We start from the raw sequence: 70267 nt of genomic DNA on the forward strand, positions 1-70267 counted from the left end.
GACGGCCTCCCCACTCCTGACCAGCAGATAAGTTTCGGAGTGGTTGGTGTGGTTTTGTGATTAGGGTAGCATGTGGTGGCCAAGGTGGCAAGCCGAGTCTCACAGGCTCACTCCACCGTTGGTTCCCTGTGGGAATGGTAGGCCAGGCCCAGAAAGCCATGCCCCACCATGCCCTCCCCTCCAGAGGAAGGGCCAGCTGCCAGCTGAGTTAGCAGCTAGTCCACAGCACAGCCTTCTGCCTGTGTGAAGCCAGCCATTCCCTGTGAGCAGAGCTGGAGCCAGAGCTTCAGTCCGTAAGAGGGAGGATTACCTTCAGGAGAAGGCAAGGAAGAAGTTGGCTGCTGTCTTTGTATTCCACTGCCCTAACGAAGTGTCCCCATTCTAAATGTGTAGTGTCCAGCCTTCATCTAATAGTGGTTTCCCGCCCAGGGTGAGACTGTCCTTTCAACTGGACAAGGGCATAGAGATAGTTCAGGTGGGAAGGCCAGAAGTGCTCGCTGCCCAGCCATTGGGACCGCCTGTTCTTGCCCCACTACCCTCAAGTGGAGGCCAAAGTAAAGGGTGGCTGGTGGGTGTCTGTGGATTGAGGATGTGGCAGGGACTGGTCCTACCACCTCCCTCTGGCCAAAGATGAGCTTAGCCCGCTGTGTGCCTGTCAGCCACCCACCAGCAGTGATGCCCTGGGCTTCCCAAATGGAGAGGTGGCAGGCAACATTTTTAAAAAGAAAGAAAAAGGAAAATGTATTGTGTTGGGGGAGGCGGGAAGGGAGATGAGGAAACGGTTTGGATTTTGCGTGTGGGAGGGTATTTTTGGGGTAGTTGTCTATAACTTTCCTAAGTGCTTTTTTTCCTTTTCTTTTTTAAAGTAAGTTGCAGGCTTTGGCTTGGAAAACCCCAGGGGGATGGGGGGCAGAAACTTGAGGCTGCTGCCCCTTTATCTGCCTTCACGGTACTGTCCCCGTCCCCCAGTTCCTTCCTGACCCCATGGGCCAGGCCTCAGACCTTCCAGCTAACCGCTTCCCATGAGCCACTACTCTGATGTCAGCCTATAACCAAAGGAGCTGGGGGGGTCCAGGCCTGGTGACCAGCCTTTCTCAGCCCACTCAATCAGGGTGCTCCCCACCTGCAGGCAGGAGGCAACACCCTATCTGCTACCATCAGCCCCTTCCAGAGCCCACCTGCCCCACCCAGCCCTGCCCTGCCCTGCCCAGCCCAGCCATACCCTGCTCTGCCCCATCTGGGGGTGCCCTGCTCAGGGATGGGCTGGCAGAGCTGTACCCAGCCTCCCTGGTAAGCAGAGACTCAAGAAACCTCTGGGGTCCTGTTTTCTGGTCGTGTGATCCCAGGGGTGCACACGGGCCCCTTGGGTGTCTGAACAGAAGGGCATGGGAGGGAGGGCCGCACCCCTGCAGTCTTACTCTGCTGGTGTAGCGGGCAGCTGCCCACTCCCACCCCACCCTGCACCGCGGGCTCCTGAGTCGGCAGATTCAGCATTTTATAAATTGTATTTTAAATACATGTTTTAAACTTGTCAGATCTTTGTCCTCATTTCAGTCTCTGCCCCTCTATGTCTTGCTGTGGCCGCTTATTTAACCCTGGGGGGTTACCCTCTGCTCAGTCCCAGGGAGAGACTGTCTTTGGTAGAATAGTAGGCCGGGTGGTATGTGGGTTGAGGAGAAAGGACCCACCCCTCTTGGGGCTCCCAGAGAAGGAGAACCCTGGGTCCTGGGATTTTGTTGGAAGGAGCATGGCAGACGGTACCTCCTGCTCTTCCATAAGGCTTGTCTTTAGAACAAGTGGAGAGAAAGAACGCCCACTTTTGTGGGGCTCCGAGTCCAGAGGGGGACGCACTTATCTGAGGAGAGGCCTAGCCCTGTGCTTTGAGAATGCACAGAATGTCAAGACTGCACACAGGGATGCCTGGAGCAGAAACTCCAACCCTGGGCCTGGCTTTGAGGTGGAACCTTGCACTCTGAGAACCCAGTGCTGGCCGAGTTGACAACTTGAGGCCCTTCCTTGGCAACAGGGACAGAGGCTGAAGTTATTGTTGTTTATTAGCTTGCCAGGCCACAAAAGCAAACTCCAGCAGCAGCTCCTGCCTGGTGACCCATCTGTCTGCAGGCCTTGAGCACCTGCCCAGACTCGGGCCTCCAGAGGGTCAGTGGGTTCGAGCCGGCATAGAGCTGAGCCACTTTCTTTTGTCAGAGTTGTGTTCCCTGGGGAGAGGGGGGCAGAGGGTGGGAGACATTGGCCAGTACGCAAGACATCCGTGATGCCCAAGTGAGGAGAAAGAGGAGCATCCCCTCAGAAGTGGAGGAGACAGCCGGGCGTGGTGGCTCACGCCTGTAATCCCAGCACTTTGGGAGGCCGAGGCGGGTGGATCACGAGGTCAAGAGATTGAGACCATCCTGGTCAACATGATGAGACCCCGTCTCTACTAAAAATACAAAAAATCAGCTGGGCATGGTGGCACGTGCCTGTAATCCCAGCTAGCTGAGGCAGGGGAATTGCCTGAACCCGGGAGGCGGAGGTTGCGGTGAGCCGAGATCGCGCCATTGCACTCCAGCCTGGGTAACAAGAGCGTTGAGAAACTCCGTCTCAAAAAAGAAAAAATAAATAAAAAGAAATGGAGGAGACAGCAGTTGGGCTTAGGGGCCTGATTCCAAGTCTAGGGCTTCTTTCCCCAGTGATCTGAAAGGGGACCACAGGAGATGCTCCTTTGCCCAATCTGCTGGGTACACAGGCACTCAACAAAGGTTTGGTTTTTTTTTTTTGCCTTTCACTCTTTCTCCTCCCTGAAGCAAGCAGCCTCTCAGGTATCATCTCTTAGGGACTCTCAGGCATTAGGCGAGGAGCCTGTTAAGGAAGGGTCTGGAAGGGCCTGGGCTAGGACCCTTTCTCTGGGCACCCACCTGTTTCCTTGAGATCCTGTCTGGAAGAAGGGGCTATGGATGTCAGGATCCAGGCCGGAGGGTACACACTCATCTAGCATGTGGTGGGTGGTCGGCTTCCTACGGACCATCTTCTTGTCCAACCGTGGGCAGAGCGGGATGCAGGGCACTTGGCCATAGGGGCTCTGCAGGTTGGGAGCTGGTGAAGGAGGAGGCAGAAGGGGGAATGCTTCGGAGCACGCCCAGCCTTGGGAGGCAGGCAGATTCCGGTGAAATCCTGACTCTGCTACCTAATGAACTGGGTGGTTTGGGGCAAGTCACTTAACCTCTCTGAGCTCTCTGGTGCCTCTGGAGGTGGTGATAGTGGTACCCGCCTCCCAAGAGTTGATGAGGATTAAAGGAGTAATATATGCAAGCACTCAGCTCAGTACTGCACACAGAATAAGGGCTGGTAACAGCTTAACAAGGAGCAGATGTCTTTGTGCTGGGTGCTGGCAAAATCTAGTAGGCATACTCTAGAAAGACCGCCAACCTCCTATCCTGTGACTTGGCACACAATAGGAGCCTAATAAATGGTACCTGGGCAAGGGAGGCAGGCTTAGCTAGTGGAAGGAGCATAGATTTTGGGGTCAGACCTGGATATAAACTCCTCTTTCCAAAACATACTAGATAGGGGCATTGGGCAAGCTGCTTAACTTTATCAGTTTCATTTTTCTAATCTGTAAAATGGAGGAAATACATGATTATGAGGATGATTCTAGAGCATCAGCAAAGGGCCTAGCACAGTGGGGCACTCAGTAAACAGTAAGCTGGGATTGCCAATCTCTACAGCTGTTCCTGTGTCAGTCCTGGCTCATGGGACCAACCTGAGCTCAGGCTAAGGCAGGAGGGGAGCAGTCCAATGCAGGGGGCCATTGTCATTGTCACAGGCCTGGATGTCAAATAGTGGTTATCAATATGCAGTTAAGCCCAAAGTGAGAAACTGGCCTCAGCTCCCTGGGTCTGGCTGCCTGAGGGCCCCAGGTAAGTAAGGAGGCCAGACGGGCAAGAGAGCAGAGCCCTGACCCCAGCCCAGCCCAGCCCAGCACCCCCTGCCCAGGGCCCTCACCATAGTTCTGCTGCTTCAGCCGGCCCAGGATACTGAGGACCTTTCGTTCTGGGACTTCTGAGCTCTCTTCCTGCTGGGGGTTGTAGGGAATCTTCTTCCGCAACCGCAGCCGGCGTATGGCCGCTTCCATTTCTTGGGCCTTGCAGGTGCCTGCCTTCAGCTTTTTCTGGTAGTAGCTGGGGAGGCAGTGCCCACCCATCTCAGCCTGGCTGTGTTTAATTCACCCTTCTCCTCAGCCCCTCTCTAGCCAGCTCTGGAGCAGGAACACAAGCCTAGGAGTCAGGAAACCTGGGTTCTAGTCCCAGCTCAGCCCTTACCTTTCTGTGACCATGAGCAAGTCACTGCCCTGCTTTGGGCCTCTGTAGCCCTGTGTAAAACGGAGGGAAGTGATTCTCTCTACCCTGTTAATGCGAGTGACTTGGATTCTTTGAGCTTCAAGTTTCCATTGGGTAAAACATCAAACAGTTCATGTGCCATAGGATTAAATAATAAGGATTAATTAACAAGGCCCACCAAGCATGCAGCATGGTGTCTGGCACACAGATAATGCTTTGTACATGTTACCTGTTATTTTTTGGGGGCGAGGCAGGGAGACAGAGTCTCACTCTGTTGCCCAAACTGAAGTGCAGTGGTGTGAACATGGCCTCACTACAGTCTCGAACTGGGCTCAACTGATCCTTTTACGTCAGCCTCTCAAGTAAATGGGACCTCTACCACCATGTCTAGCTATTTTTAAAAAATTTTTGTGTAGAGATGTGGTCTCACTTTGTTGCCCAGGCTGGTCACGAACTCCTGGCCTCAAGCTATCCTTCCATCTTGGCCTTCCAAAGTGTTGGGATTACAGGTGTGAGCCATTGCATGCGGCCATTCCCTATGATTTTATCACTGATATATTTACTTAGATGTGCAAGTACTTTGTAAATCATCTGTGCAGTTGCTCCTGCTCATCTTCCAGATTTCAGGTTAAGGACCCTCTGCTCCAGAAAGTCTTCTCTGTCCTATCCTCCACACCCCTACTCCACGGGGTAGCTAGGCTCCTGCTGGAGGCCCCCTGGAACCTGTAGTTACCCAATTACAGCCCACAACCCACTTGATTTTCTTTTTTTTTTTTTTTTTTTTTTTTTGAGACAGGGTTTCACTCTTGTCACCCAGGCTGGAGTGCAATGGCACAATCTCGGCTCACCGCAACCTCCGCCTCCTGGGTTCAAGCAATTCTCCTGCCTCAGCCTCCCTAGTAGCTGGGACTACAGGCGTGCGCCACCATGCCCAGCTAATTTTTGTATTTTTAGTAGAGACGGGGTTTCACCATGTTGACCAGGATGGTCTTGATCTCTTGACCTCGTGATCCACCCACCTCGGCCTCCCAAAGTGCTGGGATTACAGGCGTGAGCCACCGCACCCGGCTCTTTCTTTTTTTTGAGATGGAGTTTCGCTCTGTCGCCCAGGCTAGAGTGCAGTGGCCCAATCTCAGGGCTAACTGCAACCTCCACCTCCCTGGTTCAAGCAATTCCCCTGCCTCAGCCTCCCAAGTAGCTGGGATAACAGATGCATGCCACCACACCTGGCTAAATTTTTTTTGTATTTTTAGTAGAGACGGAGTTTTACCCTGTTGGCCAGACTGGTCTCAAACTCCTGACCTCAGGCAATCCGCCTGCCTCAGCCTCCTAAAGTGCTGGGATTACAGACGTGAACCACCACACCCAGCCCCTACTTGATTTTCTTAGCTCACTACTTGCCTTTCCCAGCTACTAGACTGCAACAGCATTCAGTAAATATTTACTGAATGCTCACTGTGTCCTGACTACTCTTCTAAGTGACTGGAAAAGAGTGTTGAAGGAGCCATCCACACAGGGCCCCTGTATCGTAGTCTCAGCCGTACTTACTCCAGCCAGCTACTAACACCTTGGACCAAGGGTGCCACAGTGGCCGCTTACACACAGGCTTCAACTAGCTTTGCACAGAGACAACCCTACAGGTCTCGCCTCAGGCCTGAGCCTCTTGCTTCCTGTCCCAGGGATTCTCTGACACATGCAACCCAGAGTGCAGGGAAGTTAAGCATCTGTCGGGGCCACCTTTGCCAAAGGAGCTAGTGGATGAGCTATACAGGCTTTTCTCTTCCTTCTAGCAGTTCTGAGCTGCCATTCGTTTTCTTTTGAGACAGTTTTGCTCTTGTTGCCAAGGCTGGAGTGCAGTGGCACAATCTCAGCTCACTGCAACCTCTGCCTCCTGGGTTCCAGCAATTCTCCTGCCTCAGCCTCCCGAGCTGGGATTACAGGCATGTGCCACTAAGCCCAGCTAGTTTTTTGTATTTTTAGTAGAGATGGGGTTTCATCATGTTGGCCAGGCTGGTCTGGAACTCCTGACCTCAGGTAATCCACCTGCCTCAGCCTCCCAAAGTGCTGGGATTACAGGTGTGAGCCACCATGCCCAGCCCTGAGCTGCCATTTTTAGTCTCCCCAGAAGATCGTGGGAGGTGTTTGACTCAGTAACACATCCTTGACTTGGCTCCTCCTCCTCCATGGTTCACACCCCTTCCCTTATTCCTCTTTCTTGGAATCATTTGTCACATCAACTACCTGGACACAGACCTACTGGCAGAGTCAGACCGTAAACAAGTAAATAAAAATAACAGGCCAGGCATGGTGGGGCTGATGCTTGCAATCCCAGCACTTTGGGAGACCAAGGTAGGAGGGTTACTTAAGCCCAGGAGTTTGAGACCAGCCTAGGCAACATAATGAGACACCTCTATAAAAAAAATTTTTTTTTTTTTTTTTTGAGACGGAGTTTTACTCTTGTTACCCAGGCTGGAGTGCAATGGCGCAATCTTGGCTCACCGCAACCTCCGCCTCCTGGGTTCAGGCAATTCTCCTGCCTCAGCCTCCTGAGTAGCTGGGATTACAGGCACGCGCCACCATGCCCAGCTAATTTTTTGTATTTTTAGTAGAGACAGGGTTTCACCATGTTGACCAGGATGGTCTCAATCTCTTGACCTTGTGATCCACCCGCCTCGGCCTCCCAAAGTGCTGGGATTACAGGCGTGAGCCACCGCGCCCGGCCAAAAAAATTTTTTTTTTATTTTAATTAAGACAGGGTTTCACCATGTTGGTCAGGCTGGTCTTGAACTCTCAACCTCAGGTGATCCGCCCGCCTTGGCCTCCAAAGTGTTTGGATTACAGATGTGAGCCACCACGCCCGGCCTACAAAAAATTTAAAAATTAGCTGGGCATGGTGACATGTGCCTGTAGTCCCAGCTACTCAAGAGGCTGACACAAGAGGATTGCTTGAGCAGGGAAGTCAAGGCTGCAGCGAGCTGTCATCATACCACTGCACTGCAGCCTGGGCGATGACAGGGCAAGATCCTGTCACAAATGCCACGTTAGGAGTGCTGGGTGCCCTGAGGAAAAGTAGAAGGGTAGGAGGTAGGGATCAGGGGCTCTTTTGCTTAAAGCGGTAAGCAAAGGTCTCAGAGGTGACATTTGAACAGGATGAGGGGAGGAAACAGAATGGGTATCTGGAGGAAGAGTCTTCAGGCAGAGGAGTGGCCTCTGAAAAGGCTGGGAGGTGCAGGAAACAGCTGGAGCCAGCAAGGAGACTGGAGAGTTACAAACACATTTGTAGACATAGGTAATCAACAACATTACCTCCCACGCATCCTTTTCCAAGAAGCTACTGGAGAACATGTTCTTCCAAAATAAGAACATAAATCAGAAAAGAGAAAGATGGCCGGCCGCGGTGGCTCACGACTGTAATCCCAGCACTTTGGGAGGCCGAGGCGGGCGGATCACGAGGTCGAGAGATCGAGACCATCCTGGTCAACATGGTGAAACCCCGTCTCTACTGAAAATACAAAAAATTAGCTGGGCATGGCGGCGGGTGCCTGTAATCCCAGCTACTCAGGAGGCTGAGGCAGGAGAATTGCCTGAACCCAGGAGGCGGAGGTTGCGGTGAGCCGAGATCGCGCCATTGCACTCCAGCCTGGGTAACAAGAGCGACACTCTGTCTCAAAAAAAAAAAAAGAGAAAGATGTGATTACAGAAAGCAGGAGATCCCGGCCAGGTGCAGTGGCTCACACCTATAGTCCCAGCACTTCCAGGAGGCTGAGGCAGGAGGATCACCTGAGATCAGGAGTTCGAGACCAGCCTGGCCAACATGGTAAAATCCCCCATCTCTACTAAAAATACAAAATTGGGCTGGGCGCCGTGGCTCACGCCTCTAATCCCAGCACTTTGGGAGGCCGAGGCGGGTGGATCACGAGGTCAAGAGATCGAGACCATCCTGGTCAACATAGTCAAACCCCGTCTCTACTAAAAATAGAAAAAAATTAGCTGGGCATGGTGGTGCGTGCCTGTAATCCCAGCTACTCAGGAGGCTGAGGCAGGAGAATTGCCTGAACCCAGGAGGTGGAGGTTGCAATGAGCTGAGATCGCGCCATTGCACTCCAGCCTGGGTAATGAGCGAAACTCCGTCTCAAAAAAACATACAAAATTAGCTGGGCATGGTGGCGCATGCCTGTAATCCCAGCTACTCGGGAGGTGAAGGCATGAGAATCACTTGAACCCAGGAGGCAGAGGTTGCAGTGAGCCGAGATGGCACCACTGCAATCCAGCCAGGGCAACATAGCAAAACTCCATCTCAAAAGAAAAAGCAAGCAGGAGATAGAATGCAGGAGAGAGGAAAAGGAAAAGGAAGACGGTGAAGGGAGATCCTGCGATGACAGCGCAAATGCCACAAACCACACCCAGCCAAATCTCTAAACATGAAAAATGCAATACCTGGCCAGGTGCAGTGGCTCACTGAAAATGGCATTTGAATCTAATAAATAATGTGCTAACTACGAAAGTAGGGTTCTCAGCCTGGCGCAGTGGCTCATGCCTGTAATCCCAGCACTTTGGGAGGCTGAGGCAGGCAGATCATATGGTCAGGAGTTCGAGGCTAGCCTGACCAGTCTGGTGAAACCCCATCTCTACTAAAAATACAAAAATTAGCCAGGCATGGTGGTAGGCGCCTGTAATTCCAGCTACTCAGGAGGCTGAGGCAGTAGAATCGCTTGAACCTGGGAGGCTGAGGTCGCAGTGAGCTGAGATCACACCACTGCATTCCAGCCTGGGTGACAGAGCAAGACTCTATGTCAAAATAATAATAATAACAATAATAATAATAATGCGGACGTTGTGGCTCACGCCTGTAATCCCAGCACTTTGGGAGGTTGAGGTGGGTAGATCATGAGGTCAGGAGTTCAAGACCAGCCTGGCCAATGTGGTGAAACCCTTCTCTACTAAAAATAGAAAAATTAGCCAGTCGTGGTGGCAGGTGCCTGTAATCCCAGCTACTTAGGAAGCTGAGGCAGGAGAGCCACTTAAACCTGGAGGAGGAAGTTGCAGTGAGATGAGATCAGGCCACCAGAGCAAGACCCTGTCTCAAAAAAAAAAAAAAAAAAAGATTCTCCCCCTTCCTCAGAGTTTTTTTTTTTTTTTTTTTTTTTGTTTTTTTTTTTTTTTTTTTTTTTTTTTTTTTTTTTTTGAGACTGAGTTTCGCTCTTGTTACCCAGGCTGGAGTGCAATGGCGCGATCTCGGCTCACCGCAACCTCCGCCTCCTGGGTTCAGGCAATTCTCCTGCCTCAGCCTCCTGAGTAGCTGGGATTACAGGCATGCACCACCATGCCCAGTTAATTTTTTGTATTTTTAGTAGAGACGGGGTTTCACCGTGTTGGCCAGGATGGTCTCGATCTCTTGACCTCGTGATCCACCCGCCTCAGCCTCCCAAAGTGCTGGGATTACAGGCTTGAGCCACCGTGCCCGGCTGTTTGTTGTTTTTTTAATTGTCCTTGTTGTTGTTGTAGGCTGTCTCTGTGCCCAAGATCAGCCGAAGGTATAAACTTAAGATCTTCTCAGGTCTTTTCTGAGCCTAGCACTTTGGGAGGCCGACGCAGGATTGCTTGAACCCAGTTCAAGACCAGCCTGGGCAACATGGCATTATGGCAAAACCCTGTATCTACAAAAAATATAAGAACAACAATACCCAAGTGAAAAATTCATTGGATGGGCTAAAGATCAGATGGGGGAGTGGGAAGCAACCAGGAATCTGCCTTCAAACCTAGACAATTGCACTGGCAGAATCTGTCCTACTGCTTTGGAACTCTGGAGTCTTACGCCATCCAGGGGAAGGTTTGGATGGCAAATTGCAGTTAATCTTGGTCAAGTTAAACTTTTAGCACAGTATCAGCTATTTGTCCTCCATTTCCAGCCCCAGGAGCGGCTTGCTGGAGCCAGGGTAGACGACAAGGGCCCTGTCCTCCACAATAGTGGGAGTTGTGCTCTGATCACTAATGGCTGCTTCTGAAAACAAAGGTGCAAAGAGGAGCCGTTGGACCTCCCGACGTCGTTGCAAGCCCTTGCCCCCTGTGTGTGTGTGTATGGTTTGTTGTTTTTTTTTTTTTGGTAAACCAAGACTCCCTTCCAGTTGAAGTGACTTCCAGGAAGTGCAAAGGGTCAGTGCCCTTTTCCTCACTTCATTTTTCTCTTTTCACCCTTTTCGGACGCAGACATTGAAGACTAAGACATTCAGAAGCAACCGTATCTATGGGGGGAAATTAGAAAGTAACCCCAGTTCTCAGGGAAAGGCACGGGCTCAGAAAAGATCTGAGAAGAGCTTAAGTGTATACTTTAGACTGCTCTTTGACACAGAGACAGCCTGCAACAACAAAAATGAATAAACAATAACCAAAAAACAGCAAACTTCGAGGGATGGGGAGAATCTTATTGTCATAGTTACCACATTCTTAGATTCAAATGTCCAGTTTTCAGCAAAAAATCATAGTCATTCAAAGAAACAGGGAAGCTTGGCCATTTATTTATTTATTCATTTAGAGACGGAGTTTCACTTTTGTTACCCAGGCTGGAGTGCAATGGCGCGATCTCAGCTCACCGCAACCTCCGCCTCCTGGGTTCAGGCAATCCTCCTGCCTCAACCTCCTGAGTAACTGGGATTACAGGCACGCGCCACCATGCCCAGCTAATTTTTTTTGTATTTTTAGTAGAGATGGGGTTTCACCATGTTGACCAGGAGGGTCTGGATCTCTTGACCTCGTGATCCACCCGCCTCGGCCTCCCAAAGTGCTGGGATTACAGGCTTGAGCCACCGTGCCCGGCGCTATTTATTTATTTATTGAGATAGAGTCTTGCTCTGTCACCCAGGCTAGAGTGCAGTGGTGCAATCTTGGCTCACTGCAACCTCTGCCTCCTAGGTTCAAGCGATTCTCCTGCCTCAACCTCCCATCACTGGTGCCCATCACTGCGTCCAGCTAATTTTTGTATTTTTAGTAGAGACAGAGTTTCACCATCTTGGCCAGGCTGGTTTTGAACTCCTGACTTCATGATCCACCCGCCTTGGCCACCCAAAGTGCTGGGATTACAGATATGAGCCACATCGCCCAGCTTATTTTTATTTATTTTTTTTTTTTAGACGAAGTTTCGCTCTTGTTACCCAGGCTGGAGTGCAATGGCGCGATCTCGGCTCGCCGCAACCTCCGCCTCCTGGGTTCAGGCAATTCTCCTGCCTCAGCCTCCTGAGTAGCTGGGATTACAGGCACGCACCACCATGCCCAGCTAATTTTTTGCACCTTTAGTAGAGATGGGGTTTCACCATGTTGACCAGGATGGTCTCGATCTCTTGACCTCGTGATCTACCCACCTCGGCCTCCCAAAGTGCTGAGATTATAGGCTTGAGCCACCGCGCCCGGCATTTTTTTTATTTTTTTGAGATGGAGTTTTGCTCTTGTTGCCTAGGCTGGAGTGCGGTGGTGTGTTCTTGGCTTACCACAACCTCCACCTCCCAGGTTCAAGCAATTCTCCTGCCTCAGCCTCCCAAGTAGCTGGAATTACAGGTGCCTGCCGTCATGCCCAGCTAATTTTTTATTTTTAGTGGGGATGGGGTTTCTCCGTGTGGTCAGGCTAGTCTTGAACTCCCAACCTCAGGTGATACGCCTGCTTCAGCCTTCCAAAGTGCTGGGATTACAGGCATGAGCCACCACGCCTAGCCAAGCATAGCCATTTAAAGGAAAAAAAAAATCAACAGAAACAGTCCCTGAAAAAGACCTGACAACAGATGTACTAGAAAAAGTCTTTATAGAACAGCTGTCTTGGCCGGGCCCTGTGGTTCACACCTGTAATCCCAGCTCTTAGGGAGGCAGAGGCGGAAGGATAGCTTGAGTCCAGGAGTTTGAGACCTGCCTGGGCAATATAGCGAGACCCTGTTCTCCACATTAAGGAAAGAAGCAAAAAGACAAAAAAAAAAAAAAAAAAAAATAGCTGTCTTAAAGATGCTCAGAGGTCGGCCGGGCGCGGTGGCTCAAGCCTGTAATCCCAGCACTTTGGGAGGCCGAGGCGGGTGGATCACGAGGTCAAGAGATCGAGACCGTCCTGGTCAACATGGTGAAACCCCGTCTCTACTAAAAATACAAAAAATTAGCTGGGCATGGTGGCACGTGCCTGTAATCCCAGCTACTCAGGAGGCTGAGGCAGGAGAATTGCCTGAACCCGGGAGGCGGAGGTTGCGGTGAGCCGAGATCGCGCCATTGCACTCCATCCTGGGTAACAAGAGCGAAACTCCGTCTCAAAAAAAAAAAAAAAAAAAAAAAAAAAAGATGCTCAGAGAACCAAAGGAAGACTTGGAGAAAGTCCAGAAAACAATGTATGAACAAGATGGAAATTTACAAAAGAGATTAAAAATCCAAACAAGAAACCAAAAAGATTGTGGAGTTGAAAAGTACGATAACTGAAATGAAAGTTTCACGAGAGGGATTCAAGGTAGATTTGAGTGGGCAGAAGAATCAATGAACTTGAAGATAGGACAGTGGAATAATCACTTTTCACTCTGGAGTTGAGAAGTACAATAATCGAAATGAAAATTTTACTAGCGGGATTCAAGGTAGATTTGAGCAGGGAGAAGAATCTGTGAGTTTGACGATAGGACAATGGAATTATCAAGTCTGAGGAAGAGAATGAAAAAATAATTGAAGAAGCCAGGCACGGTGGTTCACGCCTGTAATCCCAACACTTTGGGAGCCGAAGTGGGCGGATCACCTGAGGTCAGGAAATCAAGACCAGGCTGGCCAACATGGTGAAACCCTGTCTCTACAAAAATACAGAAATTAGCTGGGCATGATGGCAGGTACCTGTAATCCCAGCTACTCCAAAGGCTGAGACAGGAGAATCTCTGGAACCCGGAGGCAGAGGTTGCAGTGCGCCAAGATCTGTGCTGTTGCATTCCAGCCTGGGTGACACAGCGAAACTTTGTCTCAAAATAATAATAAATAATTGAAGAAAAGTGAACCCCAGAACTTTGGGAGGCTGAGGTGGGCAGATCGCTTGAGGTCAGGAGTTTGAGGTCAGCCTGGTCAATATGGTGAAACCCCATATCTAGGCCGGGTGCAGTGGCTCAAGCCTGTAATCCTAGCACTTTGGGAGGCCGAGGCGGGTGGATCACGAGGTCAAGAGATCGAGACCATCCTGGTCAACATGGTGAAACCCCATCTCTACTAAAAATACAAACAATTAGCTGGGCATGGTGGCACGTGCCTGTAATCCCAGCTACTCAGGAGGCTGAGGCAGGAGAATTGCCTGAACCCAGGAGGCGGAGGTTGTAGTTAGCTGAGATCGCGCCATTGCACTCCAGCCTGGGTAACAAAAGCGAAACTCCGTCTCAGAAAAAAAAAAAAAAAAGAAAGAAACCCCATATCTACTAAAATTACAAAAATTAGCTGGGTGTGGTGGTGCACTCTTGTACTCCCAGCTACTCCAGAGGCTGAGGCAGGAGAATTGCTTGAACCCGGGAGTCACAGCTCGCAGTGAGCTGAGATTGCACCACTGCACTCCAGCCTGGGCAACAGAGCAAGATTCTGTCTCAAAAAAAAAAAAAAAAAATAGTATTCAGGAATACAAACAAATGCAAGTGAAAAAAAAAATACAGCCTCACATCCACCAGAATGACTAAATAAGACTGACAGTACCAAATCTGAACAAGATGGGGAGTAACTGGAGCACTCATATTGTTGGTGGGAGTTTAAATTGGTTCAACTACATGGAAAAAGTTCTGGCATTTTCCTTTTTCTTTTTTCAGCTGGGTCTGGTGGCGGGCCCTTATAATCCCAGCTATTGGGGAGGTTGAGGCAGGATAATTGCTTGAACCCGGGAGGCAGAGGTTGCAGTGAGCCGAGACTGCCCCATTGCACTCCAGCCTGGGCAACAGAGTGAGATTCTGTCTCAAAAAACAAACGAACACAAAACAAAACAAAAAAAAACATGCAGAGGCTGGGCACAGTGGCCCAAGCCTGTAATCCCACCACTTTGGGCAGCTAAGGCGGGCAGATCATAAGGTCAGGAGTTCGAGGCCAGTCTGACCAACAAAAATTAGCCGTGTGTGGTGTGCACACCTGGAGACAAGAGAATCGCTTGAACCTGGGAGGTGGTGATTGCAGTGGGCCGAGATCACGCCACTGCATTCCAGCCTGGACGACAAAGTGAGACACTGTCTCAAAAAAAAGCAAAACGAAACAAAAAATATGCTGAGTGGGTACCAAAAATACAGCACAACAGGGTGACTGTAGTCATCAATAATGTAATTGTGCAATTTAAAATAACTAAAAGAGGCCCGGCATGGTGGTTCATGCCAGTAATCCCAGCACTTTGGGAGGCCGAGGCAGGTATATCACCTGAGGTCAGGAGTTCAAGATCAGCCTAGCCAACATGGTGAAACTCTGACTCTACTAAAAATACAATGAGGCTGGGCACAGTGACTCACACCTGTAATCCCAGCACTTAGGAAGGCTGATGGCCGGGCGCGGTGGCTCAAGCCTGTAATCCCAGCACTTTGGGAGGCTGAGGCGGGTGGATCACGAGGTCAAGAGATCAAGACCATCCTGGTCAACATGATGAAACCCCGTCTCTACTAAAAATACAAAAAATTAGCTGGGCGTGGTGGCGCGTGCCTGTAATCCCAGCTACTCAGGAGGCTGAGGCAGGAGAATTGCCTGAACCCAGGAGGCGGAGGTTGTGGTGAGCCGAGATCGCGCCATTGCACTCCAGCCTGGGTAACAAGAGCGAAACTCTGCCTCAAAAAAAAAAAAAAAAAAAAAAAAAAAACAGCCGGGCGCGGTGGCTCACGCCTGTAATCCCAGCACTTTGGGAGGCCGAGGCGGGTGGATCACGAGGTCGAGAGATCGAGACCATCTTGGTCAACATGGTGAAACCCCGTCTCTACTAAAAATACAAAAAATTAGCCGGCCATGGTGGCGCGTGCCTGTAATCCCAGCTACTCAGGAGGCTGAGGCAGGAGAATTGCCTGAACCCAGGAGGCGGAGGTTGCGGTGAGCCGAGATCGCGCCATTGCACTCCAGCCTGGGTAACAAGAGCGAAACTCCGTCTCAAAAAAAAAAAAAAAAAAAAAAGGAAGGCTGAGGCGGGTGGATCACCTGAGATCAGGAGTTCGAGACCATCCTGGACAACAGGGAGAAACCCCGTCTCTACTAAAAATAACAAGAATTAGCTGGGCATGGTTGTGGGCACCTATAATCCCAGCTACTTGAGAAGCTGAGGCAGGAGAATCACTTGAACCTAGGAGACAGAGGTTGCAGTGAGCTGAGATTGTGCCATTGCTCTCCAGCCTGGGCAACAGAGCAAGACTCTGTCTCAAAAAAAAAAAAAAAAAAAAATACAATGGATACTCCAGCCTAGGCAACAGAGCGAGACTTCAGGGTTATGCATCCCCTGAAGCACTTATCCTTTATGTTACAAAAATCCAATTATACTTATTAAAATTTTTAAAATTTATATATATATGTATATGTGTGTGTGTGTGTGTGTGTGTGTATATATATATATGTGTGTATATATATATATATTTGATTTATTTAAAGAGAGAGAAACTGGAGAAGGAGAGAGAAAGAAACAGCTAACTCCCACACTGAGTGAGAGAATCCAGAAAGACGGCATCTGGGAGAGGAACGCAGCTTCCACACTGAGCGGATGGGAATAAAGAGAGGTGGAGTTTAGGAGGGGAAGACAGGCTTCCACGGAGAGAGTGTGGAAGGGGACTCCAGAGGGAAAATCCAGGAGAGAGAAAGATGGCTTCCATGAAGGGAGTGTTTGTGGAAGGGGACCCAAACATGGAGTCCCTCCAATCATACTCTTTTAGTTATTTTTATTTTATTTTATTTTGAGATGGAGTTTCGCACTTGTTGCCCAGGCTGGAGTGCACTGGTGCAATCTCAGGTCACTGCAACCTCCACCTTCCTGGTTCAAGCGACTCTCCTGCCTCAGTCTCCCGAATAGCTGGGATTACAGGTGTCCACCACCATGCCCAGCTGATTTTTGTATTGTTAGTAGAGATGAGGTTTTGCCGTGTTGGCCAGGCTGGTCTTGAACTCCTGACCTCAGGTGATCCACCTGCCTTGGCCTCCTAAAGTGCTGGGATTATAGGCATAAGCCACCGTGCCCGGATGGAAAAAAAGATCTCTTGTCTTTGCAGTTGCTAAATAGATCTTGCTGGAACAGGCTGCAATCATTCCCCTTTCCCTGGCCCATGTGGAAAAGGCCTGGTCTGTGGTAGGAAAAAAATGAGTCCAACTTACTGATTGGCAGGGACAAGGCTTTGTGTGATACATTGAGAGGAGATTCCAGCAGGCTGAGGGCCTGGTTCCTACAGGCTCAATTCTGTGAGATACACTTCTGTCCTGGTATCCTTCCGTCACTTGCATTGAAGAGTTGAGGAAATGTGACCTCATTTTACAGATGAAGAAACTGAGTCTTGAGAGAAAGCAACTTGCCCAAAGCTACAGAAGTAGTAAGAGGCACAGACAGAACTCTACATTTTTTCTTTTCTTTTTTTAGAGATGGGCTATTACTCTGTCACCCAGGCTGGAGTGGAGTGGCACCATCATAGCCCGCTACAGCCTCAAACTCCTGAGCTCAAGCAATCCTTCCCCTTTAGCCTCCTGAGTAGCTAGACTACAGGCACACACCGCCTTGCCCAGCAACAAACTGCCTTTTGGCTGGGCATGGTGACTCATGCCTGTAGTCCCAGCATTTTGAGAAGCCAGGCATAGTGGCACACACCCGTAGTCCCAGCTACTAGGGAAGCGGAGGTGGGAAGATTGATTGAACCCAGGAGGTCGAGGTTGCAGTGAGCCGTGATTTTATCACTACACTCCAGCCTGGGTGACAGAGGGAGACCCAGCCACCTCTGTTGAAAGCTAGCATTTAGGCCGGGCATGGTGGCTCATGCCTGTAATTCAAGCACTTTGGAGGCCAAGGCGGGTGGATCACCTGAGGTCGGGAGTTCAAGACCAGCCTGAACAACATGGTGAAGCCCTGTCTTAAAAAAAAGAAAAAGAAAAAAGATAGCTAGCATTTATTGAGCAACAATCATTAAAATATGTATATTCTTTTTTTCTTTTTTTTTAGAGACGGGGTCTTGCTATGTTGCCCAGGCTGGAGTGCAGTGGCTGTTCACAGGCGTGATCCCACTACTGATCAGCACAGGAGTTTTGACCTGCTCCATTTCTGACCTGTTTAAGGAGGGCCAGTTTACCCCTCCTTGGGCAACCTGGTGGTCCCCCACTCCCAGGAGGTCACCATAATGATACTGAACTTAGTGTGGACACCCAATCGGCGTAGTGCACTACACCCCGGAATTCCTGGGCTCAAGCGATCCTCCCACCTCAGCCTCCCGAGTAGCTGGGACTACAGGCATGTGCCACCGTGCCAGGCTAAAATATGTGCATTTCAAAGACTGGAAATGGAGGCTTGGCCTCCTCTGAGGCATGAGGGCCTGAAACTGCCATTTGAAGATCAACTGGACCAGTCCGCCTTCACCCTTTGCCTCTAGCCCTGACATGTTCGTGTTGTTTCACCTGTGGCTGTCACTTCCTTAGATGAACCACTGCCTACCCACCCACCTGCCCTCGAGAGTGGAGGCGTTTGTGTCTTCTGACCCAGGTAGGATCCGTCAAATTCCTTTCCTGGGATTGCTCTATGGGTGCTGCAGGAAAGAATTCCTCTTGCTGCCCTAGGAGGGTGTGAGTATGGGCCCGACAGCTACCATCCCTCTCTCTGTAGGAAGAGCCTAGCTGAACTCAAAGCCAGTGCACAGACATGGATAGATGGAGAGAGAAAACCTTACTGGTATCATTTGGTCTCGGGAATCCTGCTAATCCTGAGGCCCCAACCAGTGATTTGGGCCACACATTCCTCTTCTGCTTCAGCCAGTTTTATTCCAGTTTCTTCCACTTACTTTTTTTCTTTTTGTGAGACAGAGTCTCACTCTGTTACCCAGGCTGGAGTGCAGTGGTGCAATCTCAGCTCACTGCAACTTCTGCCTCCTGGGTTCAAGCAATTCTCATGGTTCAGCCTCCCGAGTAGCTGGGATTACAGGTGTGTGCCACCATGCCTGGCTAATTATTTGTATTAGTAGAGATGGGGTTTCGCCATGTTGGCCAGTCTGATCTTGAATTCCTGACTGCAGGTGATCCACCCGCCTTGGCCACCCAAAGCGCTGGGATTAGATGCGTGAACCACTGCCCTGGATTCCAGCCTCTTTCACTTGTGACTAAAAGTCCTAACTACCAAAAGTTCTCAGTGCCAAAATGCTAGATGCCACCTCTGTGTCCACAGCCCTCACCCCCAACAACCAGCCCCACTCACTTTGTGATCTCCTCCAAGGCTGCCTCTGGTAAGGCCAGCATCTCTACCAGCTGGGACAGGATCTCAAAGAGCAGCGTGTGGGGGTTGTGGGGAGCCATGTTCGTCAGGGTGTTCTGTTCTGGAGACATGGGATAGTGGTTGCCGTTACCACTGGGCAGTCCTGAATGCCCTCTCCTCTCCCCACAACCAGCCTCCCAGCCCCTCCTCTAGTTCTGACTACCCTGGGCACATCCCTGCTCACCCACAGAGCAGAAGAAGCGCCTGGTGTCTGTCATCACAGCCAAGAAGTCTTTGAAGTCCACATGACCATCTCCTGTGGAGGCCAGAGGAGTAACCGGGTGGGCAGGGACCTTCCAGAACAGGTCCATGCATTGCAGCCCAGGTGTGGTTATTACAAGTTACTCGCTGGTCTGATTATCAAAGCAGTGCATACTCAATGCAGAAAATGGGAGACATAGCAAAGTCGAAGCTGAAAGTTAAAATCTTCTGAATAGGGCTGGACGCAGTGGCTCATATCTGTAATCTTAGCACTTTGGGAGGCCAAGGCGGGAGGATGGCTTGAGCCCAGGAGTTCGAGACCAGCCTGGGCAACATAGTGAGACCTCATCTCTACCAAAAATATAAAAATTAGCTCGGTGTAGTGGCATGTGCCTGTAGCCTCAGCTACTTGGGAGGCTCAGGTGGAAGAATTTCCTGAGCCTGGGAGGTCAAGGCTACAGTGGATGTGGTTGTGCCACTGCAGTCCAGCCTGGGCAACAGAGGGAGATGCTGTCTCAAAATAAAACCAAATCTCTAACTTCCTGGATTAGAAGTTCCTGGAACTTCCATCCTAGAGGAAGCAGTGTTGGCTCATACTCCAGGTCCGCCACTTACTACCTGTGTGACCTTGGCAAGGTCTCTTACCCACACTAAGCTTTAGTTTTCTCATCATTAGGGAGAGAATAATCATAATGGCAACCTCTGAGATAAAAGGAGGCAAAGCACTTAGAACAGCACCATGAGGCCGGGCGCGGTGGCTCACGCCTGTAATCCCAGCACTTTGGGAGGCCGAGGTGGGTGGATCACGAGGCCAAGAGATCGAGATCATCCCGGTCAACATGGTGAAACCCCGTCTCTACTAAAAATACAAAAAATTAGCTGGGCATGGTGACGCGTGCCTGTAATCCCCGCTACTCAGGAGGCTGAGGCAGGAGAATTGCTTGAACCCAGGAGGCGGAGGTTGCGGTGAGCCAAGATCGCGCCATTGCACTCCAGCCTGGGTAACAAGAGCGAAACTCTGTCTCAAAAAAAAAAACCAAAAAAAAAAAAACACCACCATGCATGGCCGGGCGCAGTGGCTCACGCCTGTACTCCCAGCTCTTTGGGAAGCTGAGGCGGGCGGATCGTGAGGTCAAGAGATTGAGACCATCCTGGCCAACATAGTGAAACCCCGTCTCTACTGAAATACAAAAATTAGTGGGGCATGGTGGCGGGTGCCTATAGTCCCAGCTACTCGGGAGGCTGAGTCAGGAGAATTGCTGGAAGCCGGGAGGCGGAGGTTGCAGTGAGCCGAGATCGGGCCATTGCACTCCAGCCTGGTGCCTGGCGAAAGAGCAAGACTGTCTCAAAAAAAAAAAAAAAGAACAGCACCGTGCGTATAACACATGCTCACTAAATGTCAATGACTGATAATACCTTATGCTAGTCGCTGCACGGAACAGGTACCTATAAGAGTCCCACCTTGGCCTTCCAGGCCCTGCAGGAGCTGCCTGTCGCCTGACTCCAGCCTCACTTTGTGCCAGTCTCCCCAGCACTAACCTGCTTCCCCGCCCTGGGCCTTTGTACATGCTGCTTCCTTCTCTGCCCTAGAATTCCTCCACCACCCTCCAACTCCACCTTCCGAGTAGCCGGGATTACCATGCCCAGCGAATTTTTGCATTTTTAGTAGAGATGGAGTTTCACCATGTTGGCCAGGCTGGTCTCCAACTCCCGACTTCAGGTGATCCACCCACCTCAGCCTCCCAAAGTGCTGGATTACAGGTGAGAGCCACGGTGCCTGGCCCCCTTCTAAGCCACTTTAAGTCCCACTTCCACTGGTGCCTCTTTCTTTTGTGTCAGCCCTCGCCTAATGGCAGTAGCTGTTTCTGTGAGCCCTTCCAGGGCAGGATCTCATGCGTCTTATACATCTCCTTATCCTCTGTGCCCTGCACGGGGACGGGCCCACAGAAGACATTTGGTAAGTATTTATTAGATAAAAATAATACTAGCAGCTAATGTGGCCAGCTGCGGTGGTTCGCGCCTGTAATCCCAGCACTTTGGGAGGCTAAGGCGGGTAGATCATGAGGTCAGGAGTTCAAGATCAGCCTGGCCAAGATGGTGAAACCCCTTCTCTACTAAAACTGCAAAAATTAGTCAGGCGTGGTGGCAGGCGCCTGTAATCCCAGCTACTCAGGAGGCTGAAGCGGGAGAACCACTTAAACCTGGGATGTGGAGGTTGCAGCGAGCCGAGATCTGCACTCCAGCCTGGGTGACAGAGTGAGACTTTGTCTCAGGAAAAAAAAAAATTCTACGATGTTGGGCATAGTAACTCACACCTGTAATCCCGGCACTTCAAGAGGCTGAGGCGGGTGGCTCCCTTGAATCCAGGAGTTTGAGACCAGCCTGGGCAACAAAGTGAGACCCTATCTCTGCAAAAACCAAAAAATTAGCCAGGCATGGTAGTATGCCTATAGTTCCAGCTACTCAAGAGGCTGAGGTGGCAGGATTGCTTGAGCCTGGGAGGTTGTGGTGAGCCAGGATCACAGGATTGCACTCAGCCTGAGCAGCAGAATGAGACCCCGTCTCAAACAACAAGAACAACAAAGGAATTTCTAGGTTGTGACAGCAGAGCATTACACCAAGCACGGGACCCTCCCGGTGTGGCGCCCATGCAGCGGCACAGCTCTCATGCCAGTAAAGCAGGCCCTGCCTGGGACGTAGAGCAGAGCCCTCTGCCACTCACCATTGACGTCAGCACTCATCAGGGCGTCCTCCACCTGGGCCGGCGTCACAGAGAAGCCCACTAGGAGCAGGATATTCTTCAGGCTCTGTGCGTCCACTTCACCAGGGCCATTGAAGATCTCAAAGTAGCTGCGGAAGGCTGTGGGGAGGGCAGGGTTATGTGGGGTAGGGGCATTTCTTGTTTTCCCCATTCATCTCATCACCCCAACCACCCTCCTGCCAGCCTCCTCTACCATCAAGAATGAAAATAAAGGAGCTGGGCATGGTGGCTCATGCCTGAAATCCCAGCACTTTGGGAGGCCAAGGCAGGCAGATCACCTAAGGCCAGGAGTTCAAGACCCGCCTGGCCAACATGGCAAAACCCTGTCTCTACTAAAAATACAAAAATTAGCCAGGCCTGTTGGTGCGTGTCTGTTGTCCCAGCTACTTGGGAGGCTGAGAATGCTTATTCTTGTTGTAGCGATGGGGAAACTGAGACTCAGAGGTTAGTGACTGGACATTCTTTCTGACTAAGTCTGTGCCCTGCACCTTGGTCACCTATCTGGATGGACGTGGTCGCTAGGATTGCTGCACTGTGTGGACCACAGCAGAGGATGGGAAGGGTCTGAGAGTGTCCCAGAGCAGCACTAACTGATACAAAGGCCATGTACTAGTCAGATCGTGTGGTGTCTGGTTTCTCAGCCCATGGCAAAATGTGGGTTGAAGTCAACAGAGGGTCTTACTCTATAGCTCTGGTGGGAGTGCAATGGTGTGATCATGGCTCACTGTATCCTCCATCTCCTAGGCTCAAGGGATCCTACTGTCTGAGCCTCCCCAGTAGCTGGGACTACAGGTGCGCACCACCATGCGCAGCTTTTTTTTTTTTTTAATTATTTTTATTTATATATTTGTTTATTGAGAAGGAGTCTCGCTCTGTAGCCCAGACTGGAGTGCAGTGGCGGGATCTCGGCTCACTGCAACCTCTGCATCCAGGTTCACGTGATTCTCCTCCCTCAGCCCCCTGAGTACCAGCGTTTTTCATTTTTATTTTTAGTAAAGATAGGGTCTCCCTGTGTTGCTCCGGCTGGGGTTGAAATCCTAGGCTCAAGCGATCCTCCTGCTTCGGCCTCCCAAAGGGCTGGAGTTACAGCCATGAGCCACCGTGCCCAGCCTGGCTCTGCCATTTAATAAGCTGGGTGGCTTTTATGTTGAAGTCTCAACCCCCAGTACTTCCAAATGTGACGGTGTTTGAAGACAGGGCGTTTAAATAGGTGATTAGGTTAAAAAGAGGCCTTTAGGGTGGGCCCTAATCCAATTCAAGTGATGTCCTCATACAAAAAAGAAATTTGGGCTAGGTGATGGCTTGCACCTGTAATCCCAGCACTTTCGGAAGCCGAGGCAGTAGAATCACTTGAGCCTGGGAGTCCGAGACCAGCCTGGGCAACACAAGAGACTCTGTCTCTGTAAAAAAATTTTAGAAATTAGCCAGGCACAGTGGCACATGCCTGTAGTCCCAGCCACTCAGGAGGCTGAGGTGGAAGGATTACTTGAACCCTGGAGGTGGAGGCTGCAGTGAGGTAGGATTGCACCACTGCATTCCAGCCTGGGTGACAGAGCAAGACCCTGTCTCAAAAGAATAAATAAATACATAAATTAAAAAATAGGCCAGGCGCAGTGGCTCACACTGTAATCCTAGCACTTTGGGAGGTCACGGTGGGAGGATCACGAGGTCAGGAGTTCAAGACCAGCCTGACCAACATGGTGAAACTTCTCTACAAAAAATTCAAAAATTACCCAGGTGTGGTGGCGCACACCTGTAATCCCAGCTACTCAGAAGGCTGAGGCAGGAGAATCACTTGAACCCAGGAAGGGGAGGCTGCAGTCAGCTGAGATCATGCCACTGCACTCTAGCCTGGGCAACAGATTGAGACTCCATCTCAAAAAATAAATACATAAATAAAAATTAATGCAAATTTGGACACACAAAAAGATACCAGGGTTGCGCATTCACAGAGGCGAGACCACGTGAGGACAATGAGAACACAGCTGTCTGCAAGCCACGCAAGGAGGCCGCAGAAGAAACTGACCTGCTGGCACCCTGATCTTGGACTTCGCTCCAGAACTGTGACAAAATAAGTGTCTGCTGTTTCAGCCGCCCGGTCTGCGGTCATTTGTTATGGCAGCTCCCACTGACTGGGAGGGCTGCCACCGGCAAGTTGCTGCCCTTTTCTGAGCCTCTATTTCCAGATCTGTACAATGGCCATCGCAACAGTGCACCCTCTTGGAGGCATTATATGAACTCAGTGCGCGCACACAATAGCCTCTGTTAGCCTGGAAGTCTCTGACAAACAGCGCTGAGTGGTGGGGAAGAGGTAGGGCGAGGATTGGTGTTGGGGCATGTGGTGACCCCACCACAAAAAGAAAAATCAGAGGCCGGGCGCGGTGGATCGCAAGGAGGCCGCGAGTGAACAAGAGTGAAATTCCATCTCACACAAAAAAAAAAAAAAAAAAGAAAAAGAAAAAGAAAAATCAGAGCAACTCTCAAAAGCAGGTATGATCTCTCAGAATGCTTGGTGGTTTGAGCCACTGGAGCAGGATGGTGGGCTCTTTAATTACCAGACAGGGATTGGTAGATGTGGGACCCTGAGTCTCTAAGTCAAAGTGGCATGTTGTTTATGAACTGCTCAAGGAGGTGGGCAGGGAGAGCTGCACTTACAAAGGTGGCAAGGGAGTTAATTGTTTGTTTGTTTGTTTATTTTCAGAGGGAGTCTCACTCTGTCGCCCAGGCTGGAGTGCAGTGGCACAATCTTGACCCACTGCAACCTCTGCCTCCTGGGTTCAAGTGATTCTCCTGCCTCAGCCTCCTGAGTAGCCCGGACTACAGGCGTGTGCCACCACACCTGGCTAATTTTTGTATTTTTCATAGAGACCGGGTTTCACTATGTTGGCCAGGCTGGTCTCTTAACTCCTGACCTTGTGATCCTCCCACCTTGGCCTCCCAAATTTTGAGATTACAGACATGAGCCACCGTCCCCAGCCGCTAGAGAGTTTTAATGCTAAAAAGGGTGAACATCAAGGATGGGGTCACAGGGAGCCAGTGAGAGCACCTAGGGAAGACGGAGGAAGGGACTGCTCTGGCCAAGAGGGCTGCAGACTTTGGGGAGGAGGGGAGCTAGAAGGCAGAAGTACATCCATTCTTCTAGGGCCAGGGTGACAGGGGAGTGGGGTCCCAGGGCCCAGTCCTGAGGACAGCAGAGAGCAGGGAAGGTGTTCAGAACTTTTTTTTTTTTTCTTGATACAGAGTCTCACTCTGTTGTCCTGGCTGGAGTGCAGTGGCGTGATCTTGGCTCACTGCAACCTCTGCCGCCCAGGTTCAGGCAATTCTCCTGTCTCAGCCTCCCAAGTAGCTGGGATTGCAGGCACCTGCCATAGCACCCAGCTAATTTTTTGTAGTTTTTAGTAGAGACAAGGTTTCACCATCTTGGCCAGGCTGGTCTTGAACTGCTGACCTTGTGAATCCACCCACCTCCGCCTCCCAAAGTGCCGGGATTACAGGCTTGAGCCACCACGCCCGGCCTGGTATTCAGAATGTTTTAACTTTTTGGTGAAGGTGAGATGCGGTGGGAATGAGGCCATGCCTAGGCTGGTGGCCTTGTTTAATGGGGAGGGACTGTCTAGGATGGACAGGGGACCCTAAGCCCTGTCTCCCATCCAGGCTGCTCTGAAGAGGACCAGTAGAACAGGCTTGGGTTAAGGGAAGCAGAAATTATTCTAAAACCTAAAGCACTCTGCAGGGCTTCTGTCATTCTCCCAGAGAGGCAGCTCTGACACTGGGAGAGCACTGGACTTTGAGTCAGAAGACCCAGCATGAGGCGGGCGCAGCGGCTCATGCCTATAATCCCAGCACTGTAGGAGGCGGAGGTGGGTGGATCACTTGAGTTCAGGAGTTTGAGACCAGCCTGGCCAACATGGTGAAGCCCTGTCTCTACTGAAAATACAAAAATTAGCCAGGCGTGGTGTCACACACCTGTAATTCCAACTATTCAGGAGGCTGAGGTAGGAGAATCGCTTGAACCCTGGAGGCAGAGATTACAGTGAGCTGAGATCGCACCACTGCATTCCAGCCTGGGCAACAGAGCGAGACTGTCTCAAAAAAAAAGAATAAGAGGCTGGGTCTGGTGGCTCACACCTGTAATCCCAGCACTTTGGGAGGTCAAGAGATTGAGACTATCCTGGCCAACATGGTGAAACTCCATCTCTACGAAAAATAACAAAAATTAGCTGGGTGTGGTGGCGGGTGCCTGTAATCCCAGTTACTTGGGAAGCTGAGGCAGGAGAATCGCTTGAACCTGGGAGGCAGAGGTTGCAGTGACCTGAGATTGTGCCATTCCACTCCAGCCTATCGACAGATGGAAAAAAAAAAAAAAGCAAAAGAAGAAAAAAGATGCCCCAGCATGAGTTCTTGCCCCCACCCAGCAGCTTTGTGAGCTGGGGCCAAACTCCTCCCCTGCCCTCGGGATCTGCTCCACAGGGCTGTGGTGGACACGCTGTAGCGTGTGATCTGGAAAACACCCCAGTCTGTTCTGTGCTTACATACCCCCAGGGACCAAGGGTCCCGCCTGTGCTGGGACCTCCCTGGCCTCCCGGCCCTCACCTTCCTCTTGCCTCAGGGTCAGGTGCTCCTCAGGCCTCTCCTCCCAGTTTTGACACAGCTTTTGGAGGCTGTGCTCTCCCGGCTCCTGCCTGCAGAGGACAGAACCCCAGCCCAGGGCAATACCCAGCTGCCCACCCTGCCAGTAGCTAGGGGAGGGCGCGGGGGAGCCTGCAGGATGAGGTCCTTGGGGAGGCTTTGGGGAGCCAGGAGCGATCAAGAATGACGAGAAAAAGGAGACCCAGAGCAGGAGCGGGACAGAAGAGAGGGGACTAGAGGGAGACCCTTCAGGGGAGTTGGGAAAGGGTCAGAAATGGGAGAGGAGGCGGCGACATGGGAGCTGCGGAGAGGAGACACAGGAGGAGAACTGGAGAGAGGGCGACACACAGGGGAACAGGCAGGTGGAGGGACAGGGACCTGCATCCGGAACAAGGCTCTGATCTTGGGGCCTTTCAGGAGCCGACGAGTGAGCAGCAGGGGGCTCCTACCGTGCCTTGGCGTAGCTCAGGGTCCTCTCGCTGCTCTGATGCAAGAGTTCCGTCCTCCAGCTCGGGTCCAGGGAGGGGCCCAGCAGGACAGGGCAAGGCACGGAGGTGGAGGCCGGGGCTCCCACAGGGGCAGGCACTGGCCCAGGAGCTGGCAGCCGGGCCCATGATGAGCCACTGGCAGGGGCTGAGGCAGGGGTCTGAGGCAGGCTTGGGGCTGAGGTGGGTACACGGGTCATGGTCCTGGGGGTCTTCTGGGCTGTCAGGGACCGAGCCTTCAGGGCTCTCTGATGGGAGGCCTCTACTTCCTCCACCTCCAGCAAGCACTTAATGAAGCCCTGCCGGAGGTTTCCGAGGCTCTGTGTCCCTGCAGCCACTACGGGGTCCTGAGGCTGCTGCTGTGCGCGGTCCGGCTCCCACCTCTCTCCAATGTCCCTCACCTCCTGGGGACAGGGGAGGGGATCCCGCATTAGCTGGCCAGAATGTCCCACAAAGCTCCTCCCTGCCATGCCCTCTCCAGAGATCCTCAGACTGACCCTTACCCTCTGAGCCTTTGGAGGATGTACCCCAAATCTCACATGCACCCCACTGTGCTCCTGCCCCACATCCTCCTCCCCAACACCTGACTTGCCACCTGCCAGCGCTGTGAGCTGTGGGGTTTTTTTGTTGTTGTTGAGACAGCATTCTGCTCTGTCACTCAGGCTGGAGTGCAGTGGCGTGATCTCAGCTCACTGTAGCCTTGACCTTGCAGGCTCAAATGAGCGATCCTCCCACCTCAGCCTCCAGAGTAGCTGGGACAACAGCCGTGCACTACCACACTGAGCTAATTTTTTTTTTTTTTTTTTTTTTGACTAAGTCTTGCTCTGTCACCCAGGCTGGAGTGCAGTGGCATGATCTTGGCTCACTGCAACCTCCGCCTCCTGGGTTCAAGCTATTCTCCTGCCTCAGCCTCCCGAGTAGCTGGGACTACAGGCTTTTGCCACCATGCCCAGCTAATTTTTGTATTTTTAGTAGAGACGGTGTTTTGCCCTGTTGGCCAGGCTGGTCTCGAACTCCTGACTTCAGGTTGTCCACCTGACTCAGCTTCCCAAAGTGCTGGGATTATAGTGTGAGCCAGCCTGTTTTTTTTTTTTTTTTTTTTTTTTTTTTTTTTTTGAGACAGAACCTTGCTCTGTCGCTCAGGCTGAAGTGCAGTGGCATGATCTCAACTCACTGCAACCTCCACCTCCCAGGTTCAAGTGATTCTTGTGCCTCAGCCTCCCAAGTAGGTGGGATCACAGGTGTGCACCACCACAGCCCAGCTAATTTTTTTTTGCATTTTTAGTGGAGATGGGGTTTCGCCATGTTGCTTAGGCTGGTCTTAAAATCCTGGCCTCGAGTGATCTGTCCGCCTCAGCCACTCAAAGTGTTGGGGTTACAGGCATGAGCCGCCGCACCCAACCTTAACTGTATTTATTTGTTTATGTGTTAATAGTCTAGATTTTCCACCAACTAGGTCACAAGCGCCATTTACCATGAAGTCCCCAGTTGCACAACTGTGTTTGATATGTCATCTTCAATAAGTATATTAGCTAAACACTGATTATTTCACTTTTCTCAGTGATGTCTGAGAAGCAAGATAATGTAAGTAAAGCACTTGGACACAGTAAGTGCTAAGCACACAGTAAGGTTGAAAATAATCATAGTTGAGTATTCTGACACCTAGAAAAGAGACCCAATTTTTCCATGCCAAAGACTCCTTTGGTTGTTTTCCTGAATTAAAGGCAAATGCTCAATTTCTGTCAAGCCTAAAACAAACTAGCAATCAAAAGCCGTTTTGGGCCAGGTGTGTTTGCTTATACCTGTAATCCTAACACTTTGGGGCACTGAGGCAGGTGGATCGCTTGAGCTCAGGAGTTTGAGACCAGCTTGGGCAACTTGGTGGAACCCTGTCTCTACAAAAAATGCAAAATTAGCCAGGTGCTGTGGCTCGTGCCTGTACTACCAGCTACTTGAAGGGGCTGAGGTGGGAAGATCACTTGAGCCCAGGAGGCGGAGGTTGCAGTGAGCCGAGATCATGCCAGTGCACTCCAGCCTGGGTGATGGAATGTGACTCTGTCTCTAAATAAATAAATAAATAAATAAATAAATAAATAAATAAAAGCAGTTCTGGGGCTCCTGCTCCATTGTGATATTGGGGGCCCAAGACAGTGGCCATGAATCCAGCCTCACTGTCTCATGGCCCTCTGGGGACTACAGGGCTTCCAAAATCTGGGGCCTCTGCTCCTGTTGCAGATACAGACTCTGAGCCCCAAGGTAGGTAGGAATCTGTCTCAGAATGTCTCCTATTATTTCAGGACCCAGCACCAAGCTTTGCTCCCAACAGGTGCTCAGCCTGCGGGTAAATGATGGTGCCAAGGCCCTGACGTGCTCTCCTCCAGCTTCTCCAACCCTCACACCCCTGGATTTCTCCTTCTGCCTTCTCTGAGCCCCTTCCACCTGGCACCACGTGTCCTGCATGGGCTACAGGGTTGACCTCTGTACAGCTCTGGTGTCACTGCCTGCTAACCCTGAGCCTGCAGGGGCTCCCTATGACAGTCACACCCATCCCTTCATCCACCTGTGCCACACATGCAATCACGTGAGTACAGGGGTGCCTAGTCCCCAGCCTCAGCATGCTCTGGTCTAGCTTTTATTCTTAGGCCCAGCTTTGTACAGGGTGTTAAGAGGGACATTGGAGTGCTAAGGCCAAATGCTTCACTCCAGGATTGTGCAGGATGGGTCTCTAGGTGCAGGTGGGCCTTTGACACACCCAGTTCTATCTCGTCTCTCACTTGTAATTCTGAAGATTATACAGTTCAAGAATGTAACGGGAGGAATGGGTGCAGTGGCTCATGCCTGTAATCCCGGCACTTTGGGAGTCTGAGGCAGGTGGATCATCAGAGGTCAGGAGTTCAAGACCAGCCTGACCAATATGGTAAAACCCTGTTTCTACTAAAAATACAAAAAATTAGCTAGGCGTGGTGGCACATGCCTGTAATCCCAGCTACCCAGGAGGCTGAGGCAGGAGAATTGCTTGAACCCAGGAGGCGGAGGTTGCAGTAAGCTGAGATCACACCACTGCACTCCAGCCTGGGTAACACAGCAAGACTCTGTCTCCAAAAAAAAAAAAAAAAAAAAAAAAAATGTACTGAGAATGCAATATCCTAAGATAGGGAGGGACTGGCTGAAACACCCCAGGATCTGTTCCACTCCCCTGAGCCCCAGAAATAGGACAGCCTTCAAGGCTTTAGCCCAGCAAATCATGTCACCTTGAAGTATAAAACCCAGGGTGGGCTGCTTTCTGGGGTGCCTCAGCAAGTGGGGCACACGCAGACAAGATGCCCTCTGCCCCAGACAGCTTTCCTGAGCCTTGGGGGCCAGGCGCACAGTGGATCCTAGGCTTCCATTCTCTTTTGCTGCCCATCTTTACTAATAAACCCACGTGATAGAACATGTATGCATGGGTATTCTGCCTCGCTGGACTCACACAAGTTGGCAACCAGCACAACAGAAGCCTGTCTCAATACCGGGGGCTTCATATGACAGCCAGCCTAGCTTTTCAGCCACTCAGTTCATCATATCCAATACTCTGTCTCACAAGGCCCAGAGGATGGCCCTCCCCGTCATCACTCTTCATTTCACGTTCTTTCCCATCTCTGTAACTTTCCTTGGGATGGGTCTGCTGCCTAGCTGCCCTTTCTTGTCTTTCCTTTTTTTTTTTTTTTTTTTTGAGACGGAGTTTCGCTCTTGTTGCCCAGGCTGGAGTGCAATGGCGCGATCTCGGCTCACCGCAACCTCTGCCTCCTGGGTTCAGGCAATTCTCCTGCCTCAGCCTCCTGAGTAGCTGGGATTACAGGCACGCGCCACCATGCCCAGCTAATTTTTTGTATTTTTAGTAGAGACGGGGTTTCACCATGTTGACCAGGTTGGTCTCGATCTCTCGACCTCGTGATCCACCCGCCTCGGCCTCCCAAAGTGCTGGGATTACAGGCTTGAGCCACCGCGCCCGGCCTCTTTCCTTTTTTTGAGACAGTTTTACTTGCTGCCCAGGCTGGAGTGCAATGGTGCCATCTTGGCTCACTGAAGCCTCCACCTCTTGGGTTCAAGTGATTCTCCTGCTTCAGCCTTCTGAGTAGCTAGGACTACAGGTGCCCTCCAACACACCCTGCTAATTTTTTGTGTTTTTAATAGAGATAGAATTTTACCATGTTGACCAGGTTGGTCTTGAACTCCTGAGCTCAGGTGATCTGCTCACCTCAGCCTTCCACAGTGCTGGGATTACAGGTGTGAGCCACCGCGCCCGGCCTAGTTCTCATTTCTCATCTGACTTCTCATCAGTCCAGAGAGGTACCTCGTCTTATTCCCATCCATTCATTTATTCAACACATTCCTGTTGAGTACCTACCACCAGCTGGGCATTGCTTGCACAGAGCGTAGAGGAGTAAGTCAACTAGTGAGGCTGCCCTCAGGGAGTTTGCTTTCTAGATGATGAATAGGTTGACAACCTAAAGATAATGTCGCCAGGCACGGTGGTGCGTGCCTGTAGTCCCAGCTACTCTGGAGGCTGAGGTAGGAGGATCACTTGAGCCCAGGAGTTCTGGGCTGTAGTGCGCTGTGCCAATCAGGTGTCTGCACTAAGTTCGGCATCAATATGGTGACCTCCCGGGAGCGGGAGACCACCAGGTTGCCTAAGGAGGGGTGAACTGGCCCAGGTCAGAAATGAAGCAGGTCAAAACTCCTGTGCTGATCAGTAGTGGGATCACGCCTGTGAATAGCCACTACACTCCAGCCTGGGCAACATAGCGAGACCCTGTCTCTAAAAAAAAAAAAAAAGATAATGTCGGAGGACAGAAGTACTACGAAAACAGTAAAACAGCTGCCCAGGGAAGGCCTTGTGGAGAAACTAAAGTCAAAATTGAAAAGTGGGGCCAGGTGTGGTGGCTAACGCCTGTAATCCCAGCACTTTGGGAGGCTGAGGCGGGCAGATCACAAGGTCAGGAGTTTGAGACTAGCCTGACCAACATGGTGAAACATCATCTCTACTAAAAATAGAAAAATTAGCTGGGTGTGGTGGCGGGCACCTGTAGTATCAGCTACTCAGGAGGCTAAGGCAGGAGAATTGCTTGAACTGGGAATGTGGAGGTTGCACTGAGCCAAGATCTCGCCACTGCACGCCAGCCTGGGATTCAGAGCGAGACTCCATCACACACACACACACAAAAAGAAAAGTGAATTACTTAAGAGAGTCAGCCATGAGACTGTCTATGGGAGAAGTGCAGGCACAGGCACAGTCAAAGGCCCTGAGGTGAGACTAGGCTCAGCATATTCCAGGGATGGAGGTCAAACCAGAGTGGCTAGACATAGAGCTTTATGGCTTTTGCTGAAGACTTTGGCTCTTATTCTAAGAAGATGAGGCTTGGACTAGGGCAGGCGTCCCCAAACTATGGCCTGTGGGTCGCATGCGGCCCCCTGAGGCCATTTATCCGGCCCCCCACCGCACTTCAGGAAGGGGCACCTCTTTCATTGGTGGTCAGTGAGAGGAGCACAGTATGTGGTGGCCCTCCAACGGTCTGGGGGACAGTGAACTGGCCCGCTGTGTAAAAAGTCTGGGAACGCCTGGACTAGGGTAATGAAAGAGCGGGTGGAGGGAAGGGATGGATTCAGGATTTATTTTGTAGGTAGCACTAGGCAGGGCTGGTTGACACATATGAAAGGATTGTAGAGAGCAAAGGAGGAATCAGAGGTGATTTTGAGCTGGGTGGCATGAGCCCCTTGGGTGAAAGGCAGTGTCATTTGCTGGGCTGACGAAAACCGTGGTGGTCGCGTTTGAGAAGTGAATTAGCCAGTCAGATGGAATTCAAGTAAACCACTGGATATATGAACATGGAATTGAAAGGCAAGGTCTATGTCCGGGCATGGTGGCTCATGCCTATAATCCCAGCACTTTGGGAGGCCGAGGCAGGCGGATCACCTGAGGTCAGGAGTTTGAGACCAACCTGGACAACATGGTGAAACCCCGTCTCTACTAAAGATACAAAAATTAGCCAGGCAAGGTGGTGCGCGCCTGTAATATCAGCTACTCGGGAGGCTGAGGCAGGAGAATCACTTGAACCTCAGAGGTGGAAGTTGCAGTGAGCCAAGACTGCACCACTGCACTCCAGCCTGGGCAGCAGAGAGAGACTCTGTCTCAATTAAAAAAAAAAAAAAAAAAAAAAGCCGGGCGCGGTGGCTCAAGCCTGTAATCTCAGCACTTTGGGAGGCTGAGGCAGGTGGATCACAAGGTCAAGAGATCGAGACCATCCTGGTCAACATGGTGAAACCCCGTCTCTACTAAAAATACAAAAAATTAGCTGGGCATGGTGCCACGTGCCTGTAATCTCAGCTACTCAGGAGGCTGAGGCAGGAGAATTGCTTGAACCCAGGAGGCGGAGGTTGCGGTGAGCCGAGATCGCGCCATTGCACTCCAGCCTGGGTAATAAGAGCGAAACTCCATCTCAAAAAAAAAAAAAAAAAAAAAGGCCAGATGCAGTGGCTCACGCCTGTAATCCCAGCACTTTGGGAGGCTGAGGTGGGCGGATCACCTGAGGTCGGGAGTTTGAGACCAGCCTGACCAACATGGAGAAACTCCGTCTCTACTAAAAATACAAAAAATTAGTTGGGCGTGGTGGCACATGCCTGTAATTCCAGCTACTTCGGAGGCTGAGGGAGGAGAATCACTTGAACCTGGAAGGTGGAGGTTGCAGTGAGCAGAGATCACACTGCACTCCAGCATGGACAAGAGTGAAAACTCCATCTCAAAAAAAAAAAGAAAGAAAGAAAGTGAAATCCATCTACAAGACAGGATGTTCTCCAGCCACGCTGAGCTGCTCAACATGGGCACAAGGCATGGGTTTAGCCAGGGTGGGGTTTTCCCAATGAACACAACAGGATGAGACAGAGCAGGTGCTGGTAGGGCGTGCTGGTGACTGTGTATTTGTAGGTTGCCTGGTCAGGTCAAAGAACTAGGAAGTGGCAGCGCTCGGGGAGGGAAGGGTGGCTAGCAGGGGTCAGGGAAGCCTTCCAGGTGTTCCGGGACTCTTCAGATTGCGTGGCTGTGGCCGACGGCAAATCGGTGGAAGAAATGCATGCTGACATGGAACAAGCCACCCCACCTGGGATGAACCCAAGGGCTCTAGAATGTAGAGTGTAAGAGCATTCTTGATCCCCACCCAGAATACACACACATGCATGCACACATGCACACACACATGCACAGACAGCACACACACGTATGCACATCCACGTGCACTTGCACACACAGGCACACACACCTTCCTCAGTTTGACTCCAAATATGGGTTTGACCTGCCATATCTGCCTCTGCCCTCTTCCTCCTTCTGATTCCCCTGCCCTCCCCCTACACAGCCCATCCCCATACCCACTATGGCCCTACTTACTGGTGGAGGAAGAGGCCCAGGTGCTGGCTGGGTCTCCACAGCCTCAACCCTGAAAAGAGGAGAAACCCCCAGGTGAGGGAAGGGCTCAGCTGAAGGTGTGCCCCTTGCCCTCGCCTCAGCCCCCAGGACACTCAGTTCCACCCCAGCCTTGTCCCCTTGACCTTCTCATCTCCGAGGGGCTCCTTATTCCCCCACATCCTCACGTATTCAGGATCATGGAACAAAGAATTCTGCTATTCCAGCTGTTACACAGATGGGGAAATTGAGACCCGGGGGCATGGCTCCCCCAACGTCCTCTACCAGGTCCAGAGCAGTCTGGACTAGAATACGCCTCACCTGACACTCAGCAGAAGTGCATTCTTGTTGAGGCAGGGAGTGGGGCAGGAGATGGCACTGGATGGTGACTTACCCTTCTTTTGTTTTTTTAGGTCCAGGCATGGATGGCAGGAAGGGGTTGGCTGTCTTTTCCTCTGGAGCCACCATGGACACCGGGGACATTGCTTCCTGAGAGCTACCCTCATGCCCCCCTGGGCTGAGCTCTGGCAGAGCCTCCTGTGGCCCGATGTGTGCGACGCCTGCCTTCTTGGGGCACTCGTCTCTCAGTGGCTGGCCACGGCTCTCCAAGGGGCAAGAGGCCTCTCTTGGTTGCACCATGTCTGCCTGGTGACCTGGGGTGGACTGATATCCAGCGCCCTGCCAAGGACAAAGATATCAAGGATAGGGAGCTCCATCTTGGTTCCCAGGTGAACAAGCGTGTCACTCTTGTTGCCCAGGCTGGAGTGCAATGGCACAATCTCAGCTTACTGCACCTCCACCTCCTGGGTTCAAGTGATTGTCCTGCCTCAGCCTCCCACGTAGCTGGGATTACAGGTGCCTCCCACCATGTCCAGCTAATTTTTGTATTTTCAGTAGAGACGGGGTTTTACCATGTTGGCCAGGCTGGTCTCCACCTCCCCTGTGGTAGGTCATTTCACACCCTTCTTCCTATCTCCTAGGAGGTTACCTGGCAGCTCTCAGGAGGCTGATCCTCCCTGGTTCCCGGGTTCCGTTGCCTCCCCTGCTGGCCCTCGATCTCTTTCCCAGAGCCCGGCTGCTGCAGCCCTTCAGGTACTTCAGGAACCCAGGAAGGTGCCAACCCCAGCTCACTCTGATCCTGGCCTGCTTGCAGCTCCTGGGACCCTTTCTGGGGGACGCAAGAGGACTGCTTCTTCCTGGGGAAAATAGACAAAGTGACACTTCAGCTCCCAGCCCGGGGACCTGTTTTATATTACAGGGCTAGACATACCATAGGTGCATACCTAATGCCTGAGGGGACAAATGAAGGACTCGCAGGCGTTCCCCAAATCCTAGATACTTTGATGTCAATGTTTGGGGGAGTTAAAATTTAAACTTTTAAAATTATTTGTAGAGACACGGTCTCACTATATTGCCCAGGCTGGTCTTGAACACCTGGGCTCAAGCAATCTTCCCACCTCGGCATCTCAAAGTGCTGGGATTAGAGGTGTGAGCCGTTGTGTTCAGCCTAGAATTTAAGTTTTATAGTATTTTTTAAACTATTTTCCTGAAAAAAATGAAACAAAAATCAGAACTGGGATGCAGAGAGGACAAGAGATTTGAGCCTAAGGTCATAAAACTAAAGATAACAGTTCAAAATTTGAAGCTGTGTCTATCCGATCTCACGTTAATATTCTGGAGTAGTTCCTCCAGGCTTTTCCCTATGTGTATGCCTACGTTTTTTGGGGGGGTGGGGGGGACAGAATTTCGCTCTTGTTGCACAGGTTGGAGTGCAATGGCGCAATCTCGGCTCATGGCAACGTCCGCCTCCCGGGTTCTAGCGATTCTCCTGCCTCAGCCTCCTGAGTCGCTGGGATTACAGGCACGCGCCACCACGCCCAGCTAATTTTTTGTATTTTTAGTAGAGACGGGGTTTCACCATGTTGACCAGGATGGTCTCGATCTCTCGACCTCGTGATCCACCCGCCTTGGCCTCCCAAAGTGCTGGGATTACAGGCTTGAGCCACCGTCTTTTTCTTTTTTTTTTTAAGATGGAGTCTCGCTCTGTTTGTTGCCTAGTCTGGAGTGCAGTGGCACAATCTCGGCTACTGCAACCTCCGCCTCCCAGGTCCAAGCAATTCTCCTGTCTCAGCCTCCCGAGTAGCTGAGATTACAGGCGCACACCACTGTGCCTGGCTAATTTTTGTATTTTTAGTAGAGACAGGGTTTCACCATTGTGGTCAGGCTGGTCTCGAACTCCTGACCTCAGGTGATGCACTTGCATCAGCCTCCTAAAGCGCTGGGGTTACAGGCGTAAGCCACTGTGCCCAGCCTAATCTACTTTTGTTCAATGAACATCATAGCATACATTTATCCCATGCTAAAAATCCTTCAGAAACAGGCTTTACATGTTTTTTACATATAAAATTCCATATTTTATAGATAAGCATTATTAACCATTTCCCTATTGTGTGGGTACTTAAGGGGTTTCTAATTTTTTAGTATTTAAGATAACGTGACATGAAAGTCTTTGTGCATAAAACTGCCGGAATCACCAATTATTTTCTCATGGCCTATTTGCAGAAATGGGTGAAGGTCAGGCAGTTTCAAGGCAGTTTGAACAAATTGACACGTTGATGAACTGATGAAGCAGGTGTGTTTAAACGGTTTCTACTTCCACCATCATGATATGCAGTCATTGTCTTAGTGGGGCTCAGACCTGGCTTGAGTTGTCTCGCCTACCTTTTCTTGCAGAGGAGACTATTTAGGAGTTTCTGGTTATAGTCTAATCCAACCAAGCCAGCTAGCCTCTCCTATTTCTTTTATCTAAGCCTTTCACTTTGCCTCTCTCTGGCTCGCTCTTGGTTTTTTCTTTTTGAATACATTCTTGCTGTAGAAAAGTTTAAAAATATATACAAAAATTAGAAAACAATTACACAGGCCGGGCGCAGTGGCTCACACCTCTAATCCCGGCACTTTGGGAGGCTAAGGCAGACAGATCACAAGGTTAGGAGTTCGAGACTCAGCCTGGCCAACATAGTAACTCCCATCTCTACTAAAATTACAAAAATTAGCTGGGTGTGGTGGCAGGCACCTGTAATCGCAGTTACTCAGGAGGCTGAGGCAGGAAAATCTCTTGAACCCACGAGGCGGAGGTTGCAGTGGGCTGAGACCTCTCCACTACACTCCAGCCTGGGCGACAGAGTGAGATTTCATCTCGAAAACAATTAGATGTACATCTTTATGTGTTCTTGTGTCTCCCAACCTCTTTTTGTTCATTATTCTATAAATTCAGTCAATCAATATTTATTGAGCATTTACTATGTGTCATGCATAGTACCAGGCATGAGGATTTTGAGGCTGAACCAGGTATATGATGCCCCTTGAACAAGACACATAAAAGATGTTTGTGGTCTAGTTGGGGGAGTTCAGACAAATGTTAACATGAATTCCTTAGTCCAACCGATGCAATGAAAGAGAGGGATGGCGGGGCATGATGATTCACACCTGTAATTCTAGCACTTTGGGAGGCCGAGGCAGGCAGATCACAAGGTCAGGGGTTCGAGACCAGCCTGGCCAACATAGTGAAACCCCGTCTTAACTAAAAAATACCAAAATTAGCCAGGTATGGTGGCGAGTGACTATAATCCCAGTTACTCCAGACACTGAGGCAGGAGAATCACTTGAATCTGGGAGGCAGAGGTTGCAGTGAGCTGAGATTGTGACATTGCACTCCAGCCAGGCGGCAGTGCGAGACTCCGTCTCAAAAAAAAAAAAAAAAAAGATAAAAACAAGGTGCTGTGGCAGGTGGTGCTCCCCTGGCTTGGGGATTCTGCATTCTCTCTCTTCCCCGCAGGTGGGCTACTACCAGGGGTTCTGTCCTGGACCTGTTCTCTGGGAATCCCCTCAGCTCACCCTGGTTTTGCTGGAGGCCTCGGCTCCTGGGTCCTGAGGTCTGAAGGCTCCACCTTGAATGCTTCTCTGTGTTTGGGCCCCTTCTCTGACCCTCCTGAGGCTGATGAGGGCTGCTTCCCGCTGCCAAATTCTGAAGCATCCTGAAACACGACCTGGACTGAAATGCCATGGCACTGGCTCAAGGGCTGGCGAGCAGTACCAGTTCTGAAGTGGGCCCTCCCACTCCTCCCTGGACACTCCCCTAGCCTCAGGGATGGGGAGATCCCGTGCCTGAATGAACAAGATGTTGGAGAGGGGTGAGCTGGAGCCAAGAGGCAGGGAAAGAGAGGCTGGGATGCAGGGCCCGGCTTGGCCAGAAGCTGTTGCTCAGCACGTAAGGCTCTGGTCTGAACTGGAGTCCAGATTAGCCCCTGAGACAAGGGGATTGCCCTAAGGACAGCTTGAGAGAGCACACCGGGGAACCCTGAGACGCTCACAGTGTCTGAGGGAGGCCTTCCGCGATTCGCATGCCTTCAAAATGCAGATTCTCGTTTGAACTGAGGTTTTTGTTGTTTGTTTGGTTTTTCTTTGTTTTTTTTTTTTTTTTTTTTTTTTTTTTGAGACGGAGTTTCGCTCTTGTTACCCAGGCTGGAGTGCAATGGCGTAATCTCGGCTCACCGCAACCTCCGCCTCCTGGGTTCAGGCAATTCTCCTGCCTCAGCCTCCCGAGTAGCTTGGATTACAGGCATGCGCCACCATGCCCAGCTACTTTTTTGTATTTTTAGTAGAGACGGGGTTTCACCATGTTGACCAGGATGGTCTCGATCTCTTGACCTTGTGATCCACCCGCCTCGGCCTCCCAAAGTGCTGGGATTACAGGCTTGAGCCACCGCGCCCGGCCTGTTTTTTTTTGTTGTTGTTGTTTGTTTGTTTTAAGACAGAATCTTCCTCTGTCGCCAGGCTGAAGTGCAATGGTGCAATCTTGGCATCTTGGCTCACTGCAACTTCTGGCTCCTGGGTTCAAGCGATTCCCTTGCCTCAGCCTCCCGAGTAGCTGGGCCTACAGGTGCCCGCCATCACACCTGGCTGATTTTTTGTATTTCTTTTAGTAGAGAAGGGGTTTCACCATGTTGACTAGGATGGTCTTGATCTTCTGATCTCGTCATCTGCCCACCTCTGACTCCCAAAGTACTGGGATTACAGGCTTGAGCCACCACACCCGGCCTGAACTGAGTTTTTTTTTTTCTTTTCTTTTCTTTTTTTTTTTTTTTGAGATGGAGTTTCGCTCTTGTTACCCAGGCTGGAGTGCAATGGTGCGATCTCGGTTCACCGCAACCTCTGCCTCCTGGGTTTAGGCAATTCTCCTGCCTCAGCCTCCTGAGTAGCTGGGATTACAGGCACGCGCCACCATGCCCAGCTAATGTTTTGTATTTTTAGTAGAGATGGGGTTTCACCATGTTGACCAGGATGGTCTCGATCTCTTGACCTCGTGATCCACCCGCCTCGGCCTCCCAAAGTGCTGGGATTATAGGTGTGAGCCACCGTGCCCAGCCCTATTTCATTTTTTGAGACAGAGTTTCACTCTGTTGCCCAGGCTGGAGTGCAGTGGCGTGATCTCAGCTCACTGCAACCACCACCTCCTGGGTTCAAGAGATTCTTGTGCCTCAGCTTCCCAAGTAGGTGGGATTACAGGCAGGGCCTATGCCAGGTGCCTTCTAGGGATTTAACCCAGTTAGTCCTCACCGTAAAACAAATGAGGCTCAAAGGGGTTGCAGTGACATGCCCAAGGTCATACAGCTGGGTAAGTGGTGGGACTGGGACCCCCTGACCATGCTTGTTGAGGAAATAAATGGGTGGGTGAAGGAATCCCTGAATGCTCGCCTCTTGCCTCTTTCCTGGCCTACTCCACTCCAGGCCCTCTCGTTGCCCCTGGGGAAGAGAGGATTTATAACAGAGGCTACAGGGAGGAGGAAATACTTAACCCAAGGGAATGCTGACTTTTTTTTTTTTAATAGAAACGAGGTCTCGCCATGTTGCCCAGGCTGGTCTTTAACTCCTGGGCTCAAGCAATCCACCCACCAAAACCCCCCAAAGTGCTGGGATTACAGGCATGAGCCATGGTGCCTGGCTGACTTTTTTTTTTTTAAATTTGTTTATGTATTTATTTTTGAGGTGGAGTTTCGCTCTTGTTGCCCAGGCTAGAGTGTAATGGTGGGATCCTGGCTCACCACAACCTCCGCCTCCCAGGTTCAAGTGATTCTCCTGTCTCAGCCTCCCAAGTAGCCGGGATTAGAGGCATGCGCCACCATGCCCAGCTAATTTTTTTATTTTTAGTAGAAACAGGGTTTCCCCATGTTGGTCAGGCTGGTCTCAAATTCCCGACTTCAGGTAATCTGTCCATCTCAGCCTCCCAAAGTGCTGGGATTACAGGCATGAACCACAACACCCAACCTAATTTTGTATTTTTAGTAGAGATGGGGTTTTCTCCATGTTGGGTCAGGCTGGTCTCGAACTCCAGCCTCAGGTGATCCGCTCGCCTTGGCCTCCCGGAGTGTTGGGATGACAGGCGTGAGCCAACACGCCCAGCCGGCTGACTTTTTAAATGGTGATATCTTTGGTTCTGAGGAAACTGGATGGGGAGGAGGTCTTTTTATGCTCTTCAGTTCATGCTACTTGGCACATTCAAAAAGAGGCCAGCTGGGTGCAGTGGCTCAAGCCTGTAATCCTAGCACTCTGGGAGGCCGAGGTGGGAGGATCACTTGTGGTCAGGAGTTCAAGACCAGCCTATCCAACATGGTAAAATCCATCTCTTCTAAAAATACAAAACAATTAGACGGAGATTGCTTGAACCTGGGAGATGGAAGTTGCAGTGAGCCACGATCATACCATTGCACTCTAGCCTGGTGACAGAGCAAGACTCTGTCTCAAAAAGAAAAAAAAAAAGAGGCCGGATGTGGAGGCTTATGCCTATAATTCCAACACTTTGGGAGTCTGAAGCAGGCAGATCACTTGAGCCCAGGAGTTCAAGACCAGCCTGGGCAACATGATAAAGCCTTGTCTCTACTAAAAATAAAAATAAAAAAAATGATCTGGGTGTGGTGGTACATGCCATGCCTATAGTTCCAGCCAGTCAGGATGCTGAGGCAGGCGGATCACTTGTCCCTGGGAGTTCGAGGCTGCAGTGTGTCATGATTGCGCCACTGCACTCCAGACTGGGTGAGGGAGTGAGAGCCTGTCTCAAAACAAAAACAAAACCAAAACTAAGAAACGTATGTGATGGAAAGAGGCTGGGAGGTTTGATGGATACTTAGAATGCAGGCTGGGCACTGGGGAGGGGCATGGAGGGAAGCCCTGAGTCGCTGTTAGGAGAATAAGGCTGGGCTGGAGGCTGTATGGGGAGCTCGGAGGCCACGGAAGGCACCCAGGAGAGCCAGTCGGCAATTCTGAGCGTGCTCGCCCTGCAGCTCTCTCCGTTACAGAAGCCAGCATTGTTTTTGGGAAACTTCTCTTCTCCATTCAGCCCATGGAGCTCAGTGGAGCCAACTATCACCCGTCTCCATTGTATCAAGAGATCCAAGCCACTCCCCACTGCCATGGTGACCGGTTCAAGGATGAGCGTCTGACCACAATCTGGACCAATGACAGTGATGCTAGAGACTTGCTCCAGCTATTGCAAAGGGGCTCACTTCCTGTTGGAATGCTAAACCAGAGCATGTAAGATGGGAAGATGTAATTCTGGAGTGGGCAGGGCAATCCCTGCTATCTTGCAGGGAGAGCTTGCCTGAGAATGAATCTAACACAGAAGAATGTAGAGCCAAGAGATGTTCATTTAGCACCCTGATCCAGTCATACCTGAAGCCTATGAATGGATTTGTCAGTTACCCAAACCGATGTATTCTCTTTTCTGCTTAATCCAGTTTGAATTGGGTTTTCTGTCCATTTTAACAGCGTCTTAATTAAAGCAGTTAGGGAGGAAGCCTGGGCAGGGGAAGGGAAAGGTGCCAGCTAGGAGTGGATGGATCAGAACATGGGGTACAGGTCCCTACCTGGCTGACTCCTTGTATGGTGGGCTCAACACCAGCCCTCTTTATGGTGATTCTCAGGCCAGGACTTGGCTGGGTCCCTGGAGCCTTGGTTCTACCTTCTGTGTACATCTGAGTTGTTCTGTTGTCCACGATGCCAGGGCCAACACGGGTGCCAAGTGAGGGGCATCAGCTACCGTGCTCCTACAGGAGAAATCCAATCAAGCATCCCACCACGCCCATCACCTAGCTGCTGCTTCAGGAGCACACGTGGAGCCTATAACGCAGAAAGCCTGGCTCGAGGGAAGAGGCGGGGCCAGGCCTGGCATGGAGAAGCGTGCAGCAAAACCAGAGAGCTGGCCACATGCCATTTACCCACATGCTTTTCCTAATTCTCACAATGACCCTGAGGAAAAGGGGCTCTGGAAGGCACAGAGACTTGCCCAGCACCTACTAGGTCACAGACAGGGACTTGAACCCTGGCCTGTTGAATCCCAAAACCTAGGCACTTTCCCCTACTTCAACATTTGCTAAAGGGTGTTCTTTGGCATACTGGCCCCTTGAGATGCCCCATGGGGTTCCGAGGCTAAGTGCATTTGGAAAGTTCTGGGAGAAGCAAAGTGCTACCGGCTCTTTCTTGCACTACTCCTCAGAGCTTTTAAAATACTAATGTGCCTTTTAAGGGGGTGCAAAAATGTCACAGCTGCTGCTGCTGCTGTAGAGGAAAACTCCATGTTCTTAGAACAGGGCTAAGGAACAGGAATTAGGAACATCTGTCCATCTGTCTTAGGGCCCCAACGTCTCCAGCGGCAATCTGCAGTTCACCAGAGCACCCACACCCTGCCCTGGACACATCCTTTCTCTTTCTTTGTCTTTGTCTTTTTTTTTTTTTTTTTTTGAGATAGGGTCTTGCTCTATCCCCCAGGCTGGACTGCAGTGGCATGATCTCGGCTCACTGCAACTTCTGCCTCTAAGGTTCAAGCAATTCTCCTGCCTCAGTCTCCTGAGTAGCTGGGATTACAGGCACGTGCCGCCATGCCCTGCTAATATTTGTATTTTTAGTAGCGATGGGGTTTCACCATGTTGGCCAGGCTGGTCTCAAACTCCTGACCTCATGATCCGCCTGCCTCAGCCTCCCAAAGTGCTGGGATTATAGGTGTGAGCCACTGCACCCGGCCTCTTTTTTCTTTCTTTCTTTTTTTTTTGTTTTGAGACAGTCTCGCTCTGTTGCCCAGGCTGGAGTGCAGTGGTGCAATCTTGGCTCACTGCAACCTCTGCCTCCTGGGTTCAAGCCATTCTCCTGCCTCAGCCTCCATAGTAGTTGAGATTATAGGTGCTCACCACCACACCCGGCTAGATTTGTATTTTTAGTACAGACCTCAAGTGATCCGCCCACCTTGTCCTCCCAAACTGCTGGAATTCCCAGCATGAGCCACCGTGCCCGGCCATTACTAAAGCGTTTCTTACGGTCTCTCCTCCACCTCTTTCATCCAGCCTCGTATTCAGCTGTGCCACCACCCCCTACACAAACTTTCTCTTCTAATCCAGGCAGGCTCCTGCGCTCCTGGTCTCACAGACCCCAGCCTCTATGCCCACATCCCACTTTTCTATCTTTCCAATAGCCCAACACATCCCTCAAGCTCCCCTCTCTTCTCCGAGTTTCTAACCCTCTCAGCCCTCCTTCCAGACACTGAATTCCTTTGAGGCAACATCAGCGCCATTTCTATGGATACATCATGGACCCTCTTCCACTGTTAACTAGTTCCCAGGAGTAAATCCTAACCCCGACGTCCCTTCCTCCCATAGTAAGACCGTATGACCTTGAGGATCTTGATGGTGCTTCTTCCACTTTAAATCATGACAGGCCAGCCAGCATCCATGGAGGAACCTTCTATGTGCTGGAAACCTTTGTGAACAGTATTCTCCTAACAGCCCTGTGAAGTCAGTGGGTTCAGCCCTGTTTTAAAGATAGGGAAATTAAGGCTCAGAGCAATGTCTTGTCCGATACTACAAAGCCATTCTGCAGAGGAACGGGAGGCAAACTGGGCCTGTCTGACTTCCACAGTGGCTCATCTCACCATGTCATTTTGCCTACAAAGAAGCTTAAGTTAGCCATTCATTTCCCCATGCAATCAACAGCTGTTTAATGACACGTGCTCGTGCTAGGGACAACATCAGGCCTTGGGGATACACTGGGTGTCCTGACGGTTCCCACCGTTTACCAGGGACACAGAGGAGGTGCCCTGCAGAGCTGCTGACCCAAGTCTCCACTTCGCCTTCCTACCCTCCAGGTCTTTCCTGTAGTGAAAGTTGCACCCCAACATGCAAAGCAGACCTTGGCTGGTGTGGTGGGGTGACCTCCCACCCCAGGCGCAGCTCTGGCTTCACAAAGGACCAGACTCTCACTTGGAGCAGAAAAGTCAGGCCTGTGGTCAAGTCCTTCTCTCTTTCCTTGGAGTTCCCGGCTCCTCCCCAACCTCTTCCCCATTAGGGTTCCCCTAACCATTCCCGCTTCCTCTGAGTCTTCCTGTCTCAGGGGTGGATGCAGCACGTGGGGAAAATCTCCCCCCACAGCCCTCAAACACACCCCCTATTGTCCACTGTCTTCGCCTCAGAATGTGCAGGGTCAGCCTTGGAATTCCCAGGCCCCAGTATTCCACAAGCTGAAGTTTTAAGGGGGCCAAAGTTCCAGGGGGCTGCAGCCCCCATCTATCCACATCTGGAGCTTGCCAACTGTGAGAATCTGCACAGGAAAGGGAACCTTCAACCCTAGCAGAGGCGCTTGCACTCCAAGGGTAGACCTGGGAGAGTTGACAAATATCGACTGCGTCCCCCTTTCAGACCACTTGGGACCCTTTTTAGTTAACAACTCATTGAAATCTAACTCACATACCAGACAATTCACCCATTTAAAGTGTACAATTCAATGGCTTTTAGGATAGTCAGAGTTGTGCAACCATCACCCTAATTCTAGAACATTTTTATCACCCTGAAAAAGAAACTCCACACCCCTTGGCCATCATCCCCAATCTTCCCACCCCAAACCCAGCCCCAGGTAACCACTAATCTGCTTTCTGTCTTAGTAGATTTGTCTATTCTGGACATTCTGTATAAATGGAATCATACGGCATGTGGTCCTTGGTGACTAGCTTCGATTTAACATCATGCTTTCAAGGTTTGTCCATGTTGTAGCACGTATCAGAGTATCATTCCTTTTTATGGCTAAGTAATATTCCACCGTATGGATATACCCCATTTGGTTTATCCATTCATCAGTAGATAGAAAATTTGTTTTTTTTTTTGTTTTTTTTTGTTTTTTTTTTTTTGAGACAGAGTTTCACTCTTGTTACCCAGGCTAGAGTGTAATGGCACATTCTCAGCTAACCGCAACTTCCGCCTCTTGGGTTCAAGTGATTCTCCTGTCTCAGCCTCCCAAGTAGCTGGGATTACAAGCATGCGCCACCATGCCTGGCTAATTTTTTGTATTTATTTTAGTAGAGACGGGGTTTCACCATGTTGACCAGGATGGTCTCGATCTCTTAACTTTGTGATCCGCCTGCCTCGGCCTCCCAAAGTGCTGGGATTACAGGCTTGAGCCACTGCACCCGGCCCGGTCTCGATCTCTTGACCTCGAGATCCACCCGCCTTGGCCTCCCAAAGTGCTGGCATTACAGGTGTGAACCACCATGCCTGGCTTTTTTTTTTTTTTGAGACAGGGTTTTGCTCTGTCACTCAGGCTGGAGCGCAGCAGTGTGATCATGGCTTCCTACAGCCTCAAACTTCGGGTCTCAAGCGATCCTCTCATCTCAGCCTCTGAGTGGCTGGTTGGGACTACAGATGCGTGCCAGCATGCCTGGGTTGTCTTAGAATTTGTAAAATTTTTTAAATTAAATAAATTTTAATGGCCAGGCATGGTGGCTCACACCTGCAATCCCAGCACTTTGGGAGGCCAATGTGGGCAGATCACCTGAGGTCAGGAGTGTAAGACCAGCCTGGCCAACATGGCAAAACCCCATCTCTATTAAAAATATAAAAATTAGCCAAGCGTGGTGGTCATGGACCTGTAATCCCAGCTACTCAGGAGGCTGAGGCAGGATAATAGCCTGAATCCAGGAGGTGGAGGTTGCAGTGAGCTGAGATCACACCATCACCTCCAGCCTGGGCAAGAGCAAGACTCTGTCTAAAAAAAGAAAAGAAAGGCCGGGAGCGGTGGCTCAAGCCTGTAATCCCAGCACTTTGGGAGGCCGAGGCGGGTGGATCATGAGGTCGAGAGATCGAGACCATCCTGGTCAACATGGTGAAACCCCGTCTCTACTAAAAATACAAAAAATTAGCTGGGCATGGTGGCACGTGCCTGTAATCTCAGCTACTCAGGAGGCTGAGGCAGGAGAATTGCCTGAACCCAGGAGGCGGAGGTTGCAGTGAGCCGAGATCGCGCCATTGCACTCCAGCCTGGGTAACAAGAGCGAAACTCCGTCTCAAAAAAAAAAAAAAGAAAAGAAAAAGAGAAAGAAAAAAATTTAAGTAGAGACAAGTTCTCATTAGGTTTGCCCAGGCTGCTCAAACTCCTGAGCTCAAGCAATCCTCCCGCCTTGGCCTCCCAAACTGCTGGGATTAAAGGCGTGAGCCACCATGCCTGGCCTGTTTCCACATTTTAGCTATTATGAATAATGTTGCTATGAACATTTATCTACAAGTTTTTTTTCTTGTTGTTCAAGCAATTCTCCTGCTTCAGCCTCCCGCGTAGCTGGGATTACAGGCACCCCCCCTCCACCATGCTTAGCTAATTTTTTTTGTTTGTTTGTATTTTTAGTAGAGATGGGGTTTCACCATGTTGGCCAGGCTGGGCTTGAATTCCTGACCTCAGGTGATCCACCCGCCTTGACCTCCCAAAGTGCTGGGATTACAGGCATGAACCACCGTGCCTGGTCTCATGTCCAGGTCCTTATATGAACATAACATTTGCATTTCTCTTGGATATGTATCTAGAAGTGGAATTGCTGAGCCATATGACAATTCTGTTTTTAGCTTTTGAGTAATTGCCAGACTTTCCCAAAGTGGCTGTATCACCTTACCTTCTTACCAGCCGTATACATGTGTTCCAATTTTTCTACATCCTCTCCAACACTTGTTATCATCTTTTTGTTTTGTGACAGAGTCTTGCTCTATCTCCCAGGATGGACTTCAGTGGTATGATCATAGCTCACTGCAACCTCTGCCTCTGGGGTTCAAAGGATCCTCTTACCTTAGCCACCTGAGTAGCTGGGACTACAGGTGCACACCACCACACCTGGCTAATTTTAAAATATTTTGTAGATGGGAGTCTACAAAATATTTGTAGACTGATCTTGAACTCCTGGGCTCAAGGGATCCTCCTGCCTTAGCCTTCTAGTGTGTTGGGATTACAGATGCGAGCCACTGTACCTGGCCTTACTTATCTTTTTAAATTATAGCCATCCTAGTGGGTGTGAGTGTAAAGTGCTATCTTATTCTGGTTTTGATTAGCATTTCCCTAATGGCTGATAATGCTGAACAGCTCCATGTGCTTATCTTCTTGGAAAAACGTCTATTCAGAGCCGTTGTCCATTTTTTTTTAGACAGAGTCTTGCTCTGTTGCCCAGGTTGGAATGCAGTGGCCCAGTTCCAGCTCACTGCAACCTCAGCCTTCTGTGCTTAAGCGATTCTCCTGCCTCAGACTCCCTAGTAGCTGGGATTACAGGCATATGCACCATGCCTAGCTAATGTTTGTATTTGTAGATACAAAACCGTAGAGACATGGTTTTGCCATGTTGGCTAGGCTGGTCTTGAACTCCTGATCTCAGGTGATCTGCCCACCTCAGCCTCCTAAAGTGCTGGGATTCCAGGTGTGAGCCACCATGCCTGGATCTTTTTTTTTATTTTTATTTTTCCAGGCAGAATCTTACTCTATCCACAGGCTGGACTTCAGTAGCATGAACATGGGCTCCGACAATCCTTCCACCTCAGTCTCTCAAAGTGCTGGGATTACAGGCATGAGTCACAGCACCCAGACTGCCTTTGTCCATTTATATTGGGTTGTCTTTTTATTATTGCATGGTAAATGTTCTTTATAAATTCTAGATACATATTCCTTATATATATGATTTACAAACTTTTTCTCCCATGTGTGGATTATATTTTCACTTTTTTGTCTTTTTTTTTTTTTTTTTTTTTTTGAGGCGGAGTTTCGCTCGTTACCCAGGCTGGAGTGCAATGGTGCGATCTCGGCTCACTGCAACCTCCGCCTCCTGGGTTCAGGCAATTCTCCTGTCTCAGCCTCCTGAGTAGCTGGGATTACAGGCACGCACCACCATGCCCAGCTAACTTTTTTGTATTTTTAGTAGAGACGAGGTTTCACCTTGCTGACCAGGATGGTCTTGATCTCTTGACCTCGTGATCCACCCGCCTCGGCCTCACAAAGTGCTGGGATTACAGGCTTGAGCCACCGCGCCCGGCCCACTTTTTTGTCTTTTGAAGCACAAACGTTTTAAATTTTTGTGAAAGTCTCATTTATCAGCCAGGCGTGGTAGCTCACGCCTGTAATCCCTGCACTTTGGGAGGCTGAGGTGGGCAGATTGCCTGAGCTCAGGAGTTCAAGACCAGCCTGGACAACATGTTGAAACCCTGTCTCTACTGAGGACACAAAAAATTAGCCAGGTGTGGTGGCACATGCCTGCAATCCCAGCTGCTCAGGAGGCTGAGGCAGAAGAACTGCTTGAATCTGGGAAGTGGAGGTTGCAGTGAGCTGAGATTGCATCACTGCACTCCAGCCTGGGTGACAGAGAAAGACTCTATGTCAAAAAAAAAAAAAAAAAAAAAAAGTCAGGTTCGGGGCCGGGTGAGGGATAAAAACTACAAATATGACTGGGCATGGTGGCTCATACCTGTAATCCCAGAACTTTGGGAAGCCAAGGCAGGTGGATCACAAGGTCAGGGGTTCGAGACCAGCCTGGCCAACATGGTGAAACCCTGTCTCTACTAAAGTACCATTGCACTCCAGCCTGGGCGACAGGGCGAGACTCTGTCTCAGAGAAAGAAAAAGAAAAAGACTACAAAGAGGGTGTAGTGTATAGTGCTTGGTTAAGGGTGCACCAAAATCTTACAAATCACCGCTAAAGAACTTACTCATGCCAGGCAAGGTGGCTCATGCCTGTAATCCCAGCACTTTGGGAGGCCAAGGCAGGCAGATCATTTGAGGTCAGGAGTTTGAGACCAGCCTGGCTAACATGATGAAACCCCATTTCTACTAAGAATACAAAAATTAGCTAGGTGTGATAGTGCATGCCTATAATCCCAGCTACTTGGAAGGCTGAGGCAGGAGAATCACTTGAACCCAGGAGGCGGAGGTTGGGGTGAGCCGAGATCGTGCCACTGCACTCCAGCCTGGACAACCGAGCGAGACTCCGTATCAAACAAAAACAAAAGCAAAAAACTTACTCATGTAACCAAAATAACCAAAACTTACTCCTGTAACAAACAAACAAAAAAATCACAACAACTTACTAAAAACTTATTCATGTAACCAAATAACACTTATACCCCAACAACCTACGGAAAAATTAATAAAAACTTTTGAAATCAGGAAGCGTGAGTCCTCCAACTTTGTTCTTTTTCAAGATTCTTTGGGTATTGAGTGCCCCTTTTATAAGCGGTTTCCTCATCTGAAAAGCGGAAGAATTTCTCTTGGAAATATCTATGATGGCAGGAGAATACGGCAGAGAAAGATAAGTGACCTATCATATATATGTCTGGAGGCTGTCCAGGAAAGCTGGCTCACATCACATCCCCACCTTGGCCCTGGACCTACCAGAAATCAGCTGGATGAGTCACGGTGAGGTTTTCCACCCTTGCGCACCACCTCACACACAGGATGGATTCCGTCTGAGCCTATACTTTGCCTGTTGGCTTGAATTGGGTTTGTTAGGTATACAGGTAGTTACACCGGGAATGGACGGTAGGTCCAATTATTCTCAGCAGCAGACGTTTAGGAACGCATTTCAGGAGTGTCCAGCCATGTGGTTAGAGTTTGAGAGTAAGGCAAAGGGCTGTCTGACTTCCAACTGCCCGGCAATGTCATTTCCCCCAGCTTGTCACTGGTTCAGTGGCCCCCATCAGACAATGAGGATAACAATCGTTGCCTTGCCAACCTCACAGCGGTTATTGTGCCAGGGTACTCTCTCCCAGAGATCCCTCCCTGACTGTCCCCAGAGTGTGTGGGTTTCTTCTCCTTGCTCCCACAGCTTCCTGTGAATTTGCTTCATTATGGTGGCTTTCATTCTGCATTGCCAGTGACTGCTTTTCCCTCTGTCTCCTCCAGTCTGTGAGCTCTAGAATGATAGGAGCTGGATTGGCCACATCGCAGTGACCCCAGCACTCAGCACCCGGCATAGGGTATGTGCTCGATGCCTGTCTTTGTTAGACCGAACAGAAGGGAAAGTGCTCTGAATGGCGAGGGTTAGTGGCTCACACCTGTAATCCCAGCACTTTGGGAGGTTGAAGCTGGTGGATCTTCTGAGGTCAGGAGTTCAAGACCAGCCTGACCAAGATGATGAAACCCTGTCACTATTAAAAATAAAAAATTAGCTAGGCACGGTGGCTCATGCCTGTAATTCCAGCTACTCAGGAGGCTGAGGCAGGAGAATCCCTTGAACCCAGGAGGCAGAGTTTGCAGTGAGCTGAGATTGTGCCACTGCACTTCAGCCTGAGCAGCTGAGTGAGACTCCATCTCAAAACAAAAAAGGTAGTCAGGCATGGTAGTGGGCACCTGTAATCCCAGCTACTCAGAAGGCTGAGGCAGGAGAATCACTTGACACCTGAAGGCAGAGGTTGCAGTAAGCTGAGATGGTGCCATTGCCTCCACCCTAGGCAATGAGAGTGAAGCTACAACTTAAAAAAAAAAAAAAAGGCAGAGCACGTGGCTCACGCCTGTAATCCCAACACTTTGGGAGGCCGAGAGGGGTGGATCATGAGGTCAGGAGATCAAGACCGTCCTGGCCAACATGGTGAAACTCTGTCTCTACCAAAATACAAAAATTAGCTGTGTGTGGTGGCACGTGCCAGTAGTCCCAGCTACTTGGGAGGCTGAGGCAGGAGAATCGCTTGAGCCCGGGAGGCAGAGGTTGCAGTGAACCGAGATTGCACCACTGCACTCCAGCCTGGGCGGCAAAATGAGACTTAAGTCTCAAAAAAAAAAAAAAAAAAAAAAAAAAGGCGGCCAGGTGTGGTGGCCCATGCCTGTAATCCTAGCACTTTGGAAGCTGAGGCAGCAGGATCTCGAAGACAGGAATTCAAGACCAGCCTGGGCAACATAGAAAGACCCCCGTCTCTATAAAAATTAAGAAAATTAGCAGGGTAGGGTGGTGTGTGCCTGTAGGCCCAGCTACTCAAAAGGTTGAGGCAGGAGGATTCCTTGAGCACAGGAGTTTGAGGCTGCAGTGAGCAATGATTGCACCATTGCACTCCAGTGTAGGGAGACAGAGACTCTGTCTTTAACAGGAAAAAAAAAAAAAAAAAAAAAAAGGAAAATGATCAATATTCACAAAAATGTGAAGAAATTGAAACCTCTGTGGATGTAAAAGGATACTGCTGCTGTGGAAGGCAGTTCGGAGGTTCCTCAAAAAGTCGAACAAGGCTGGACATGGAGGTTCACACCTGTAGTCCCAGCTGCTTGGGAGACTGAGTTGCGAGGATCACTTGGGCCTGGGAGGTAGAGGCTGCAGTGAGCCATGATCATGCCAATGCATTCCAGCCTGGGCAACAGAGATGCTGTTTCAAACAAAATGAAACCAAACCACTAAACGCAGCATAATCGTGTAACTCAGCAGTTTCACGTATACGTATACGCTCAAGGAAATGGAAAACAAGTGTTTGAACACCAAGGCTCACAGCAGCCTGATTCCCACTACCAAAAGGGGACAACAACCCAATTGTTGACAGGTGACTGAACAAAATATGATACATACATGCAATGGGATATTCTTCACCCATGAAAAGGAATGAAATTCTAATCCATGCTACAACATGAATGAACCTTGAAAACTTGATCCTAAGTGAAATAAGAGACGCAAAAGCCTAATATTGCATGATTCCACTTGTAAGAGGTATCTAAATGGGCAAATTCATAGAGACAGAAAGCAGAACAGAGGTTACCAAGGGACGGGGCAGGAGGGAATGGGGAGTTGTTGCTTAATAGGGGTGGCGTTTCTGTTTGGGATGATGAAAAGTTCTGGAAAGCATGGTATGGTTGCACAATATTGCGAATGTACTTAATTTCACAGCATTGCACTCTTAAAATGGTAAATTTTATGTTATGTCTATTTTACAATAAAAATGTAAGCGGTTAGATCAATCCTATAATAAAAAGTTAATAGAAATGAGTAGAAATGGCTGGGCACAGTGGCTCACGCCTGTAATTCCAGTACTTTGGGAGGCCAAAGCGGGCGGATCATTTGAGGTCAGGAGTTTGAGAACAGCCTGGCTAACCTGGTGAAATCCCTGTCTCTACCAAAAAAAATACAAAAATTAGCTGGGTGTGGTGGCGGGCGCCTGTAATCCCAGCTACTTGGGAGGCTGAGGTAGGAGAATCGCTTGAACCGGGGAGGCAGAGGTTGCAGTGAGCTGAGATCACGCCACTGCACTCCAGCCTGGGCAACACAGTGAGACTTCATCTGGAAAAAAATGAAAGGGGAAAAAGTAGAAGGGGATAGAGTGAGAGAGAAAAGGAAAGAAGAGGTGCGGAAAGCTTGGGGTCTTCAGTGAGTCAGAGATTTGGGATCAGCCGTGCCCCACACAGAGCCTGGCACATTGTAGGCACCCAACTCACATAATGAATGAGAGAATGGTAGGGAAGGAGGGATTCTGAGAATTTGGCTACGGTAGACATTATATCTCCCAGAATATTCTGGGAGAAATCGAAGTCAAGACTAGAATTCTTAGCCAGGTGCAGTGGCTCATGCCTGTAATCCCAGAACTTTGGGAGGCTGAGGTGGGTGGGTCATGAGGTCAGGAGTTCGAGACCAGCCTGGCCAATATGATGAAACCCCGTCTCTACTAAAAAATAAAAATAAAAAATTAGCCAGGCACAGTGACACATGCCTTTAGTTCCAGCTACTCAGGAGGCTGAGGCAGGAGCATTGCTGGAACTCAGCAGGCAGAGGTTGCAATGAGCCAAGATCACACCACTGCCCTCCAGCCTGGGCGACAGAGGGAGGCTCCGACAAAAAGACTGGAATTCTTCTTTTTTCTTTTTGTTTTTTTGAAGCAGAATCCTGCTCTGTCACCTAGGCTGAGGTGCAGTGACACAATTTCAGCTCACCACAACCTCTGCATCCCGGGTTCAAGCGATTCTAGTGCCTCAGCCTCTGGAGTAGTTGGGACTACAGGCATAAGCCACCAAACCGGACTAATTTTTGTATTTTTAGTAGAGACGGGGTTTCGCCATGTTGGCCAGGCTGGCCTCGAACTCCTGACCTCAAGTGATCCACCGACCTCGGCTTCTCAAGGTGCTGGGATGACAGGCGTGAGCCACCGCGCCAGGCCTGGATTCTTCTTGAATTACTTGCGTTACTAAACTTTACTTGTTTGACTACAACTCGTCGTTGAGGTGTGGCCACACGGGGCCCTGAGCACACACGTGGGTTCCCGTAGGTGACGCGTGGAGGGCGGTAGGGTAAGGGCGCTTAATATGGTGGATCAGGTGACAGCTGAACCTTAACAGTCAGGAGCACATTCAGGCCAGGGCGCAGTGGAGGCAAAGGCTCGCGGACAGAGACACTGCAGGGTGGGCTACAGTTTTGCCTCTAGGCCAACTGGGTCCCAGGCCTAAGAACTGAAGCGATGCGGACGAGCCACACGCAGACCACGGGTTATGGAGGGTCCGTTTATGGCGGGGTCCCGGGCGCTTTCTCTGCGTCAGAGGGTGTCTGGAGGGAGACGGAAGCCTCCAGAGGTGGCCCGCCGCGTGTCTTGAGCCGGGCCTCCAGCAGAGGGCGCACAAAGGAGGCGGTGCTGAAGCCCCCCCCCTCCCCCACGGCCCCACTAGCTGCCGCTCTAGCCAACCTGGTCACAGAGTCGCACCGCTTCCGGCCGTAGAACGGAGGAACGGTGAAAGGAGCCGGAAGTCCGGTGGGCTCCAGGCGTCGCGATGGAGGAGAGCGGCTACGAGTCCGTGCTGTGTGTCAAGCCTGACGTCCACGTCTACCGCATCCCTCCGCGGGCTACCAACCGTGGCTACAGGTGACTCCCCGCCGCCAGACCAGGCTAGCTCCGATTTAACCCTTTCTCCGCCACCCGGACACACCCACTGCGGGACCCGAGGACAGCCCTGGCCAGTGTAGGGGCGAGGGGGAGCTAATGCTGCTGCGTCTTCCAGTTACAGGCCCGAGCAGGGAGGCGGACCCGGAGTGTCGGCCGTCTCAGTACGACGCACCGGACTGCTGGCGGCGGGGAAGGCGTTAAAGCCGTGTCTAGTACTTGGGGAACCCCGTTGGGCTGCCGGGTACCTATCCTTGGTTTGGGTGGTGGTGTCGTAGACGCTTCTCTTTCGGCGCTAACCGATGGCCTTGAAGGGGTCTTTGAAAAGCCTCAAGCGGGGAGGTGCGCTATCACAGACGGAAATCCCCGAGAGGAGGGGAGGGAGCCCAGAGCCGGCCGAAAGGACTCGTCCAGGGTGGCTTGAAGCTGACGGTCGGAGCCCATGGCCTCCTTCCTACTCAGATCCCTTCCCACGAATTTCACCCTGGAACCCAGCCTGGGGCAGTTGGGAAGACCCCCATCTACATTTCCCTAATCTCCACCTGAGACGAATAAACACACACGCTTGTAAACATACAAAGTATCTCTGCAAGGGAACACAGGAAACTGCCCTGGGGAGGGAAACCGCGCCGTTGGAAGGAGACTTCCTTTTCCTTTTGTACTATTTGCATTTTGTTACCCTTTGTATGCGTTTTCTATCAAAACAAGACGGAAAAATATTAAAAGAAAAAAGATAGACCTCATACAGTCAACTTGGCCTATGGCTGTTTTGTGCCGCTGAGTGGTGGTGGGGAGTGCTGGTGGGGAGTGCTCGTTTGTGCTGGGGCCTGGGTGGCTCCTGAAGGCGATGGTTGTCCAAGTTTTTCGGAAATACAGGATTGGCCTGCACCACAAGAATGATGGAGCGTCCGTATATCCTCTTGTTACTTTTCAGTTGTGTTACCATGGGCTCATAGCTGATTTTATGGTGAAAAGATGTGTTAGTGAACACTACATTCATGAGATATTTTAAAATAGTATTGAAACCAAAATAACAGCAGTAACTAGAATACATTTGCTTTCTGTCATCAGACTGGAGATGGACCATGAAACCGTTCATGGTCGTTTACCCCCGTCCCCTGTTGGGTCTTCAGTAGGATGAGTTTGGTTCCTCTTGGTGCCCCAGAGAGCGAGGTTACAAATTGTCAGGACTGGCTGGTTTGGCTTAGAGGAAGCGACCAGTGCCTGTGCCTAAGTCTTGGAGCTTTCCTTAGCCTGAATGTCAGGCCTGGTAAGAGGAAATGAGTCTGCTGATTTTCTGAATTGAGAGTCTGCATTTGTGCAGCTCTGGAGAACTGGCATAGGGACTTCCAAGAAGAGTCTCCCAGAAACACCCGCAATTCTTGCTATTTGGGGATTTTACTGACCTTTTCTTAGAACTAAAATGTGAAGTTTTTTTTTTTTTCCTGTCTTGATAGAGTTATAATGAAGTTATTGCTTTAAAAGAGCCAAAACAGAGCCAGGCATGGTGGCTCATGCCTGCAGCACTTTGGGAGGCAGAGGCGGGTGCATCACTAGATCAGGAGTTGGAGACCAGCCTGGCCAACATGGTGAAACCCCATCTCTACTGAAAATACCAAAATTAGCTGGGCGTGGTGGAAGGCACCTGTAGTCCCAGCTACTCTGAAGGCTGAGGCAGGAGAACGCTTGAATCCGGGAGGTGGAGGTTGCAGTGAGCTGAGACAGTCCCTCAGCACTCCAGCCTGGGCAACAGAACAAGACTCCATCTCAAGAAAAAACAAAACAAAACAAAACAAAAACCTGCCAAAACAGCTGGCTGTGGGGGCTCAGGCCTGTAATCCCAACACTTTAGGAAGCCTAGGTGGGAGGATCCCTTGAGCCCAAGACTTCAGGACCAGCTTGGGCAACATAGTGAGACCCTATCTCTTAATTTTTTTTTTTTTAAATTAGCTGGGTGTGTTGGTACACACCTGTACTCAGGAGGGAGGATCTCTTGAGCTCAGGAGGTGGAGGCTTCAGTGAACTGTGGTTGCACCACTGCACTTCAGCCTGGGTGACAGAGTGAGACCCCATCTCAAACAAATCAGAGCCAAGAGAGAGGCATTGCTGGCCAGGCTCGGTGGCTCACGCCTGTAATCCCAACACTTTGGGAGGCCGAGGTGGGCAGATCACGAGTTCAGGAGTTTGAGACCAGCCTGGTCAACATGGTGAAACCTCATCTGTTCTAAAGATACAAAAAATGAGCTGGATGTGGTGGCACATGCCTGTAATCCCAGCTACTTGGGAGGCTGAGGCAGGAGAATTGCTTGAACCCGGGAGGTGGAGGTTGCAGTGAGCCGAGATTGCACCATTGCACTCCAGCCTGGGCAACTGGGCGAGACTCTGTCTCAAAAAAAAAAAAAAAAGCAAAAAAAAAAGCATTCCTGTAGGTTCATGGTTTTTCCTGGGTTGCTTCCTAAGTACCCGTTCACTTTTCTCACATGTACTGTTCTCCTTTTCTCTTCTGGTGATTGCTCCCCCGCTGTCTTTTTTCTTCAAGATAGTCTCACTGGTCTCATAGGGTCGCTCTGACCACTGCAGTCAAGCAATGTCAGAAACAGGTGGCCGGGTGCCGTGTCTGAACGCCTGTAATCCCAGCACTTTGGGATGCCAAGGCAGGTGGATCGTGAGATCAAGAGATTGAGAGCATCCTGGCCAACATGGTGAAACTCTACTAAAAATACAAAAATTAGCTGAATGTGGTGGTGCGTGCCTGCAGTCCCAGCTACTTGGGAAGCTGAGGCAGGAGAATTGCTTGAACCCTGGTGGCAGAGGTTGCAGTGAGCTGAGATTATTGTGCCATTGCACTCTAGCCTGGGCAACAGAGCAAGACTCTGTCTCAAAAAGAAACAGAAACAGAAACAGGTTTCTGCAGCTGCTTCCTCTACAGAAAGGAAACTGGAAGGCAGGCCTATCCGGAGGAGGACGCTGGTCTGGAGAATGGGACATCGACAGCCTACTGTGTTTTTGTATGGCTCGTACCTAAGAATGGTTTTTACATTTTTTCAATGGTTTGGGAAATTTTTAAAGGAGAGTATTTCAAACTGGGAACATTATATGAATTTCAGGTTTCAGTGTCTACAATTTGATTGAAATACAGCTGTGCTCAGTAGAAAACATTCATTTAAGATACCTAAAGCATGAACATGTACATGTACCATATTGCTTTTTACTCTACAGCAGCAGAGATGCCTTGTGACAGGCTGTGTGGCCTCAAAAGCCAAAGATATTTACTGTCTGACCCTTTACAGAAAATGTTTGCCAACCCCTGGGTTAGAACAAGTCGTCCTTTCCATCCCCAGCATTGGGGTCACGAAGCAGGAGCCTCTGGCAGAGGTTCAGTGGTGTTTGTCTCCTCAGGGCCGCAGAGTGGCAGCTGGACCAGCCATCATGGAGTGGCCGGCTGAGGATCACTGCAAAGGGGCAGATGGCCTACATCAAGCTGGAGGACAGGACCTCAGGTAACCACAAGGGAGGACGCTTCAAGCTGAGGGGCCGCACTCCCACTTTCTGAAGGGAGAGTTGGCTCGGTCTGGCCAGGCTGCTCAGGGGTCATGGGAACCTGTCCTGAAAGTCAGAGATGTGTGTGTACCTTTAAGCTGTACCAGTCCCTCACCTTAGTTGTAGAATGTACTGTCCCCAGGTGTAAAAACGAGTATTTCCTGTCAAACACCAGTTCTTTTTAGGAGTCCTCAGGAAAAGGTGGAGGCCAAGGAAAGGAGACTGCAGCTTGGTCTGGGTGGGAAGTAGGAAGCCCTGGAATTGGCCTTGAAGACGGGCAGGGTGAAGATGCACAGCCTCTCCCGCCGGGCTCTGCTTCCTGCAGGGGAATTGTTTATCAACGCAGCCGCAACTCCCAGAGCTGACCGCACCCATTCACTGAAGGAGCTGAAAACTGTCCTACTCAGCTCTTTCTGCAGGGAGAGGACAAGCCGAGCCGGGTTGTGTTGGGGTGAGCTGGCAGAGATCGTCTTGAGGGAGACTTCAGAAGTCCTGGGCCACCAGTGCCTCTGGAGTCCCCCTAGCTGTGACCCCGAGTGGGGTCGGACATAGTGCTGGCCCAGTCAGGTGCCACAACTTTGAGTCTTTTTTTTTTTTTTTGGATCTGTAGAGATTTTCCTCTGTAGAGCAGAAGAAAGTGCAAAAGTTTAGAGACAGAACTGGCTGCCTCTTCTCAGAACTATGTTCTGCCTGAGCTGCTGGACATTGGGTGAGCCATGTGACTTCTGGAGCCTTGGCCTCCTTGTTGAAATGAGGATCATATTAGTTCCTCCTTCATAAGATTGTTGGAGACAGGAAGTGAGCAGATATTTATCTAATCGCTTTATGAACTGCCAGGCAACCCAAAGCACTGATTTGTTCTCTGGGAACTTGGGTACTGGCGGCAGAGGAGTTTGAAGAGGGAGCTGCCGTGGCCAGACCAGAGGATTTTAGCTGGAGAATTGCCGGGTTATCCCAGGTAGTGTCATGAGAGAATGGTAACACCTCTTGTTCTCTGGGGAATTTGGGAACTGTGACTTTAACATGACTGCCTAATGTAACAGCCACTGCCCAGGGCTGAGCCTGCCTTGTGGGACCCACCCCACGGTGCTCTTAGCTTAAGGTCATGCCTGGGTCACATTAGTCTTTGAGCTTCCCATGAGGTAATGAGCATATCACTCTAGGCCAGGCTTTCTCAGCCTCAGCACTGTTGACATTTGGGGCCAGATGGGTCTTTGTTTTGGAGAGCTGTGGAGCCCTATGAGGATATTTAGTAGCACCCCCCAAGTTGTGACAATCACAATTATCTCTAGACATTGCTAGATGTCTCTTGGGGACAGGGGAGCAAAATCGCCCCTGACTGAGAACTGCTATAGGCTGAAGGTATTTTGGTGAGGTTGGAACAGAAGGCAGATAAATTGACAAGCTGCAGATTCTCGGGCTGTTGGTTTTGAATCAGTTCAGCCTTGATTACAAAATTACCTCTAGGCCGGGCATGGTAGCTCATCCCTGTAATCCCAGCACTTCAGGAGGCCAAGACAGGTGGATTACTTGAGCCCAGGAATTCCAGACCAGCCTGGGCAATATGGCAAAACCCTGTCTCTAATAAAAATACAAAAGTTAGCCAGGCGTGGTGGTGCACACCTGTGATCCCAGCTACTTCGGAGGCTGAGGCACAAGAATCCCTTGAACCAAGGAGGTGTAGGTTACAGTGAGCTGAGATTTTGCCACTGTACTCCAGCCTGGGTGACAGAGCACAACTGTCTGATAAAGAAAACAAAAACCCAAAAAACAAAGTTACCTCTAAACCACAGGACTCAGTAGAAGGTATTTGGTTAAATACTTAAAGCACCAGCCAGGTGTGACTCATGCCTGTAATCCTAGGGCTTTGGGAGACCAAAGTGGGATGATCACTTGAGGCCAGGAGTTAGCAGCCTGGACAACATATCAAGACCCTGTCTCTAATAAAATAAATTGAGTGGACATGTTGGCATGTGCCTGTGTTCCCAGCTACTCGAGAGGCTGAAGCAGGAAGATTACTTGAGTCCAGGAGTCGAGGCTACAGTGAGCTATGATCCCCTGCACATTGCACTCCAACCTGGGCAACAGAGCATGACCCTGTTTCTTTTTTTTTTTTTGGTCACCCTGACTGGAGTGCAGTGGCACAGTCTCAGCTCACTGCATCCTCAGACTCTCCTGGGGTTAAGGGATCCTCCTGCCTTAGCCTCCTAGGGAGCTGGGACTAAATGTGCATGCCACCATGCTTGGCTAATTTTTAGATTTTGTAGAGACCGGGTTTCCCCTTGTTGCTCATGCTGGTCTCAAATTCCTGGGCTTGGCTGGGTACAGTGGCTCATGCCTGTAATCCCAGCACTTTGGGAGGCTGAGGTGGGCGGATCACTTAAGGTCAGGAGTTCAAGGCCAGCCTGGCCAACATGGTGAAACCCCACCTCTACTAAAAATACAAAAATTAGCCGGGTGCGGGCACCTGGTTAGGTTCAGACAATTGAATCTAAAACTCTGCTACTTGGGAGATTGAGGTAGGAGAATTGTTTGAACCTGGGAGGCAGAGGTTGCAATGAGCTGAGATCACGCCACTGCAATCCAGCCTGGGCAATAGGGCGAAACTCCATCTCAGGAAAAAAAAAAAAGTAGAAATCAAATTTCTGGGCTCAAGCAACATAACCCTACTTGAGCCTCCCACAGTGCCCACAGTGCTGGGACCACACCCAGTCCATGACCCTGTTTCTAAAAGACAAAACAAAAAATACTAAAAGCACTAACAGAAGTCAGCACATGCGATTTCGGTTATAAATGCTCATAGAAGTTTTAGGTTGCACTGCACCTGTCAGGTGCTGTGGTTGACGAGGTGATGTGTTTCACAAAGGATCCTTTTATAGCTAATCACACTTACCCTGTTACTCAGATTGAGTTAAATCAGCCTGCTTCAGATTCTTTATGGGTGTGAAAACTTGCTCCCTTCTTTCCACGGGGCTCACAGGCCCCTCTTACCGTCCTGACTCAGGCACGAGGCCTTGTCAGCAGGTGTACCTAGGGCAGGGCTCACCTGTTCTAGGACACTCAGGGTTTGGGCAGGTAATGTAAGTGGGTAAAGCAGACGGAACGGGTGGGCTGGTAGCTGCAGCTTATTCCCAGGTAGGCTTGGAGGCTCAGCATTGATAGAGGTTAATTTTAAGAGAAGCCAGGCAAAATACTAAACTGTGGGCTAGATTAGACCTGTAAGCCATCTCTAACTTAAATCTTTCCTTGGTTATATTTTCTGTGTCTTCCCTTTAGCAAGAATGTATTTGATTTGAATCCCAGAGTAAGGTTTGCCAGTCTGTCTCAGCTGGCTAGAGGTGCCTTGCAGGAAAAAGGCCCAGTGGTGTGGTAGAAACACCTGGCTGGAAAGGGGCTCAGGGCTCAGGCTAACCTGTGCTTTCAGGGGAGCTCTTTGCTCAGGCCCCAGTGGATCAGTTTCCTGGCACAGCTGTGGAGAGCGTGACGGATTCCAGCAGGTACTTCGTGATCCGCATTGAAGATGGAAACGGTAGGCATGGATCCTGGTGCTTCCTCCTCTTGACAAAGGTTTTCTATGCCTTTGGAAGGTGGGATTGATATTTTTTTGTCCCCCCACCCCAGGGCGACGGGCGTTTATTGGAATTGGCTTCGGGGACCGAGGTGATGCCTTTGACTTCAATGTTGCATTGCAGGATCATTTCAAGTGAGTGGTTCTGAGAGAGACGTGCTCATGCCCCTGCCTTCTTTCCCTGGGCAGAAAGATCTTCCAGGTTAGGGTACCCAACTGGTTGTGTGTGATTTGTCTGGCAGCAGAGACTCAGGAAAACCCAGGGCAAGCCACCTCTGTGCTCTGCCAATGTTCATCTCTGCTATAAAGCCTCTCCTCTACCCAGGGCCCATCTCTACCATACCAGCCTTCAGGCCTGCCACCTGTCTTCCCTTATCAGGCCCCTGAGCACCCAGAGTCCTCATGAGGCTCCCGTGACCTTTCTGGGCCTGCTTCTCCATGTAGTCAGTGGTGCTTGGATTCCCAGGGCACCCAGCAGATGCCCTGATGTCCTTTTCTGAAGCTAAGGGACAGGGCAGGAAGTCCTCCTCCACCATCTACAGGGCTCCACCTCAGACTGCCAGTGGGTGGGCTGTGCCCAGCCACTCGTGTGGGCACCTCTGGCTCTTCCCTGACCTGGAGCTGCTGGGTGGTGTGGTCTGGAGGGTGGTGGACCTTTGTGTTGGCCTCTGCTTCTGGGCATCTGTCTTGTCTCCCATCTACCTCCTGAGTGTTCAGGGGTGTGTAGAGATCACATCTGAGTTCTCAGGCCACAAGCTGCAGAGGGAAGGGCAGGTTCTCACGTGTCCCAGAGACGAGTGTTAGGACCCTCTATGTAAGTGATCTCACTGAACTCAGCCTTCTTGAAGACCTATAGAATTGTTGGCATATTTTGCTGACATGGAAACCAGTGCGCATGCAGCTACAAGTGTCAGAGCAGGATTTGAATTCAGGCCTCACTCCCAAGCCTGCACTCTTTCTACCACCCCATCTCCCTATGAGCCTCAGCCTGGACTGACGGCAGGCAGTGGTGAAGTGAGCCGGTGATTGCAGGGCAGCTGGTCTCTTCCTTCCTGACTCTTTTCCTCATGTTCTCTCCCCAGGTGGGTGAAACAGCAGTGTGAATTTGCAAAACAAGCCCAGAACCCAGACCAAAGTCCCAAATTGGACCTGGGCTTCAAGGAGGGCCAGACCATCAAGCTCAACATTGCAGTGAGTTCTACCGTTGCTTGGCTGTGGTGGCCATGGTCACATGATATTTGTGGCCACCTAGCCCACAGCCCATCGCTCTCCTTACAGTTCAGCTCCTTCAGTTCAGCAGATGTTCAGTGAGCATCTGCCTTGTGCCAGGTCCTGCACCAAGGGTGAATGAGAGACCTCTGCTGTCAGGAGCTCAGAGTTGAGCTGAGACAGGCAGGTAAAGATGTGATTACTACATGGCAGGAAAGGTTCCATGACTAAGGGGTGCCCTGGGTGCTAGAGGAAGGGCACGCAGCCCATAGTTGTGAGAACCAAGGAAGGCTTCCTGGAAGAACGGACCTGTAGGCAAGAGAAGAATGATCAAAGGGTGGTTCACACAGGAACAGCAGATGCAAAGCCTCTGAGCTGAGGAGTGTCAGTCACTTGCTGCCAGAGGTGGCGTTTCTGTCTTAGCTATTAGAGTGGATCAGAGGGACTTGTGTATTCATCCCAGGCTGCATCTGGAATAAGGAAGATTTGGGAGAGTTCTGTCTGGAAGGCGTTGAGCTGGGCGCTAGGAGTCCTGGACAGCTTCTGCTGATGGTGTTTTCCTGGCTCCCGTGTCTTCGTTCTGAGCTACTCTGCCTCTGGCTTTTCCCCTTTCAGCTCCTGTTCATAGGAACAGGTTGGGCTGGGCTGGGCTGGGTTGCCTAAAGTTGGCCTCTACTTGGCTACAAGGGTGGAGTGGGGAGATGAAGTCAGAGTCATGATTTCAGGGACCCAAGGACCAAGTGGATTGGCTTTTGTTTTTGGCAGGAATACTGTGTTGAGATGTGTTTTTGAAGCTTTGTAACTCTGAAATAATGCTTTTCCTCTTTACTCACCATCTCTCTCTCCTCTTTTCTGCTTCGTGCTGGTGATGATTTGGGATCCTTGAAGTTGGCCAGCTGGCCCTTAAGAGAGAAATGAAAATTCAATCCAGTGGACTGGTTGGGATGTGATTCTTTCTCTCGCTTGGAGGAAACTAACATTTAATGAGCATCAGCTGTGGGCCAGGTAGTGTTTTTAGGTGTTTCTCATATGATTTAAACATCCTTTCCCTTTCCTCTATGAGATGAGGAAATGGAGGCTAAGGGAGAGTTGGGGACTTGCCCAGGGTGATGGAGCTAGAAATAGCTGGCACAGTGGGACTCACACTGAGGTCTTTGAGGTCTTTTGACTTCAGGGTTGGGCTTACTATTCTTTCAAGCTACTGCTTTCCGTAAAAGTAGGGAACACATTATCTCCATTCATCTGTGTGACTTGTGCTGGTTTCTGGCTCGTGCTTGGTGCGCAGTTTTTTGTTGTTGTTTTTTTTAAAGCATTTTCTTGAAGTATGGTATGCATGCAAAAAGAGTGTACAAATCATAAATGCAGAACTCAGTAAAATTTAAAAAACCCATTTTATAAATTCGCACCTAGCTCAAGAAGCAAAAGATTATCAGCACTCTGGAGGTATCTCTCCTGATCCCTTCCAGTAACTACCCTGAGTAACCACTATCCTGACTTCAGGTACCCTAGATTTTGCTTGTTCTTAACTTTCATGGATGGAATCATACGTCTCGTCCTGTTGTGGTGTGATTTCTTTCTTTTACTCAGTGTCATTTTTGTGAGAGTCATCCATGGTGTTGCATGCAGTTTGTTCATTCTCATTGTTGTGGCATATACCATTGTGAGAATTTACCCAATCGATTTATGTTTTACTGATGATGGACATTTGGGTAGTTTCCAGTTTGGGGCTATTAGAAATAGTGCTGCTGTAGATGTTTGAGTTCATGTCTTTTGATGCATATATGTATGATTTCTGTTGGTTTACATCTAGGAGTGGAACTGTAGAGTCCTAAGTTTAAATTCCTATGTTGAGCTTTATAGATCCTTTCAAATAATCTTTCAGAGTAGTTCTGCAGTTTACAATTTGACCAGCAGTGCATGAATGTTGACTCCATATCGTAGTCAATACTTGATAATCTACATTAATCTACATTTTAGCCATTCTGGCGAGTGTGTAATCGTCTGTCATTGTAGCTTTGAACTGCATTTCCCTGATGAATGAAGTGGGGTGCTGGGTTTTAAAATGAACCTTATTTGTGATAGATTCAGAATTATGATGCATTAGATATAGCTTGGAACAATGGGGGTGCTAGGTAGGGCCATCTTTTGGTTACACAGATGTTGGGAGTCTGGGGTCACTGTGGCCCTCCTCGTGGGGTTTTCTGGTGGCAGTGGGACTCCAGCAGGACTGGCTGATTTGCATTCCTCTTCCCTCTTTAGAACATGAAGAAGAAGGAAGGAGCAGCTGGGAATCCCCGAGCCCGGCCTGCCAGCACAGGAGGGTTGAGTTTGCTTCCCCCTCCCCCAGGGGGCAAAACCTCCACCCTCATCCCTCCCCCTGGGGAGCAGTTGTCGGTGGGGGGATCCCTCGTCCAGCCAGCAGTTGCTCCCACTTCAGGTCAGTGCTCAGTGGGTGACTGCTGGATCGGTACCTGTGGGGTTCTCTTCTCGCTGGCAGCCAGGCCCTGTGGTGTTCCCTCTGTCACACACACGAGTTCACCATGTAGTGCTTGTCCGTGTCAAAGCAGAAGGCGGGTACCCAAAGCTGATCCTGCACACACTGGGTAAGGGGCTTCTCCTACTTCCCCTTTAGGGCTTTCTCCCTGCCCTGAGAGGCAGGAGCTGGGACTTGTTTGTTACTGTGAAATCATCAGCGTGTCAGTTTCTGGTTTCTAGTGTCTGCTCAGTGGGTACCGAGTGAGTGCGTAATGGATACATGGTCTCTGCTCATGTGTAGTGGGAGTGATGAGTCACAACACAAGAGACCAGTGTATAGGGCCTAGAGCCACCACCAGCCGGTGTGATCTGGGGCGTCTTCACGGAAGAGGTGACATCGAGCTGGACCTTGAAGGAAGGAGATGGAATGGGAGTGGTTGGCATTCCAGGCAGAGAGAAGAACACGAATGAGGCTCAGATTTTTAGACACCTGGTGTATTTAGGGAGATGGGTACAGCACAAGATGTGCCAAGGTGAGTGGTGGGAAATGAGATTTTGTTTGGAGTGAGAACCTCGGGTCTGGGAAGCTGAGAGCGTTTGCCCCAGCAGGTTGTGCTGAGGAGCCCTTGGGAGACCCTGGGATTCCAGAAGCGAGTGCCTAGCGTCAGCCTCTGACCACGCTGGAGAGCCAGCCCTTTGTGTCTACCTCCCGATGCTGACTGGCCCAGCTTGATCCTCCTCGCCTTCCCCGGTCTGGGGGATTGTCACCAGCCTGCCTTCTGCACACAGCTCTCTCCAGCTTGCAGGCAGGAAGCCTTCCTGCTTTTCTGATTCCTAAGCATCCCCAACATCAGCTCCCCTATCTGGAGGTCATGCTTCAAACCTCAGCCCTGTGGGGAAAGCTCCAATCTGGAGAGTGGCAGAAGGGGTAGTCAGAGAGCCCCTGCCGGACACCAGGAACTGTTCTTTAAGGGTTATTTCTCAGAGTGGGGTCATAGGACCACTTGCCTTGGCATCACAGTGGGGTGGGGGCAAGAATCTGCATTCTTATGTCTAGTTTGTGTGTTGAGTAAAGTCTGAGAGCTACTACCTTAGGCCTTCCCTCGGTTGCTGATGCATTTTTAGCAGGTAATATGGCGTGCTTGCTGTGTGCCAGGTAGAGTTCTAGGCACAGGCCGGTACAGCATCAAGTTCTGGCTCTCAAGGGTTCGTGTTCTGGTGTCTGAGACAGGCAGTTAGCATGTCTACAAACAAAATGGTGTCAGATGATAAGTCAGGAATAGCAGTATTTATGGAGTGCTTACTATATGCACCAGAATAATATGGTTGGGTTCAAATTTCAGCTTACCAGCTTTGTGATCTTTATTGATTTTTGAGACGGAGTCTCACTCTGTCTCCCAGGCTGGAGTGCAGTGGCGTGATCTCAGCTCACCACAACCTCCGCCTCCTGGGTTCAAGCAATTCTCCTGCCTCAGCATCCTGAGTAGCTGAGATTACAGGTGCCCACCACCATGCCTGGCTTATTTTTATATTTTTAGTAGAGATGGGGTTTCACCATGTTGGCCAGGCTGGCCTCGAACTCCTGACCTCAGGTGATTCACTCGCTTTAGCCTCCAGAAGTGCTGGGATTACAGGTGTGAGCTACAGCACCCAGCCCAGTTGTGTGATCTTTAGAAAATCACTTCTCCATGCCTCATTTTTCTCATCTGTAGGATGGGGGAAGTAATGATACTTACAGTATAGGTTTCTTGTGAGGATCAAGTAAGCTGGTCTGTGTATAGCACTTAGAATAATTTTTGGAACATTGTAAATGCTCACTGAATGTTAGCTCTCATTTTGTTGATGTCGTTATTGCCACTCTGTGCTGGACCTGTTCTAAGCATTCCGTGGATATTTAATCCTCACACTGATTTCATGGAGGTAGTTACTGTTACTTTTGCCATTTTGGAGGAAAGAAAATGGAAACTGAAATGACCTGCACAGACAGTGGCTGGTCCTGATCCGTCTCTCCCTAGGGGCTGGGTAAGGTTCGAAGAAGATAATGTGTGTTGAGCATTTGATGTTCTGTAACCATTGAGGGCCCTAGTTTTATCTGTTCTCCTAGCCCAGAGCAGATTAGAAATAGCCAATTAGTGTGAAGGCGTAGGGTGGCAAACACAGGCCCTTCAGAAGGGACAGTTGGCAGCACTGGGGGAGGTGCCAGAAAAGCACAAAAGCAGGCATTGCAGCCCCATGGTGCCACCCACCTTGGTAGAGAGATAGGAATGAGCCTCTATGTTAGCTCTTTGGAACGCTTTTCCTGACCCCTACCCAGTTTGGGGCCTGGGACTTGGCACGTGGCTGGCACATAGCGTTCTCAGCTGGTTGATCCAGACATGGTAGTGCAGGCTTGATATGAAGGTGATCTTGCGGTTTTGGTGGACATTCTCCATTCAGGAAGCCAAGACAGGATATGGTGTATGTTAAATAGATTTCAGCGTAAACAGTTGATAACAAAGTCAGCTTCAGGTATGCGTGATTGAAGACCTGGGACTCACCACCCCCTACTGGCATCCCTCTTTCTACCTTATATGTGGCTTTCTGCTTTTTCTCTAGAGCCCTCAAGGGCTGGTGAGAAGACGCTGGAAGTGTGACAACTCAATGATGTTTTGTTGCCCAAAATCATGTTTCCGTGTGGCTTTCCCAGCCACCTGGTGTCATGAGACTGATCACTGAGTCTCATTATTTGGTCATGGACACAACCAGAGAGGTCTCTGACTCCCCTGTCCCCTCTTCTCTTCCCACGGGTCGGACTCGGGAACATCAATAGGAGGTGCTTCTGTACCCTGGCCACAGCCCAAGCCTGCCACCGCTGCCACCGCTGACATCTGGGGAGACTTTACCAAATCTACAGGGTGAGGAGGGCCATGTTCTGTGGTGGGACTGGGGACATGGCCATTGCTCTACAAACTTGGTATTGTTCCAGAACCCATGTCTGCCTTCTGGTGTTAGGAGTAATAGTTTTGATTTGGATTTTCTTTTTTTTTTCGAGAGGGAGTTTCACTCGTGTTGCCAGCCTGGAGTGCAATGGCATGATCTTGGTTCACTACAACCTCTGCCTCCTGGGTTCAAGCAATTCTCCTGCCTCAGCCTCGCAAGTAGCTGGGATTACAGGCACCCACCACCATACCTGGCTAATTTTTTTGGTATTTTTAGTAGCAATGGGGTTTGACCATGTTGGCCAGGCTGATCTCAAACTCCTGACATCAGGCGATCCACCCTCCTCAGCCTCCTAAAGTGCTGGGATTATAGGTGTGAGCCACTGCACCTGGCCTGATTTGGATGTTTTCAAGTCAGCCAGAGGACAAGAGCCCCAGCATGCCTGCTTTGGGTGGCACATTTCTTTCCATGGAGGTTTTGCTGCTCTCTGCTGCTGTATACCCTGGGGCAACCTTTTGCGAATCTGGACCTTACTTTTTTTTTTTTTTTTTTTTGGTTGGTTTTTGTTTTTTGTTTTTTGTTTTTAAAGATGGGATTTCACCATATTGGTCAGGCTGGTCTTGAACTCCTGACCTCAGGTGATCCGTCCACCTCGGCCTCCCAAAGTGCTGGGATTACAGGTGTGAGCCACCACGCTCGGCAAATCTGGACCTTTCAATTGCCTCCCCAAGTGCTTTGGCTTGTCCCCAGCACCTCCTTCTTCTCTCCCCCATCTCCCATCCCCAGCTTCCCCAAAATACTGGACCTAGAGTTCAGAACCAGGTTGCAGCCTCGGCCCATCCTCATAGGACCTGTGAGGCAAGGTGGCTTGTCTTCTCCGACTCCATAAGATTTCAAGACTGTACTTGGGGCAAGGGTGAAAAAACACCAGATTCCCTCACTATTATTTATATTATTTATATGGACAGATTCTAGGACATGGGACAGCATACATTTTCTTTTTCTTTTTTTGAGACAGGGCCTCTGTCACTCAGGCTGGAGTGCAGTGGCACGATCACGGCTTACTGCAACCTCAGTCTCCCGTATAGCTGGGTCTATAGGTGCACACCACCATGCCAGCTACTTTTTTGTATTTGTTTTTGTAGATAAGAGGTTTTGCCATGTTGTGCAGGCTGGTCTTGAACTCCTGGGCTCAAGTGATCTGCTCACCTCAACCTCCCAGAGTGCTGGGATTATAGGCATGAGCCACTGTGCCCAGCCACATTTTCTGTGAAGAACTAGATAGCAAGTAGTTTAGACTATTCAGGCAGTGTGGTCTCCGTTCTGGCTACTCAGGTTGGCTTTTGTTGCACGAAAGCAGCCACAGACAAATGTAAATGAATTGGCACGGCTGTGTGCCAGTATAACTATTTACAAAAGTAGAGGCATGGGCCGGGTGTGATGGCTCATGCCTGTAATCTTAGCACTTTGGCCAGGCAGAGGTCACCTGAGGTCAGGAGTTCAAGACAACCTGGACAACATGGTGAAACCCTGTTTCTACTAAAAATACAAAAGTTAGGCCAGGTGCAGTGGCTCACACCTGTAATCCCAGCACTTTGGGAGGCCGAGGCCTGTGGATCAAGAGGTCAGGAATTTGAGACCAGCCTGGCTAACATGGTGAAACCTTGCCTCTACTAAAAATAGAAAAATTAGCCGAATGCAGTGGCAGGTGCCTATAATCCTAGCTACTCAGGAGGCTGAGGCAGGAGAATCACTTGAACTCAGGAGGTGGAGGTTGCAGTGAGCCGAGATTGCACCACTACACTCCGGGCGGACAGAACAAGACTCTGTTTCCAGAAGAAAAAATACCAAAAATACAAAAATTAGCTGGGCATGGTGGCACAGCACCTGTAGTCCCAGCTGCTTGGGAAGCTGAGGCAGGAGAATTGCTTGAACCCGGGAGGTGGAGATTTCAGTGAGCCGAGATCATGCCACTGTAGTCCAGCCTGGTGACAAGAGCGAGACTCCATCTCAAAACAAACAAAAAAACCAGAGCCATGAAACAACTACTTTAACCCTTTTCCTGTTTGCCCTGAGAAAACTCACCAGTGGCACTTGAGGCTGCAGCATTTACCCTGAGATAACTTTGCC

The 70267-nt window shown here is 50.2% G+C and overlaps 2 protein-coding genes across 3 annotated transcripts in view; one reads left to right on the forward strand and one right to left on the reverse strand.

Moving 5' to 3' along the window:
• Positions 1-2158: 2158 nt before the first annotated feature.
• SPATA21 (spermatogenesis associated 21) lies at positions 2159-42318 on the reverse strand (the record flags this gene model as incomplete). Its single annotated transcript, XM_074381530.1, has 13 exons — positions 2159-2216; positions 2913-3090; positions 4000-4175; positions 18697-18814; positions 18938-19009; positions 21677-21814; positions 26309-26397; positions 26794-27233; positions 34247-34295; positions 34656-34939; positions 35250-35457; positions 38156-38307; positions 42181-42318. Coding segments are annotated over 13 exons (2100 nt in total), but the record flags the coding sequence as incomplete, so codon positions are not given.
• Positions 42319-54255: 11937 nt separating this feature from the next.
• Positions 54256-70267, forward strand: part of NECAP2 (NECAP endocytosis associated 2) — an 18465-nt gene continuing 2453 nt past the window's right edge. The window contains exons 1-7 of one of the 2 annotated variants that reach the window (XM_003934962.4): positions 54258-54408; positions 57826-57926; positions 61391-61495; positions 61588-61669; positions 62617-62725; positions 65003-65180; positions 68028-68112. In XM_003934962.4, coding sequence (XP_003935011.1) covers positions 54317-54408; positions 57826-57926; positions 61391-61495; positions 61588-61669; positions 62617-62725; positions 65003-65180; positions 68028-68112 — 752 coding nt within the window. In that variant the 5' untranslated portion in view covers positions 54258-54316. Of the gene's footprint in view, positions 54409-57825; positions 57927-61390; positions 61496-61587; positions 61670-62616; positions 62726-65002; positions 65181-68027; positions 68113-70267 lie in introns of both variants that reach the window. The other variant, XM_003934963.4, reaches the window with a different exon arrangement.

Source organism: Saimiri boliviensis, chromosome 11, assembly GCF_048565385.1.
Source record: "Saimiri boliviensis isolate mSaiBol1 chromosome 11, mSaiBol1.pri, whole genome shotgun sequence".
NCBI classification, from domain to species: domain Eukaryota; kingdom Metazoa; phylum Chordata; class Mammalia; order Primates; family Cebidae; genus Saimiri; species Saimiri boliviensis.